This window comes from Ursus americanus, unplaced genomic scaffold (assembly GCF_024610735.1).
Source record: "Ursus americanus isolate L20-20 unplaced genomic scaffold, mUrsAme1.1.p SCAF_74, whole genome shotgun sequence".
In the NCBI taxonomy this organism is placed as follows: Eukaryota; Metazoa; Chordata; class Mammalia; order Carnivora; family Ursidae; genus Ursus; species Ursus americanus.
In genome coordinates this window covers 22,687-94,775 of record NW_028273656.1, presented here as the reverse complement: position 1 = coordinate 94,775, position 72,089 = coordinate 22,687, and the positions used below count along the sequence as shown (strand labels likewise).

General features: G+C 48.8%; 1 long non-coding RNA gene across 1 annotated transcript; it reads right to left on the bottom strand.

Annotated features, from left to right (window-relative positions):
* Positions 1–21,353: 21,353 nt before the first annotated feature.
* Positions 21,354–56,163, bottom strand: LOC148106725 (uncharacterized). The gene is made up of 3 exons (XR_015723592.1): positions 56,105–56,163; positions 22,365–22,557; positions 21,354–22,173 (listed from the first exon to the last, which is right to left on the bottom strand). It is a non-coding gene; the product is annotated as an uncharacterized LOC148106725 (long non-coding RNA).
* Positions 56,164–72,089: the final 15,926 nt, after the last annotated feature.

The window sequence follows — 72,089 nt, the reverse complement described above, 5'->3', positions numbered from 1 at the left end:
CACAGGGACGAGGTGAGGGGCTTAGACCATGCCTGGGCAATGTTGTTTCTTACAGCTGGGTGTGTGGCATTTTGTTGAGCTGGCTACCCCCACTTGGGATAGGTGTTCCACAGCAAGCACCTATTGTTCGTCGGAAGCCGTTTTTGCCCCAGGGGTCTCCGGGCTGTGTTCGTTGGGGTTGAACTCCTGCTAGCAAAAACGCCGGGTTGAGGGAAGGGTTCAGGCAGTGCCTGGGCCCTGTGGTCTCTTCCAGGTCAGTGTATGGCATTTCCTTCCCCTTGCCACAGGCACCTGGGAGCATGTCTGCACGTGGAGAAAGACTTTCCCGTGGGAGGCCGGTTTTCGTCAAACGGGTCCCAGTGCAATGCTCCTCTCTTTTCACTCCTGCTGCCAGAAGCCCAGGGAGGATGGGTGGGCTTAGAACATGGCTGGGCACTGGGGTTTCTTCCAGAGAAGTGGAGGGCATTTGCTTTACCTTGCCACAACCACTTGGGATAGGGTCTGCACCTCAGGAAAACTGTTTCCGTGGGAAGCCGGCTTTTTGCAAAGGGGTCTCAGGGCCGTGGGCCTCGGGTGTCCCTCCGGCTCCCCAAAGCACAGGGACGAGGTGAGGGGCTTAGACCATGCCTGGGCAATGTTGTTTCTTACACCTGGGTGTGTGGCATTTTGTTGAGCTGGCTACCCCCACTTGGGGTAGGTGTTCCACAGCAAGCACCTATTGTTCGTCGGAAGCCGTTTTTGCCCCAGGGCTCTCCGGGCTGTGTTCGTTGGCCTTGAACTCCTGCTAGCAAAACCGCCGGGTTGAGGGAAGGGTTCAGACTGTGCCTGGGCCCTGTGGTCTCTTCCAGGTCAGTGTATGGCATTTCCTTCCCCTTGCCACAGGCACCTGGGAGCATGTCTGCACGTGGAGAAAGGCTTTCCCGTGGGAAGCCAGTTTTTGTCAAACGGGTCCCAGTGCTCTGCTCCTCTCTTTTCACTCCTGCTGCCAGAAGCCCAGGGAGGATGGGAGGGCTTAGAACATGGCTGGGCACTGTGGTTTCTTCCAGAGAAGTGGAGGGCATTGGCTTTACCTTGCCACAACCACTTGGGATAGGGTCTGCACCTCAGGAAAACTGTTTCCGTGGGAAGCCGGCTTTTTGCAAAGGGGTCTCAGGGCCGTGGGCCTCGGGTGTCCTTCCGGCTCCCCAAAGCACAGGGACGAGGTGAGGGGCTTAGACCATGCCTGGGCAATGTTGTTTCTTACACCTGGGTGTGTGGCATTTTGTTGAGCTGGCTACCCCCACTTGGGGTAGGTGTTCGACAGCAAGCACCTATTGTTCGTCAGAAGCCGTTTTTGCCCCAGGGCTCTCCGGGCTGTGTTCGTTGGGCTTGAACTCCTGCTAGCAAAACCGCCGGGTTGAGGGAAGGGTTCAGACTGTGCCTGGGCCCTGTGGTCTCTTCCAGGTCAGTGTATGGCATTTCCTTCCCCTTGCCACAGGCACCTGGGAGCATGTCTGCACGTGGAGAAAGACTTTCCCGTGGGAAGCCGGTTTTTGTCAAACGGGTCCCAGTGCTCTTCTCCTCTCTTTTCACTCCTGCTGCCAGAAACCCAGGGAGGATGGGAGGGCTTAGAACATGGCTGGGCACTGCGGTTTCTTCCACAGAAGTGGAGGGCATTGGCTTTACCTTGCCACAACCACTTAGGAGAGGGTCTACACCTCAGGAAAACTGTCTCCGTGGGAAGCCGGCTTTTTGCAAAGGGGTCTCAGGGCCGTGGGCCTCGGGTGTCCTTCCGGCTCCCCAAAGCACAGGGACGTGGTGAGGGGCTGAGACCATGCCTGGGCAATGTTGTTTCTTATACCTGGGTGTGTGGAATTTGTTGAGCTGGCTACCCCCACTTGGGATAGGTGTTCCACAGCAAGCACCTATTGTTCGTCGGAAGCCGTTTTTGCCCAAGGGGTCTCCGGGCTGTGTTCGTTGGGCTTGAACTCCTGCTAGCAAAACCGCCGGTTTGAGGGAAGGGTTCAGACTGTGCCTGGGCCCTGTGGTCTCTTCCAGGTCAGTGTATGGCATTTCCTTCCCCTTGCCACAGGCACCTGGGAGCATGTCTGCACGTGGAGAAAGGCTTTCCCGTGGGAAGCCGGTTTTTGTCAAACGGGTCCCAGTGCTCTGCTCCTCTCTTTTCACTCCTGCTGCCAGAAGCCCAGGGAGGATGGGAGGGCTTAGAACATGGCTGGGCACTGGGGTTTCTTCCAGAGAAGTGGAGGGCATTTGCTTTACCTTGCCACAACCACTTGGGATAGGGTCTGCACCTCAGGAAAACTGTTTCCGTGGGAAGCCGGCTTTTTGCAAAGGGGTCTCAGGGCCGTGGGCCTCGGGTGTCCCTCCGGCTCCCCAAAGCACAGGGACGAGGTGAGGGGCTTAGACCATGCCTGGGCAATGTTGTTTCTTACACCTGGGTGTGTGGCATTTTGTTGAGCTGGCTACCCCCACTTGGGGTAGGTGTTCCACAGCAAGCACCTATTGTTCGTCGGAAGCCGTTTTTGCCCCAGGGGTCTCCGGGCTGTGTTCGTTGGGCTTGAACTCCTGCTAGCAAAACCGCCGGGTTGAGGGAAGGGTTCAGACTGTGCCTGGGCCCTGTGGTCTCTTCCAGGTCAGTGTATGGCATTTCCTTCCCCTTGCCACAGGCACCTGGGAGCATGTCTGCACGTGGAGAAAGGCTTTCCCGTGGGAAGCCAGTTTTTGTCAAACGGGTCCCAGTGCTCTGCTCCTCTCTTTTCACTCCTGCTGCCAGAAGCCCAGGGAGGATGGGAGGGCTTAGAACATGGCTGGGCACTGTGGTTTCTTCCAGAGAAGTGGAGGGCATTGGCTTTACCTTGCCACAACCACTTGGGAGAGGGTCTACACCTCAGGAAAAATGTCTCCGTGGGAAGCCGGCTTTTTGCAAAGGGGTCTCAGGGCCGTGGGCCTCGGGTGTCCCTCCGGCTCCCCAAAGCACAGGGACGAGGTGAGGGGCTTAGACCATGCCTGGGCAATGTTATTTCTTACACCTGGGTGTGTGGCATTTTGTTGAGCTGGCTACCCCCACTTGGGATAGGTGTTCCACAGCAAGCACCTATTGTTCGTCGGAAACCGTTTTTGCCCCAGGGGTCTCCGGGCTGTGTTCGTTGGGCTTGAACTCCTGCTAGCAAAACCGCCGGGTTGAGGGAAGGGTTCAGACTGTGCCTGGGCCCTGTGGTCTCTTCCAGGTCAGTGTATGGCATTTCCTTCCCCTTGCCACAGGCACCTGGGAGCATGTCTGCACGTGGAGAAAGGCTTTCCCGTGGGAAGCCGGTTTTTGTCAAACGGGTCCCAGTGCTCTGCTCCTCTCTTTTCACTCCTGCTGCCAGAAGCCCAGGGAGGATGGGAGGGCTTAGAACATGGCTGGGCACTGTGGTTTCTTCCAGAGAAGTGGAGGGCATTTGCTTTACCTTGCCACAACCACTTGGGATAGGGTCTGCACCTCAGGAAAACTGTTTCCGTGGGAAGCCGGCTTTTTGCAAAGGGGTCTCAGGGCCCTGGGCCTCGGGTGTCCTTCCGGCTCCCCAAAGCACAGGGACGAGGTGAGGGGCTTAGACCATGCCTGGGCAATGTTGTTTCTTACACCTGGGTGTGTGGCATTTTGTTGAGCTGGCTACCCCCACTTGGGGTAGGTGTTCCACAGCAAGCACCTATTGTTCGTCAGAAGCCGTTTTTGCCCCAGGGCTCTCCGGGCTGTGTTCATTGGGCTTGAACTCCTGCTAGCAAAACCGCCGGGTTGAGGGAAGGGTTCAGACTGTGCCTGGGCCCTGAGGTCTCTTCCAGGTCAGTGTATGGCATTTCCTTCCCCTTGCCACAGGCACCTGGGAGCATGTCTGCACGTGGAGAAAGACTTTCCCGTGGGAAGCCGGTTTTTGTCAAACGGGTCCCAGTGCTCTGCTCCTCTCTTTTCACTCCTGCTGCCAGAAGCCCAGGGAGGATGGGAGGGCTTAGAACATGGCTGGGCACTGTGGTTTCTTCCACAGAAGTGGAGGGCATTGGCTTTACCTTGCCACAACCACTTGGGAGAGGGTCTACACCTCAGGAAAACTGTCTCCGTGGGAAGCCGGCTTTTTGCAAAGGGGTCTCAGGGCCGTGGGCCTCGGGTGTCCCTCCGGCTCCCCAAAGCACAGGGACGAGGTGAGGGGCTTAGACCATGCCTGGGCAATGTTGTTTCTTACACCTGGGTGTGTGGCATTTTGTTGAGCTGGCTACCCCCACTTGGGATAGGTGTTCCACAGCAAGCACCTATTGTTCGTCGGAAGCCGTTTTTGCCCCAGGGGTCTCCGGGCTGTGTTCGTTGGGCTTGAACTCCTGCTAGCAAAACCGCCGGGTTGAGGGAAGGGTTCAGACTGTGCCTGGGCCCTGTGGTCTCTTCCAGGTCAGTGTATGGCATTTCCTTCCCCTTGCCACAGGCACCTGGGAGCATGTCTGCACGTGGAGAAAGGCTTTCCCGTGGGAAGCCAGTTTTTGTCAAACGGGTCCCAGTGCTCTGCTCCTCTCTTTTCACTCCTGCTGCCAGAAGCCCAGGGAGGATGGGAGGGCTTAGAACATGGCTGGGCACTGTGGTTTCTTCCACAGAAGTGGAGGGCATTGGCTTTACCTTGCCACAACCACTTGGGAGAGGGTCTACACCTCAGGAAAACTGTCTCCGTGGGAAGCCGGCTTTTTGCAAAGGGGTCTCAGGGCCGTGGGCCTCGGGTGTCCCTCCGGCTCCCCAAAGCACAGGGACGAGGTGAGGGGCTTAGACCATGCCTGGGCAATGTTGTTTCTTACACCTGGGTGTGTGGCATTTTGTTGAGCTGGCTACCCCCACTTGGGATAGGTGTTCCACAGCAAGCACCTATTGTTCGTCGGAAGCCGTTTTTGCCCCAGGGGTCTCCGGGCTGTGTTCGTTGGGCTTGAACTCCTGCTAGCAAAACCGCCGGGTTGAGGGAAGGGTTCAGACTGTGCCTGGGCCCTGTGGTCTCTTCCAGGTCAGTGTATGGCATTTCCTTCCCCTTGCCACAGGCACCTGGGAGCATGTCTGCACGTGGAGAAAGGCTTTCCCGTGGGAACCCGGTTTTTGTCAAACGGGTCCCAGTGCTCTGCTCCTCTCTTTTCACTCCTGCTGCCAGAAGCCCAGGGAGGATGGGAGGGCTTAGAACATGGCTGGGCACTGTGGTTTCTTCCAGAGAAGTGGAGGGCATTGGCTTTACCTTGCCACAACCACTTGGGATAGGGTCTGCACCTCAGGAAAACTTTTTCCGTGGGAAGCCGGCTTTTTGCAAAGGGGTCTCAGGGCCGTGGGCCTCGGGTGTCCCTCCGGCTCCCCAAAGCACAGGGACGAGGTGAGGGGCTTAGACCATGCCTGGGCAATGTTGTTTCTTACACCTGGGTGTGTGGCATTTTGTTGAGCTGCCTACCCCCACTTAGGTGTTCCACAGCAAGCCCCTATTGTTCGTCGGAAGCCGTTTTTGCCCCAGGAGTCTCCGGGCTGTGTTCGTTGGGGTTGTGCTCCTGCTAGCAAATACGCCGGGTTGAGGGAAGGGTTCAGACTGTGCCTGGGCCCTGTGGTCTCTTCCAGGTCAGTGTATGGCATTTCCTTCCCCTTGCCACAGGCACCTGGGAGCATGTCTGCACGTGGAGAAAGACTTTCCCGTGGGAAGCCGGTTTTTGTCAAACGGGTCCCAGTGCTCTGTTCCTCTCTATTCACTCCTGCTGCCAGAAGCCCAGGGAGAATGGGAGGGCTTAGAACATGGCTGGGCACTGTGATTTCTTCCAGAGAAGTGGAGGGCATTTGCTTTACCTTGCCACAACCACTTGGGATAGGGTCTGCACCTCAGGAAAACTGTTTCCGTGGGAAGCCGGCTTTTTGCAAAGGGGTCTCAGGGCCGTGGGCCTTCCGGCTCCCCAAAGCACAGGGACGAGGTGAGGGGCTTAGACCATGCCTGGGCAATGTTGTTTCTTACACCTGGGTGTGTGGCATTTTGTTGAGCTGGCTACCCCCACTTGGGGTAGGTGTTCCACAGCAAGCACCTATTGTTCGTCAGAAGCCGTTTTTGCCCCAGGGCTCTCCGGGCTGTGTTCGTTGGGCTTGAACTCCTGCTAGCAAAACCGCCGGGTTGAGGGAAGGGTTCAGACTGTGCCTGGGCCCTGTGGTCTCTTCCAGGTCAGTGTATGGCATTTCCTTCCCCTTGCCACAGGCACCTGGGAGCATGTCTGCACGTGGAGAAAGACTTTCCCGTGGGAAGCCGGTTTTTGTCAAACGGGTCCCAGTGCTCTGCTCCGCTCTACTCACTCCTGCTGCCAGAAGCCCAGGGAGAATGGGAGGGCTTAGAACATGGCTGGGCACTGTGGTTTCTTCCAGAGAAGTGGAGGGCATTTGCTTTACCTTGCCACAACCACTTGGGATAGGGTCTGCACCTCAGGAAAACTGTTTCCGTGGGAAGCCGGCTTTTTGCAAAGGGGTCTCAGGGCCGTGGGCCTCGGGTGTCCCTCCGGCTCCCCAAAGCACAGGGACGAGGTGAGGGGCTTAGACCATGCCTGGGCAATGTTATTTCTTACACCTGGGTGTGTGGCATTTTGTTGAGCTGGCTACCCCCACTTGGGATAGGTGTTCCACAGCAAGCACCTATTGTTCGTCGGAAGCCGTTTTTGCCCCAGGGCTCTCCGGGCTGTGTTCGTTGGGCTTGAACTCCTGCTAGCAAAACCGCCGGGTTGAGGGAAGGGTTCAGACTGTGCCTGGGCCCTGTGGTCTCTTCCAGGTCAGTGTATGGCATTTCCTTCCCCTTGCCACAGGCACCTGGGAGCATGTCTGCACGTGGAGAAAGACTTTCCCGTGGGAAGCCGGTTTTTGTCAAACGGGTCCCAGTGCTCTGTTCCTCTCTATTCACTCCTGCTGCCAGAAGCCCAGGGAGAATGGGAGGGCTTAGAACATGGCTGGGCACTGTGATTTCTTCCAGAGAAGTGGAGGGCATTTGCTTTACCTTGCCACAACCACTTGGGATAGGGTCTGCACCTCAGGAAAACTGTTTCCGTGGGAAGCCGGCTTTTTGCAAAGGGGTCTCAGGGCCGTGGGCCTCGGGTGTCCTTCCGGCTCCCCAAAGCACAGGGACGAGGTGAGGGGCTTAGACCATGCCTGGGCAATGTTGTTTCTTACACCTGGGTGTGTGGCATTTTGTTGAGCTGGCTACCCCCACTTGGGGTAGGTGTTCCACAGCAAGCACCTATTGTTCGTCAGAAGCCGTTTTTGCCCCAGGGCTCTCCGGGCTGTGTTCGTTGGGCTTGAACTCCTGCTAGCAAAACCGCCGGGTTGAGGGAAGGGTTCAGACTGTGCCTGGGCCCTGTGGTCTCTTCCAGGTCAGTGTATGGCATTTCCTTCCCCTTGCCACAGGCACCTGGGAGCATGTCTGCACGTGGAGAAAGACTTTCCCGTGGGAAGCCGGTTTTTGTCAAACGGGTCCCAGTGCTCTGCTCCGCTCTACTCACTCCTGCTGCCAGAAGCCCAGGGAGAATGGGAGGGCTTAGAACATGGCTGGGCACTGTGGTTTCTTCCAGAGAAGTGGAGGGCATTTGCTTTACCTTGCCACAACCACTTGGGATAGGGTCTGCACCTCAGGAAAACTGTTTCCGTGGGAAGCCGGCTTTTTGCAAAGGGGTCTCAGGGCCGTGGGCCTCGGGTGTCCCTCCGGCTCCCCAAAGCACAGGGACGAGGTGAGGGGCTTAGACCATGCCTGGGCAATGTTATTTCTTACACCTGGGTGTGTGGCATTTTGTTGAGCTGGCTACCCCCACTTGGGATAGGTGTTCCACAGCAAGCACCTATTGTTCGTCGGAAGCCGTTTTTGCCCCAGGGCTCTCCGGGCTGTGTTCGTTGGGCTTGAACTCCTGCTAGCAAAACCGCCGGGTTGAGGGAAGGGTTCAGACTGTGCCTGGGCCCTGTGGTCTCTTCCAGGTCAGTGTATGGCATTTCCTTCCCCTTGCCACAGGCACCTGGGAGCATGTCTGCACGTGGAGAAAGACTTTCCCGTGGGAAGCCGGTTTTTGTCAAACGGGTCCCAGTGCTCTGCTCCTCTCTTTTCACTCCTGCTGCCAGAAGCCCAGGGAGGATGGGAGGGCTTAGAACATGGCTGGGCACTGTGGTTTCTTCCACAGAAGTGGAGGGCATTGGCTTTACCTTGCCACAACCACTTGGGAGAGGGTCTACACCTCAGGAAAACTGTCTCCGTGGGAAGCCGGCTTTTTGCAAAGGGGTCTCAGGGCCGTGGGCCTCGGGTGTCCCTCCGGCTCCCCAAAGCACAGGGACGAGGTGAGGGGCTTAGACCATGCCTGGGCAATGTTGTTTCTTACACCTGGGTGTGTGGCATTTTGTTGAGCTGGCTACCCCCACTTGGGATAGGTGTTCCACAGCAAGCACCTATTGTTCGTCGGAAGCCGTTTTTGCCCCAGGGGTCTCCGGGCTGTGTTCGTTGGGCTTGAACTCCTGCTAGCAAAACCGCCGGGTTGAGGGAAGGGTTCAGACTGTGCCTGGGCCCTGTGGTCTCTTCCAGGTCAGTGTATGGCATTTCCTTCCCCTTGCCACAGGCACCTGGGAGCATGTCTGCACGTGGAGAAAGGCTTTCCCGTGGGAAGCCGGTTTTTGTCAAACGGGTCCCAGTGCTCTGCTCCTCTCTTTTCACTCCTGCTGCCAGAAGCCCAGGGAGGATGGGAGGGCTTAGAACATGGCTGGGCACTGTGGTTTCTTCCAGAGAAGTGGAGGGCATTGGCTTTACCTTGCCACAACCACTTGGGATAGGGTCTGCACCTCAGGAAAACTTTTTCCGTGGGAAGCCGGCTTTTTGCAAAGGGGTCTCAGGGCCGTGGGCCTCGGGTGTCCCTCCGGCTCCCCAAAGCACAGGGACGAGGTGAGGGGCTTAGACCATGCCTGGGCAATGTTGTTTCTTACACCTGGGTGTGTGGCATTTTGTTGAGCTGCCTACCCCCACTTAGGTGTTCCACAGCAAGCCCCTATTGTTCGTCGGAAGCCGTTTTTGCCCCAGGAGTCTCCGGGCTGTGTTCGTTGGGGTTGTGCTCCTGCTAGCAAATACGCCGGGTTGAGGGAAGGGTTCAGACTGTGCCTGGGCCCTGTGGTCTCTTCCAGGTCAGTGTATGGCATTTCCTTCCCCTTGCCACAGGCACCTGGGAGCATGTCTGCACGTGGAGAAAGACTTTCCCGTGGGAAGCCGGTTTTTGTCAAACGGGTCCCAGTGCTCTGTTCCTCTCTATTCACTCCTGCTGCCAGAAGCCCAGGGAGAATGGGAGGGCTTAGAACATGGCTGGGCACTGTGATTTCTTCCAGAGAAGTGGAGGGCATTTGCTTTACCTTGCCACAACCACTTGGGATAGGGTCTGCACCTCAGGAAAACTGTTTCCGTGGGAAGCCGGCTTTTTGCAAAGGGGTCTCAGGGCCGTGGGCCTCGGGTGTCCTTCCGGCTCCCCAAAGCACAGGGACGAGGTGAGGGGCTTAGACCATGCCTGGGCAATGTTGTTTCTTACACCTGGGTGTGTGGCATTTTGTTGAGCTGGCTACCCCCACTTGGGGTAGGTGTTCCACAGCAAGCACCTATTGTTCGTCAGAAGCCGTTTTTGCCCCAGGGCTCTCCGGGCTGTGTTCGTTGGGCTTGAACTCCTGCTAGCAAAACCGCCGGGTTGAGGGAAGGGTTCAGACTGTGCCTGGGCCCTGTGGTCTCTTCCAGGTCAGTGTATGGCATTTCCTTCCCCTTGCCACAGGCACCTGGGAGCATGTCTGCACGTGGAGAAAGACTTTCCCGTGGGAAGCCGGTTTTTGTCAAACGGGTCCCAGTGCTCTGCTCCGCTCTACTCACTCCTGCTGCCAGAAGCCCAGGGAGAATGGGAGGGCTTAGAACATGGCTGGGCACTGTGGTTTCTTCCAGAGAAGTGGAGGGCATTTGCTTTACCTTGCCACAACCACTTGGGATAGGGTCTGCACCTCAGGAAAACTGTTTCCGTGGGAAGCCGGCTTTTTGCAAAGGGGTCTCAGGGCCGTGGGCCTCGGGTGTCCCTCCGGCTCCCCAAAGCACAGGGACGAGGTGAGGGGCTTAGACCATGCATGGGCAATGTTATTTCTTACACCTGGGTGTGTGGCATTTTGTTGAGCTGGCTACCCCCACTTGGGATAGGTGTTCCACAGCAAGCACCTATTGTTCGTCGGAAGCCGTTTTTGCCCCAGGGCTCTCCGGGCTGTGTTCGTTGGGCTTGAACTCCTGCTAGCAAAACCGCCGGGTTGAGGGAAGGGTTCAGACTGTGCCTGGGCCCTGTGGTCTCTTCCAGGTCAGTGTATGGCATTTCCTTCCCCTTGCCACAGGCACCTGGGAGCATGTCTGCACGTGGAGAAAGACTTTCCCGTGGGAAGCCGGTTTTTGTCAAACGGGTCCCAGTGCTCTGCTCCTCTCTTTTCACTCCTGCTGCCAGAAGCCCACGGAGGATGGGAGGGCTTAGAACATGGCTGGGCACTGTGGTTTCTTCCACAGAAGTGGAGGGCATTGGCTTTACCTTGCCACAACCACTTGGGAGAGGGTCTACACCTCAGGAAAACTGTCTCCGTGGGAAGCCGGCTTTTTGCAAAGGGGTCTCAGGGCCGTGGGCCTCGGGTGTCCCTCCGGCTCCCCAAAGCACAGGGACGAGGTGAGGGGCTTAGACCATGCCTGGGCAATGTTGTTTCTTACACCTGGGTGTGTGGCATTTTGTTGAGCTGGCTACCCCCACTTGGGATAGGTGTTCCACAGCAAGCACCTATTGTTCGTCGGAAGCCGTTTTTGCCCCAGGGGTCTCCGGGCTGTGTTCGTTGGGGTTGAACTCCTGCTAGCAAAAACGCCGGGTTGAGGGAAGGGTTCAGGCAGTGCCTGGGCCCTGTGGTCTCTTCCAGGTCAGTGTATGGCATTTCCTTCCCCTTGCCACAGGCACCTGGGAGCATGTCTGCACGTGGAGAAAGACTTTCCCGTGGGAAGCCGGTTTTTGTCAAACGGTTCCCAGTGCTCTGCTCCTCTCTATTCACTCCTGCTGCCAGAAGCCCAGGGAGAATGGGAGGGCTTAGAACATGGCTGGGCACTGTGGTTTCTTCCAGAGAAGTGGAGGGCATTTGCTTTACCTTGCCACAACCACTTGGGATAGGGTCTGCACCTCAGGAAAACTGTTTCCGTGGGAAGCCGGCTTTTTGCAAAGGGGTCTCAGGGCCCTGGGCCTCGGGTGTCCTTCCGGCTCCCCAAAGCACAGGGACGAGGTGAGGGGCTTAGACCATGCCTGGGCAATGTTGTTTCTTACACCTGGGTGTGTGGCATTTTGTTGAGCTGGCTACCCCCACTTGGGGTAGGTGTTCCACAGCAAGCACCTATTGTTCGTCGGAAGCCGTTTTTGCCCCAGGGGTCTCCGGGCTGTGTTCGTTGGGCTTGAACTCCTGCTAGCAAAACCGCCGGGTTGAGGGAAGGGTTCAGACTGTGCCTGGGCCCTGTGGTCTCTTCCAGGTCAGTGTATGGCATTTCCTTCCCCTTGCCACAGGCACCTGGGAGCATGTCTGCACGTGGAGAAAGGCTTTCCCGTGGGAAGCCAGTTTTTGTCAAACGGGTCCCAGTGCTCTGCTCCTCTCTTTTCACTCCTGCTGCCAGAAGCCCAGGGAGGATGGGAGGGCTTAGAACATGGCTGGGCACTGTGGTTTCTTCCAGAGAAGTGGAGGGCATTGGCTTTACCTTGCCACAACCACTTGGGAGAGGGTCTACACCTCAGGAAAACTGTCTCCGTGGGAAGCCGGCTTTTTGCAAAGGGATCTCAGGGCCGTGGGCCTCGGGTGTCCCTCCGGCTCCCCAAAGCACAGGGACGAGGTGAGGGGCTTAGACCATGCCTGGGCAATGTTGTTTCTTACACCTGGGTGTGTGGCATTTTGTTGAGCTGGCTACCCCCACTTGGGATAGGTGTTCCACAGCAAGCACCTATTGTTCGTCGGAAGCCGTTTTTGCCCCAGGGGTCTCCGGGCTGTGTTCGTTGGGCTTTAACTCCTGCTAGCAAAACCGCGGGGTTGAGGGAAGGGTTCAGACTGTGCCTGGGCCCTGTGGTCTCTTCCAGGTCAGTGTATGGCATTTCCTTCCCCTTGCCACAGGCACCTGGGAGCATGTCTGCACGTGGAGAAAGACTTTACCGTGGGAAGCCGGTTTTTGTCAAACGGGTCCCAGTGCTCTGCTCCTCTCTTTTCACTCCTGCTGCCAGAAGCCCAGGGAGGATGGGTGGGCTTAGAACATGGCTGGGCACTGGGGTTTCTTCCAGAGAAGTGGAGGGCATTGGCTTTACCTTGCCACAACCACTTGGGAGAGGGTCTACACCTCAGGAAAACTGTCTCCGTGGGAAGCCGGCTTTTTGCAAAGGGGTCTCAGGGCCGTGGGCCTCGGGTGTCCCTCCGGCTCCCCAAAGCACAGGGACGAGGTGAGGGGCTTAGACCATGCCTGGGCAATGTTGTTTCTTACACCTGGGTGTGTGGCATTTTGTTGAGCTGGCTAACCCCACTTGGGATAGGTGTTCCACAGCAAGCACCTATTGTTCGTCGGAAGCCGTTTTTGCCCCAGGGGTCTCCGGGCTGTGTTCGTTGGCCTTGAACTCCTGCTAGCAAAACCGCCGGGTTGAGGGAAGGGTTCAGACTGTGCCTGGGCCCTGTGGTCTCTACCAGGTCAGTGTATGGCATTTCCTTCCCCTTGCCACAGGCACCTGGGAGCATGTCTGCTCGTGGAGAAAGACTTTCCCGTGGGAAGCCGGTTTTTGTCAAACGGGTCCCAGTGCTCTGCTCCTCTCTTTTCACTCCTGCTGCCAGAAGCCCAGGGAGGATGGGAGGGCTTAGAACATGGCTGGGCACTGTGGTTTCTTCCAGAGAAGTGGAGGGCATTTGCTTTACCTTGCCACAACCACTTGGGATAGGGTCTGCACCTCAGGAAAACTGTTTCCGTGGGAAGCCGGCTTTTTGCAAAGGGGTCTCAGGGCCGTGGGCCTCGGGTGTCCCTCCGGCTCCCCAAAGCACAGGGACGAGGTGAGGGGCTTAGACCATGCCTGGGCAATGTTGTTTCTTACACCTGGGTGTGTGGCATTTTGTTGAGCTCCCTACCCCCACTTAGGATAGGTGTTCCACAGCAAGCCCCTATTGTTCGTCGGAAGCCGTTTTTGCCCCAGGAGTCTCCGGGCTGTGTTCGTTGGGGTTGTGCTCCTGCTAGCAAAACCGCCGGGTTGAGGGAAGGGTTCAGACTGTGCCTGGGCCCTGTGGTCTCTTCCAGGTCAGTGTATGGCATTTCCTTCCCCTTGCCACAGGCACCTGGGAGCATGTCTGCACGTGGAGAAAGACTTTCCCGTGGGAAGCCGGTTTTTGTCAAACGGGTCCCAGTGCTCTGCTCCTCTCTATTCACTCCTGCTGCCAGAAGCCCAGGGAGAATGGGAGGGCTTAGAACATGGCTGGGCACTGTGGTTTCTTCCAGAGAAGTGGAGGGCATTTGCTTTACCTTGCCACAACCACTTGGGATAGGGTCTGCACCTCAGGAAAACTGTTTCCGTGGGAAGCCGGCTCTTTGCAAAGGGGTCTTAGGGCCGTGGGCCTCGGGTGTCCTTCCGGCTCCCCAAAGCACAGGGACGAGGTGAGGGGCTTAGACCATGCCTGGGCAATGTTGTTTCTTACACCTGGGTGTGTGGCATTTTGTTGAGCTGGCTACCCCCACTTGGGGTAGGTGTTCCACAGCAAGCACCTATTGTTCGTCAGAAGCCGTTTTTGCCCCAGGGCTCTCCGGGCTGTGTTCGTTGGGCTTGAACTCCTGCTAGCAAAACCGCCGGGTTGAGGGAAGGGTTCAGACTGTGCCTGGGCCCTGTGGTCTCTTCCAGGTCAGTGTATGGCATTTCCTTCCCCTTGCCACAGGCACCTGGGAGCATGTCTGCACGTGGAGAAAGACTTTCCCGTGGGAAGCCGGTTTTTGTCAAACGGGTCCCAGTGCTCTGCTCCTCTCTTTTCACTCCTGCTGCCAGAAGCCCAGGGAGGATGGGAGGGCTTAGAACATGGCTGGGCACTGTGGTTTCTTCCACAGAAGTGGAGGGCATTGGCTTTACCTTGCCACAACCACTTGGGAGAGGGTCTACACCTCAGGAAAACTGTCTCCGTGGGAAGCCGGCTTTTTGCAAAGGGGTCTCAGGGCCGTGGGCCTCGGGTGTCCCTCCGGCTCCCCGAAGCACAGGGACGAGGTGAGGGGCTTAGACCATGCCTGGGCAATGTTGTTTCTTACACCTGGGTGTGTGGCATTTTGTTGAGCTGGCTACCCCCACTTGGGATAGGTGTTCCACAGCAAGCCCCTATTGTTCGTCGGAAGCCGTTTTTGCCCCAGGAGTCTCCGGGCTGTGTTCGTTGGGGTTGTGCTCCTGCTAGCAAAACCGCCAGGTTGAGGGAAGGGTTCAGACTGTGCCTGGGCCCTGTGGTCTCTTCCAGGTCAGTGTATGGCATTTCCTTCCCCTTGCCACAGGCACCTGGGAGCATGTCTGCACGTGGAGAAAGACTTTCCCGTGGGAAGCCGGTTTTTGTCAAACGGGTCCCAGTGCTCTGCTCCTCTCTTTTCACTCCTGCTGCCAGAAGCCCAGGGAGGATGGGAGGGCTTAGAACATGGCTGGGCACTGTGGTTTCTTCCAGAGAAGTGGAGGGCATTTGCTTTACCTTGCCACAACCACTTGGGATAGGGTCTGCACCTCAGGAAAACTGTCTCCGTGGGAAGCCGGCTTTTTGCAAAGGGGTCTCAGGGCCGTGGGCCTCGGGTGTCCCTCCGGCTCCCCAAAGCACAGGGACGAGGTGAGGGGCTTAGACCATGCCTGGGCAATGTTGTTTCTTACACCTGGGTGTGTGGCATTTTGTTGAGCTGGCTAACCCCACTTGGGATAGGTGTTTCACAGCAAGCACCTATTGTTCGTCGGAAGCCGTTTTTGCCCCAGGGGTCTCCGGGCTGTGTTCGTTGGCCTTGAACTCCTGCTAGCAAAACCGCCGGGTTGAGGGAAGGGTTGAGACTGTGCCTGGGCCCTGTGGTCTCTACCAGGTCAGTGTATGGCATTTCCTTCCCCTTGCCACAGGCACCTGGGAGCATGTCTGCTCGTGGAGAAAGACTTTCCCGTGGGAAGCCAGTTTTTGTCAAACGGGTCCCAGTGCTCTGCTCCTCTCTTTTCACTCCTGCTGCCAGAAGCCCAGGGAGGATGGGAGGGCTTAGAACATGGCTGGGCACTGTGGTTTCTTCCACAGAAGTGGAGGGGATTGGCTTTACCTTGCCACAACCACTTGGGAGAGGGTCTACACCTCAGGAAAACTGTCTCCGTGGGAAGCCGGCTTTTTGCAAAGGGGTCTCAGGGCCGTGGGCCTCGGGTGTCCCTCCGGCTCCCCAAAGCACAGGGACGAGGTGAGGGGCTTAGACCATGCCTGGGCAATGTTGTTTCTTACACCTGGGTGTATGGCATTTTGTTGAGCTGGCTACCCCCACTTGGGATAGGTGTTCCACAGCAAGCACCTATTGTTCGTCGGAAGCCGTTTTTGCCCCAGGGGTCTCCGGGCTGTGTTCGTTGGGCTTGAACTCCTGCTAGCAAAACCACCGGGTTGAGGGAACGGTTCAGACTGTGCCTGGGCCCTGTGGTCTCTTCCAGGTCAGTGTATGGCATTTCCTTCCCCTTGCCACAGGCACCTGGGAGCATGTCTGCACGTGGAGAAAGACTTTCCCGTGGGAAGCCGGTTTTTGTCAAACGCGTCCCAGTGCTCTGCTCCTCTCTTTTCACTCCTGCTGCCAGAAGCCCAGGGAGGATGGGAGGGCTTAGAACATGGCTGGGCACTGTGGTTTCTTCCAGAGAAGTGGAGGGCATTTGCTTTACCTTGCCACAACCACTTGGGATAGGGTCTGCACCTCAGGAAAACTGTTTCCGTGGGAAGCCGGCTTTTTGCAAAGGGGTCTCAGGGCCGTGTGCCTCGGGTGTCCCTCCGGCTCCCCAAAGCACAGGGACGAGGTGAGGGGCTTAGACCATGCCTGGGCATTGTTGTTTCTTACACCTGGGTGTGTGGCATTTTGTTGAGCTGGCTACCCCCACTTGGGGTAGGTGTTCCACAGCAAGCACCTATTGTTCGTCGGAAGCCGTTTTTGCCCCAGTGGTCTCCGGGCTGTGTTCGTTGGGCTTGAACTCCTGCTAGCAAAACCGCCGGGTTGAGGGAAGGGTTCAGGCAGTGCCTGGGCCCTGTGGTCTCTTCCAGGTCAGTGTATGGCATTTCCTTCCCCTTGCCACAGGCACCTGGGAGCATGTCTGCACGTGGAGAAAGACTTTCCCGTGGGAAGCCGGTTTTTGTCAAACGGGTCCCAGTGCTCTGCTCCTCTCTTTTCACTCCTGCTGCCAGAAGCCCAGGGAGGATGGGAGGGCTTAGAACATGGCTGGGCACTGTGGTTTCTTCCAGAGAAGTGGAGGGCATTTGCCTTACCTTGCCACAACCACTTGGGATAGGGTCTGCCCCTCAGGAAAACTGTCTCCGTGGGAAGCCGGCTCTTTGCAAAGGGGTCTCAGGGCCGTGGGCCTCGGGTGTCCTTCCGGCTCCCCAAAGCACAGGGACGAGGTGAGGGGCTTAGACCATGCCTGGGCAATGTTGTTTCTTACACCTGGGTGTGTGGCATTTTGTTGAGCTGGCTACCCCCACTTGGGGTAGGTGTTCCACAGCAAGCACCTATTGTTCGTCGGAAGCCGTTATTGCCCCAGGGGTCTCCGGGCTGTGTTCGTTGGGCTTGAACTCCTGCTAGCAAAACCGCCGGGTTGAGGGAAGGGTTCAGACTGTGCCTGGGCCCTGTGGTCTCTTCCAGGTCAGTGTATGGCATTTCCTTCCCCTTGCCACAGGCACCTGGGAGCATGTCTGCACGTGGAGAAAGACTTTCCCGTGGGAAGCCGGTTTTTGTCAAACGGGTCCCAGTGCTCTGCTCCTCTCTTTTCACTCCTGCTGCCAGAAGCCCAGGGAGGATGGGAGGGCTTAGAACATGGCTGGGCACTGTGGTTTCTTCCAGAGAAGTGGAGGGCATTGGCTTTACCTTGCCACAACCACTTGGGAGAGGGTCTACACCTCAGGAAAACTGTCTCCGTGGGAAGCCGGCTTTTTGCAAAGGGGTCTCAGGGCCGTGGGCCTCGGGTGTCCCTCCGGCTCCCCAAAGCACAGGGACGAGGTGAGGGGCTTAGACCATGCCTGGGCAATGTTGTTTCTTACACCTGGGTGTGTGGCATTTTGTTGAGCTGGCTACCCCCACTTGGGATAGGTGTTCCACAGCAAGCACCTATTGTTCGTCGGAAGCCGTTTTTGCCCCAGGGGTCTCCGGGCTGTGTTCGTTGGGCTTGAACTCCTGCTAGCAAAACCGCCGGGTTGAGGGAAGGGTTCAGACTGTGCCTGGGCCCTGTTGTCTCTTCCAGGTCAGTGTATGGCATTTCCTTCCCCTTGCCACAGGCACCTGGGAGCATGTCTGCACGTGGAGAAAGACTTTCCCGTGGGAAGCCGGTTTTTGTCAAACGGGTCCCAGTGCTCTGCTCCTCTCTTTTCACTCCTGCTGCCAGAAGCCCAGGGAGGATGGGAGGGCTTAGAACATGGCTGGGCACTGTGGTTTCTTCCAGAGAAGTGGAGGGCATTTTCTTTACCTTGCCACAACCACTTGGGATAGGGTCTGCCCCTCAGGAAAACTGTTTCCGTGGGAAGCCGGCTTTTTGCAAAGGGGTCTCAGGGCCGTGGGCCTCGGGTGTCCATCCGGCTCCCCAAAGCACAGGGACGAGGTGAGGGGCTTAGACCATGCCTGGGCAATGTTGTTTCTTACACCTGGGTGTGTGGCATTTTGTTGAGCTGGCTACCCCCACTTGGGGTAGGTGTTCCACAGCAAGCACCTATTGTTCGTCGGAAGCCGTTTTTGCCCCAGTGGTCTCCGGGCTGTGTTCGTTGGGCTTGAACTCCTGCTAGCAAAACCGCCGGGTTGAGGGAAGGGTTCAGACTGTGCCTGGGCCCTGTGGTCTCTTCCAGGTCAGTGTATGGCATTTCCTTCCCCTTGCCACAGGCACCTGGGAGCATGTCTGCACGTGGAGAAAGACTTTCCCGTGGGAAGCCGGTTTTTGTCAAACGGGTCCCAGTGCTCTGCTCCTCTCTTTTCACTCCTGCTGCCAGAAGCCCAGGGAGGATGGGAGGGCTTAGAACATGCCTGGGCACTGTGGTTTCTTCCAGAGAAGTGGAGGGCATTGGCTTTACCTTGCCACAACCACTTGGGATAGGGTCTGCACCTCAGGAAAACTGTTTCCGTGGGAAGCCGGCTTTTTGCAAAGGGGTCTCAGGGCCGTGGGCCTCGGGTGTCCCTCCGGCTCCCCAAAGCACAGGGACGAGGTGAGGGGCTTAGACCATGCCTGGGCAATGTTGTTTCTTACACCTGGGTGTGTGGCATTTTGTTGAGCTGCCTACCCCCACTTGGGATAGGTGTTCCACAGCAAGCACCTATTGTTCGTCGGAAGCCGTTTTTGCCCCAGGGGTCTCCGGGCTGTGTTCCTGGGGTTGAACTCCTGCTAGCAAAACCGCCGGGTTGAGGGAAGGATTCAGACTGTGCCTGGGCCCTGTGGTCTCTTCCAGGTCAGTGTATGGCATTTCCTTCCCCTTGCCACAGGCACCTGGGAGCATGTCTGCACGTGGAGAAAGACTTTCCCGTGGGAAGCCGGTTTTTGTCAAACGGGTCCCAGTGCTCTGCTCCTCTCTTTTCACTCCTGCTGCCAGAAGCCCAGGGAGGATGGGAGGGCTTAGAACATGGCTGGGCACTGTGGTTTCTTCCAGAGAAGTGGAGAGCATTGGCTTTACCTTGCCACAACCACTTGGGAGAGGGTCTACACCTCAGGAAAACTATCTCCGTGGTAAGCCGGCTTTTTGCAAAGGGGTCTCAGGGCCGTGGGCCTCGGGTGTCCCTCCGGCTCCCCAAAGCACAGGGACGAGGTGAGGGGCTTAGACCATGCCTGGGCAATGTTGTTTCTTACACCTGGGTGTGTGGCATTTTGTTGAGCTGGCTACCCCCACTTGGGATAGGTGTTCCACAGCAAGCACCTATTGTTCGTCGGAAGCCGTTTTTGCCCCAGGGGTCTCCGGGCTGTGTTCGTTGGGCTTGAACTCCTGCTAGCAAAACCGCCGGGTTGAGGGAAGGGTTCAGGCAGTGCCTGGGCCCTGTGGTCTCTTCCAGGTCAGTGTATGGCATTTACTTCTCCTTGCCACAGGCACCTGGGAGCATGTCTGCACGTGGAGAAAGACTTTCCTGTGGGAAGCCGGTTTTTGTCAAACGGGTCCCAGTGCAATGCTCCTCTCTTTTCACTCCTGCTGCCAGAAGCCCAGGGAGGATGGGTGGGCTTAGAACATGGCTGGGCACTGGGGTTTCTTCCAGAGAAGTGGAGGGCATTTGCTTTACCTTGCCACAACCACTTGGGATAGGGTCTGCACCTCAGGAAAACTGTTTCCGTGGGAAGCCGGCTTTTTGCAAAGGGGTCTCAGGGCCGTGGGCCTCGGGTGTCCCTCCGGCTCCCCAAAGCACAGGGATGAGGTGAGGGGCTTAGACCATGCCTGGGCAATGTTGTTTCTTACACCTGGGTGTGTGGCATTTTGTTGAGCTGGCTACCCCCACTTGGGGTAGGTGTTCCACAGCAAGCACCTATTGTTCGTCGGAAGCCGTTTTTGCCCCAGGGGTCTCCGGGCTGTGTTCCTTGGGCTTGAACTCCTGCTAGCAAAACCGCCGGGTTGAGGGAAGGGTTCAGACTGTGCCTGGGCCCTGTGGTCTCTTCCAGGTCAGTGTATGGCATTTCCTTCCCCTTGTCACAGGCACCTGGGAGCATGTCTGCACGTGGAGAAAGGCTTTCCCGTGGGAAGCCAGTTATTGTCAAACGGGTCCCAGTGCTCTGCTCCTCTCTTTTCACTCCTGCTGCCAGAAGCCCAGGGAGGATGGGAGGGCTTAGAACATGGCTGGGCACTGTGGTTTCTTCCAGAGAAGTGGAGGGCATTGGCTTTACCTTGCCACAACCACTTGGGAGAGGGTCTACACCTCAGGAAAACTGTCTCCGTGGGAAGCCGGCTTTTTGCAAAGGGGTCTCAGGGCCGTGGGCCTCGGGTGTCCCTCCGGCTCCCCAAAGCACAGGGACGAGGTGAGGGGCTTAGACCATGCCTGGGCAAGGTTGTTTCTTACACCTGGGTGTGTGGCATTTTGTTGAGCTGCCTACCCCCACTTGGGATAGGTGTTCCACAGCAAGCACCTATTGTTCGTCGGAAGCCGTTTTTGCCCCAGGAGTCTCCGGGCTGTGTTCGTTGGGGTTGAACTCCTGCTAGCAAAACCGCCGGGTTGAGGGAAGGGTTCAGACTGTGCCTGGGCCCTGTGGTCTCTTCCAGGTCAGTGTATGGCATTTCCTTCCCCTTGCCACAGGCACCTGGGAGCATGTCTGCACGTGGAGAAAGACTTTCCCGTGGGAAGCCGGTTTTTGTCAAACGGGTCCCAGTGCTCTGCTCCTCTCTTTTCACTCCTGCTGCCAGAAGCCCAGGGAGGATGGGAGGGCTTAGAACATGGCTGGTCACTGTGGTTTCTTCCACAGAAGTGGAGGGCATTGGCTTTACCTTGCCACAACCACTTGGGATAGGGTCTGCACCTCAAGAAAACTGTTTCCGTGGGAAGCCGGCTTTTTACCTAATGGGTCAGGGCTGTGGGGCTCGGGTTTCCCTCATGCTAACAAAAGCACAGTGACGATGTCTGGGCTTAGACCATGCCTGGGGAATGTTGTTTCTTGCACATAAGTGTGTGGCATTCTGTTTACTTTGCTACAACCACTTTGGATAGGTTTTCCACATCAAGAACTTTTTTTTCTTCGGAAGCCGTTTCTGCCCCAAGTGTCCCATGCTGTGTTCGTTCGGGTTTATCTCCTGCTAGCAAACTGTGGTCTCTTACAGATCAGTGTATGGCAATTACTTCACCTTGGCACAGGCACTTGTGAGCATGTTTGCACGTTACGAAAGATTTTTCCGTTGGAAGCCGGTTTTTGTCAATCTCATAGGGAAGAAACAGAAACTCTTTGGCATAACCTGACTCACCCAGCATCAGGAAAGCAGTTCCAGAACTCAGCCCAGGGCCCCTGTCGCCTACCCAATTGTAGCCACCACCATGCCTCTATCGAAAGGAATTCCCAAAGACTCTCCTCTGACTCCACTACCAAAGAAACAGCAGATTGAATATGGCAGTTCAAAATATCGAGATGATACATCTGGTATAGTTAGATACACAAGGTTTACCTTTATTTTTTTATTGTTTTTTATTACATAATGTTATAGTCTCCATACAGTATAGTAAATTTCGATGATACATTAGTTGCATATAACACCCAGTGCACCATGCAATATGTGCCCTCCTTACTACCCAACACCAGCATATATTTTAAACAGCAAAATGCTGCTCTGAATAATTTTGAATTTTCCCTCGACCCCCATTGTAACTCTTGGGATGAAAAGACTAATCAGTGATGAAACATCACCTTTGACAATTGGAAAGACATCATCCATATTTGTATGTGACGACAAAAGGCCATCTAACACTAAATGGTGGCCACTCACCCATATCTTAGGCCCAACTGTATAAACACTGTCAAACGTATATCTTAAAAATAGGCAAAGAGTAAACCTCACCTTCCCTTTCTAATGAAAGAGTGTTTCTAGGAAACAGCTGTTCAAAATACATTCATAAGCAGTCAATGAACAGAGAAAATGGGATCCCCTGCAAAGTGCTCCAAGCTCAGAAACTAAGTACCTCCTTCACCAAATTCAGAACGCTGACAACTATTACTTAAGTTTTACTTCATGGCTCAACTAGAGAAAAGAGAAAAACCCAGGAGATGGTGGGTTCATGAGAGGTTTTACTTCCAGTCCTGATGTGGATATGACATTTCTCCAAATGGACCTGCCGCTTTCTCTGAATGCTGGATCCCGTGTCAAGCTGCCTCACTGACTCAGATGCAGACGTTCAGAACGTAGGGTGTCGCGGAGCCAGAGCAGAGAAGTGTTGTCAGATGGGGAGAAGCAGCTCCTCGGACCTAAAGCCTGCACACCTGCTGTGGTTTCTGGGAGAAGGGGAAACATAGACTTGTCTTTTAGTAGTAATTATCTCCCAGCCCATTGCCACCATTCCCAGGAAACAGCTAGCACAATGCTGAAGTTGGGTAAGGGCTCTGGGCCTTCCTAGCGCCCCACCTGTGCCTGAGGGAACAGGGAATACCCTGCTGAACTCGGGGAACTGCTCAAGGTCCATTACCTGCACTGTGTCGGGGGACAGGGGCACCGCACTGAAGTTGGGGACTGTGCGGTCCTTTCTCTCGCTCTTCTTGGGGAACACGGGAAACCCTGGAATGTCTGCGAACCATCCCACAAAAGCTTTGCTGAGCGGGTGCCCTGGAGTTCCTGGGTCTGCAGTGTATGGCCAGTTGACGGAGACTAGGCAGAAGAGACTTTCAAGGGAAAAAGGAAAGAAAACTGAGTCTCCATGATGAACTCTCTCAACATGCCCTTCCAGAACCCTGCCTCTTACCCGGGGTGCCCCTACTCCCAGAAAGCCCACCTATGGCCACACAGCATGCATTCACCCAGCCAGGAACTCCACAGGTCCACTCTCTCAAAACTCCACTTCCTTGGCTCCTGGTCTGCGTCCTTGGGCTGCTCCGGATCTGCACACAGAGACGTAGCTCCACCCCCATGGGGTGATTGCTTGGGGAGTATGATGCTTCCAACTCCTTGAATGCCAGGCAACCGGCCCCATGACTCACAACTCTGGGAGTGCAGAGGTCCAGGAGGCACCTCCTTGGCTAAACGCCCTGAGCAGGCATGACGGGGATCATGGGCAGGGCTGCAATCACACACACACACACACACACACACACACACACACACACACACACACACACACACGCGGCCCCTTTCGCGGACCCCTCTAGCTGCAGACCACCCTCAGAGCCCTGCCCCTTCCCTTCTGCACCAACCCTTCCTGCAAGGGTGTGCCTGGTTCCTGGCAAGGTCAGCTGCTCTCAGACTGTTCCAGCCTTGGGCTTTAGGAAATGCAATGCTTTTATGCATATCCAAGGCAATTTTAAGCGCCAAAAGGAATGCTCCAAGCGGGAATAGCTTTGCCTTCTTGTCTCACCCATGGAGTGGATAGTGCTTCTCAGACCTTCAAAACATCCTTCTAGGGTGAGCCCATTTGTGCTGCAATCTATATACACATGCTTAGTTCTACAGGGAAGGAAGGAAAAGCCGGCCTTCTGTTCTGTCAAGGTTGTGAACCAGGAACATTTATTTTTCACTTGAAAACAGAGTGTTATTGTCGACACTAAATGAAGGAACCTTTTAAAACATTTTAGAGAGGAAGGAAGAGAGTTTTATTCAAACCCAAGTCAAGGACAGCTGCCTGGGAGACACAATATTCACAAAGAAGGGAGTGCTCCAGGGAAGGAACATTTAGGGCAGGGTCATATATTTGTTCTGAGTTGTGCTACGTACAGTTATACATCATGATGAGGAAGAAGGTTCCAGAAAGTGACAGACTTTTTCTTATGTTTTCAGTATGTACAAATCAGTATGACTTTAATCTTATGGGAGCAAGAAAGGTTCTTTTGTGTTCTCACCTTGATGTTGGCAAAGGCATTTTTTGGTTCTCTTTTTCTTTTTGATGCATACGGACAATAAGTGCTGGGGGCAGAAATAGGGCCCATGCTTTGAGGGTTTGCCCAGTCATTTTGAGCTGGGTAAAATGTTAAAGGAGAGCTTTCCTGGGAGGCCAAGATCAGGCCTCACAGATGGTATGACATAAAAATTACTCTTATCCTTATCATCACTACCAAATGGTGGAACGTGAGATGAAAGCACCTTTCCAATAGTAAAGAGACATCAAAGGACCCCTACAGAAGGTTACCTGCTCCATGGTCAACACAGGTAACAGAGGCGTTCATGGTCTCTGGACTCCTCCCCTTGTCCTGCCCAAATCTCTGAAGCATAGAGATCATTTACAGTCAGAATTTTACACATCTTAGAGATGTCTGGCACCATTCCCTTGGACTACAGAATACAACAGAATAGCTCACTGTCACAACACGAAAGTGCCCCTGGATACACTAAGTTCTTTCTCCGCAACGTTGGCCTTAATGAAATCATAATCGTAACATAGAAACACTACGATGGTTGGGAATAAATAATCACAGGTAAGGGAATATTTAGGAAATCTTTAGAAGCATTGTCTCACTCTATAGAAGAGGCTAACTGCTTTAAATACTATTTCCGACCTTACAGGACACTCTACAGACCAGAGCCTCCATCAATTAAAAAAGCATAGTTCTTTCAGTCACTTTAATATCAGAAAAATAGTATAGTATCTCTATTCCTAGGGATCTTTAAGTCTCCGACTCAAAGGTCCTCCACTGAGAGAATTATCTTCATGATCATGATGGGCAGAGGTGAAAAGGCAGCCGAATTCATTCCATTTGGCCACACAACAAGAAAATCCTAATACTTCCTAGGTTTCCAGATTGAGAAGACCTGGGGTAGAGCGAAATGGTACCTTGTATGGAAGAACAAGGGATTTGGAGTCAGTTTGGAGATCACACTTAGGTTTCTGACACTAAAATCCTCTGTAATTCATATCATTTCTGAGCCTTTGTCTATCCATCTAAAAATGGGACTCATTCTATCTACACCCCAGTTGAGAAGTTTACGAGGGAGAATGCTACTCAGAGCCAGTATGGATTCTCCCAAGAGCAGGTGCTCAGGAGCCATAATTACCATTGGGTCTATATCTTTTCCAGAGAAAAGAACACATGGTGAAACCGTGTTTCGAAAAGATGACTCACAAGATGATTTTCACACTTTCATGAAGGTCAAGAAACTGCTATTTTGTTGTAATTCTCTCAGAAATCATGTTATTAGCTTGGTGGGGACAATAGCAACATCATCACTAGGAGTGGGGAGCTTCTCATCTCCATATGGCTATGTTGACTACCTTAACACAATGCCACCAGAAAGGAAAGCTGGAGGGAGGTGTGTGTGGGCACAGGCCAAGGCTGCCAGGTGTGCCTGGGACATGCAGAACTCTGATAGGAGGCTTAAGTCCTGTCTATGTTAGGATAGTCAGTGCTCTTCAGAGACAAAGGGCCATTGTGTGTGAGCCCTGATGTAGAAAAGGTGGAAAATGTCCATTGCGATTCCCTCTCTGACCCTTAGGATATGCAGCAAAGTTACATTGAATTTTTAAACATGGAGGGATTTCCTGGTCTTCTTTTCATGAGGACTCGGGCTCTATTCCTTGGTGGCCTACGAATAGAATCTAGTTAGTTTCAGGATGTTAAAATGTAGACATGATTCATGGAACAACATATCATCTGTTTGGGTAAATAGTCTATGACCACTGGAAATAATGTATTCTGCACGTATTATGCAATATTACATAGACGTCAATTAGGTCACATTTGTTACCAATGTTTTGTCTGCTTTTTCCATCAGATATTGAGAAAGGCATATTAAAATTTCCAAACAAAATTTCCAAAAAAAGAGGATGCCGATCAAAAATGTTGTGTGAAAAGGAAAAGAAAGTGCCATCACTCCATTCAGTGAATCAGGTTTGTGCAGAGAGACGGTAACGTTGATCACTGAAGACATCAGGGTTTTCCAATATGTGTGTTGAACCTTAAGGAAACTGCCATAGACGTAACTCTCAGTAAGAAGAGCATGGTAAGGGTCTTCCAACTCCCATCCTCTGTCATGATGATGGAAGCATGTTGCAGAGTGGGAATGAAAGCATAAGGGCCACTAACCAATCTTCAAGGAAGAACATTGTATCAAAGCCAACATTCACCTGACATCTTCGGTCGTGAAGATGAAACTATTGGCACAGGTGTCTAAGAAAACGTAGGGAAAGTGCCATATACTGAAGTCCACGAAAGAACACCATAGAGAAAGCATCTTGCATCTCACAGTCTTCTGTCATAAAAACGGAAGTATGTGCAAAACTGTCTGTGAAAACAGACGCATAAAGCGCGTTGTTTCACTCTATACAGGAACACTGTATTGACACCATGTCTCAAATCACAACTTCTGTAGTGAAGTGTAGTAAGAATGTGTGCGAGCTCATAAAGAAGTGCCGTCTACTTAATTCTAAGAACCAAATCTGTGTAGATAGAAAACAATATCAAACCAACCTCCTGACAAATGGATCAACCGGGGTTTCTTTCCTGTGTGTTGAACCTTAACGAAAGTGCCATAAACTTAATAGTAGGTGAGAGCACTGGGTAGATAGCATCTTTCAACCAACAAATTCTGTCATGAAGATGGAAACGTTTGCATCATTGCCCTGAAAGCATAAGGAAAGTGGCAGAGACTTAGCTTCAAGAAACGACCGTACCGAATCCATCCTTCAAGGCACATCTTCTTTTACGAAGTTGGAAGCATTCTCAGAAGTGTTTCTCAGCATAAGGGAATTATCATACGCTTAACTTTATGAGGGAAATCCGTAGGACACTGTCTGAAACTCAGATCTTTTCTCATGAGGCTGAAAGCATTGGCTCAAGGGTAAAGGAACTTGTAAAGAAATGACGTTTACTCCACTCTGAGCACCAAGGTTCTGTATAGAGAATGAAACTTCAAACATCCTGATGCATGAAGAGAGAAGCTTTTTCAAATATCTGTGTTGAACGGTAAAAGAAGTGCCATACGCTTAGCACTATTAAAGAGCACCATCTGGAGACAACTTTCCAAATCAAGTTCATGAGGGTGGATGTATGTTCCAAAATCTGCATGAAACCTAAGGAACATTCTGTATGCTCAGGTAAGAACACCCTTGGAAAAAATCTTTCAACTCACATCTTCTGTAATGAAGATGGGAGTACTTGCAGAAGTGCAAGTGAAAGCATAAGGAGAGGTCCTATCTAAGTAGTTGTGAGAAACAACTCCGTGTTGATAGAAGGCAACATCGAAGTAACATGGTGACCCATGAATATACACCCGTTGTCCAGCACGTGCCTTGAACCTTAAGGAAGAGGGCACTATATACAAATCTCAGTCAGAACACCAAATGGACACCATCTTCCAAGTCACAGCTTCTGTGAGGATGATCGCAAGTTTTTCAAGTGTCTACGAATGCATAAGGAAGGTGTCACCTACTTTACACTAGGAGAGAATACTCTATCTAAAAGCATCTTGCATCTCACATCTTTTCTCATGAAGTGGGAGCATTGTGCAAAACAGTGCCTGCGAGCATCAAGATAATGCACTTCATTTAAAACTGTAATAATACTACACAGAAAGCATCACTCAACTCACTTCTTTCATGAGGATGAAAGCCATTCGAAAAGGTTGTGTGAAAACAAAAAGAAAGTGCAATCAGTCAATTAGCTAAAGAGTTTGTGTAGAGAGACGGCAACTTTGATCAGTGAAGACACTAGGGCTTCCCTATGTTTCCTTAAGGTTCACTTAAGGAAACAGCCCCAGATGTAACTCTCAGTAATAGGAGTGCATGGAAACAGTCTTCCAACTCCCGTCGTCTGTCATGATGATGGAAGAATGTTTCAGAGTGGGAATAAAAGCATAGGGAAAGGGCCAATAACGAATATTTAAGACAGAATATTGTATCGAAGCCATCTTTCACCTCACGTATTCTATCATGAAGATGAAAGCATTTCAACAGGCGTCTAAGAAAACATAAGGAAAGTGCCATATACTGAAGTCTCTGAAAGAACACCATAGAGAAAGCATCTTGCATCTCACAGTTTTTCTTTTTTTTTCTTTTTTTAATGTTTTATTATGTTTGTCAACATACAGTGCATCCCCGGTTTCCGATGTAAGGCTCGATGATTCATTAGTTGCGTATAACACCTAGTGCACCATGCAATACGTGCCCTCCTTACCACCCATCACCGGTCTATCCCATTCCCCCACCCCCCTCCCTTCTGAGGCCCTCAGTTTGTTTCTCATAGTCCATAGTCTCTCATGTTTCATTCCCCCTTCTGATTACCCCCCCTTTCTTTATCCCTTTCTTCTCCTACCGATCTTCCTAGTTCTTTTGTTCCATAGATGAGAGAAATCATATGATAGTTGTCTTTCTCTGCTTGACTTATTTCACTTAGCATTAGCTCCTTCAGTGCCATCCATGTTGTAGCAAATGTTGAGAACTCGTTCTTTCTGATAGCTGAGTAATATTCCATTGTATATATGGACCACAACTTCTTAATCCAGTCATCTGTGAAGGGCATCTCGGCTCCTTCCACGATTTAGCTATTGTGGACATTGCTGCTGTGAACATTGGGGTGCATATGGCCCTTCTCTTCACTACGTCTGTATCTTTGGGGTAAACACCCAGTAGTGCAATGGCTGGATCATAGGGTAGCTCAATTTTTAACTTTTTAAGGGACCTCAACACGGTTTTCCAGAGTGGCTGTACCAACTTGCATTCCCACCAACAATGTAGGAGGGATCCCCTTTCTCCACATCCTCTCCAACATTTGTTGTTTCTTGCCTTGTCTATTTTTGCCATTCTAACTGGCGTAAGGTGGTATCTCAGTGTGGTTTTGATTTGAATTTCCTTGATGGCTAATGATTTTGAACATTTTTTCATGTGTCTGTTAGCCATTTGTAGGTCTTCATTGGAAAAGTGTCTGTTCATATCTTCTGCCCATTTTTTGATTTGTTTATTTGTTTCTCGTGTATTGAGTTTGAGAAGTTCTTTGTAGATCTTGGATACCAGTCCTTTATCTGTAGTGTCATTTGCAAATATCTTCTCCCATTCCGTGGGCTGCCTCTTAGTTTTTCTGACTGTTTCCTTGACTGTGCAGAAACTTTTAATCTTGATGAAGTTCCATAAATTCATTGTATCTTTTGTTTCTCTTGCCTTTGGGGATGTATCATGAAAAAGGTTGCTTTGGCCGATGTCGTGGAGGTTGCTGCCTATGTTCTCCTCTAGAATTTTGATGGATTCCCATCGAGGTCTTTCATCCATTTGGAGTTTATTTTTGTGTATGGTGTGAGAGAGTGGTCAAGTTTCATTCTTTTGCATGTAGCTGTCCAATTTTCCCAGCACCATTTATTGAAAAGACTTTTTTCCCACCGAATGTTTTTTCCTCCTTGCTCAAATATTAGCTGCACAAAGAGCCGAGGGTCCATTTCTCTGTTCTCCATTCTGTTCCATTGGTCTATGTGTCTGCTTTTGTGCCAGTACCATGCTGTCTTTGTGATCACAGCTTTGTAGTACAGCTCGAAATCTGGCATTGTGATGCCCCCAGCTTTATTTTTCCTTTTCAACAGTTCCTTGGAGATTCGGGGTCTTTTCTGTTTCCATGCAAATTTAAGGACTATTTGTTCCAGTTCTTTGAAAAATGTCCTCAGTATTTTGATCGGGATAGCATTGAAAGTGTAGATGGCTCAGGGTAGTATGGACATTTTAACTATGTTAATTCTTCTGATCCTTGAGCATGGAATACCTTTCCATCTTTTTATGTCTTCCTTAATGTCTTTCAAGAGTGATTTATAGTTTCTAGAATATAGGTCCTTTACGTCTCTGGTTAATTCTAAGGTAACGTACGGTTTTTGGTGCTATTGTAAATGGGATGGATTCCCTAATTTCTCTTTCTTCGGTCTCGTTATTCGTGTACAGAAATGCAACTGATTTCTGAGCATTAATTTTGTATCCCACCACATTACTGAATTGCTCTATAACTTCTAATAGTTTGGGAGTGGCTTCTTTTGGGTTTTCCATATAGAGTATCATGTCATCTGCGAAGAGAGACATTTTGACTTCTTCTTTGCCGATTTGAATACCTTTGATCCCTTTTTGTCGTCTGATTGCTGTTGCAAAGACTTCCAGTACGATGTTGAATAATAGTGGCGAGAGTGGGCATCCTTGTCGAGTTCCTGATCTTAAGGGAAAGGCTTCCAGCTTTTCCCCATTGAGAATAATATTTGCAGTAGGCTTTTCACAGATGGCTTTTATGAGATTGAGAAATGTACCTTCTATTCCTACACTCTGAAGGGTTTTAATCAGGAAAGGATGCTGTATTTTGTCAAATGCTTTTTCGGCATCAATTGAGAGGATCATATGGTTCCTGAGTCTTTTCTTGTTGATATGATATATCACGCTGATGGATTTGCGAATATTGAACCACGCTTGCATCCCAGGTATGAATCCCACTTGATCGTGATGGGTAATTCTTTTAATGTACTGTTGGATTTTATTAGCAAGTATCTTGTTGAGGATTTTGGCGTCCATATTCATTAGGGAAATCGGTCTGTAATTCTCCTTTTTGAGGGGGTCTTTGCCTGGTTTGGGGATCAAGGTAATATTGGCCTCATAGAATGATTTTGGTAGCTTTCCTTCTGTTTCTATTTTTTGAAATAGCTTTAGGAGAATAGGTATTATTTCTTCTTTGAATGTTTGGTAGAATTCCCCAGGAAAACCGTCCGGGCCTGGAGTTTTGTTATTTGGAAGGTTGTTTATCACTGACTCAATTTCTTCATCATTAATTGGCCTGTTTAAGAAATCAATTTCTTCCTCTTTCAATCTTGGTAGTTTATAGGTTTCCAGGAAGGATTCCATCTCTTCCAGATTGCTTAGTTTATTGGCATATAGCTGTTGATAAAAATTTCTAATAATCCTTCCAATTTCAATGGTGTTCGTCGTGACCTCTCCTTTTTCATTCATAATATTAATATTCGGGTCCTTTCTCTTTTCTTTTGAATGAGCGTTGCCAGTGGTCTGTCAATTTTATTGATTCTCTCCAAGAACCAGCTTCTAGTCCTGTTGATCTGCTCTACTGTACTTCTGGTTTCTGCTTGATTGATTTCAGCTCTAATTTTGGTCAACTGCTTCCTCGTGTGTGGATTAGGCCTGTCCCTCTGTTGCTGTTCCACCTTCTTGAGGTGAGAATGTAAAAACTGCATTTTAGATTTTTCTATTCTTTTGAGTGAGGCTTGGATGGCTATGTATTTCCCCCTTGGGACTGCCTTTGCAGTATCCCATAGATTTTTGGACTGTTGTATTTTCATTCCCATTGGTCTCCATAAATTGTTTAATTTGATTTTTGATTTCCTGGTTTATCGAGTCATTCCTGAGCAGGATGGTTCTTAGTCTCCAAGTGTCTGAGCTTCTTCCAAATTTTTCCTTGTGGTTGAGTTTTGATTTCAGAGCGTTGTGGTCTGAGAATATGCAGGGGATAATTTCAATCTTTTGGTATCGGCTGAGACCTGTTTTGTGTCCCAGAACATGGTCTATTCTTGAGAATGTTCCATGGGCATTAGAATAGAATGAGTATTCTTTGGTTCTGGGGTGTAGTGTTCTATATATATCTATGAGGTCCAACTTGTCAAGTATGGCATTCAAAGCCTTTGATTCTTTGCTTAGTTTTTGCCAGGGTGTTCTGTCTATTTCTGATAGTGGAGTGTTGAGGTCCCCTACTATTAATGTATTTTTATTTATATGTCTCTTTATTCTGGTTAAGAGTTGGCTTGTGTATCTTGCTGCTCCCCTGTTGGGGGCATATATAATTGTCATATCCACTTGTTGAATACTTCCTTTAAGAATAATATAGTGCCCTTCTGCATCTCTAACAATAGTCTGTAGTTTAAAATCCAATTTATCTGATATGAGAATTGCTACCCCAGCTTGCTTTTGAAGTCCATTTGCGTGAAAGATGGTACTCCATCCCCTTACTCTCAGTCTGAATGCATCTTTGGGTTCGAAATGAGTCTCTTGTAGACAGCAAATGGATGGGTCATTTCTTTTTATCCAATCTGCAACCCTTCTTTTTCTTTTGTTTTAAGATTTCATTTATTAATTTGACAGCAAAACAGCCAGTGAGAGAGGGAACACAAGCAGGGGGAGTAGGAGAGGAAGAAGCAGGCTCACAGCAGAAGAGCCTGATGTGGGGCTCGATCCCACAATGCCGGGATCACGCCCTGGCTGAAGGCAGACGCTTAACTGCTCTTCCACCCAGGCGCCCTGCATCTCACTGTTTTCTGGCATGAAAAAGGAAGCATGTGAAAAAGTGTGTACAAAAAGAGATGCATAAAGCGCGTTGCCTCACTCTATAGAAGAACACTGTATAGACATCATGTCTCAACTCACAACTTCTGTTGTGAAGATGGAAGCCTTGGCAAGAGTGTGTGCAAGCACGTAGAGAAAGGGCTGTCTACTTAATTCTGAGAACCAAATCTGTCTAGATAGAAAACGATATCGAACCCACCTCCTGACAAATGGATCAACCAGGGTTTTCTTCCCTATGTGTTGAAACTTAAGGAAAGTGCCATAAACTTAGTAGGTGAGAGCACTGGGTAGATAGCGTCTTACAAACCACGGCTTCTGTCATGAAGACGAAAATGTTTGCAACGTTGTGGTGAAAACATAAGGAAAGTGGCAGAGACATGGCTCCAAAAAAGGACAGTACCTAATCCATCTTTAAAGGCACGTGTTCTTTCATGAAGCTGGAAGCATATACAAGAGAGTGTTTCTCAGCTTAAGGGAATTATCGTATGCTTAACTTTACAAGAGAACTCCATAGAATACCCTCTGAAACACCTTTTCACATGACCCTGGAAGCATTGGCTAAAGGGTGAGGGAATGTGTAAAGAAATGCCATTTACTTGACTCTGAGCACCAATGTTCTGTATAGAGGAAGAGATTTCAAACATCCTGATGTATGAAGAGAGATTTTCAAATATCTCTGTTGAATCGTAAGAGAAGTGCCACATGCTTAACACTAAGAAAGAGCACCATCTAGAGACAACCTTCCAAATCACAACTACCTTCATGAAGATGGATGTATGTTCCAAAACTGTATGAAAACCTAAGGAACATGCTGTATGCTCAGGTAAGAACACCCTTGGAAAAGATCTCCCAACTCACATCTTCTGTAATGAAGATGGAAGTACATGCAGAAGTGTGAGTGAAAGCATAAGGAGAGGTCCTAAGTAGTTGTGAGTACCAGGTCAGTGTTGATAGGCAACATCGAAGTAACATGGTGACCCAGGAATATATATGCGTTGTCCAATACGTGCGTTGAACCTTAAGGAAAGAACAATATACCCAAATCTCAGTCAGAACACCGAATGGACACCCTCATCCAAGTCACATCTTCTGTTAGGAAGATGTCAAGATTTTCGAAAGTGTCTACAAATGCATAGGGAAAGGGACACCTACTTTACTCAAGGAGAGAACACTCTATATAAAAGCGTCTTGCACCTCACATCTGGTGTCATGAATTGGGAGCGTTGTACAAAACTGTGCCTGCAAGCATCAAGATAATGCCTTTTGTTGAACCATGTAAGAACACTACAAGGAAAGCATCTCTCAACTCACATCAGTCATGAGGAGGAAAGCCCTTCAAAAGTTGTGTGAAAACGAAAGGAAAGTGCCATCAGTCAATTCAGCGAACCATGTTTTTGTAGAGACAAGGCAACGTTGATCAGTGAAAACAGCAGGGTTTACCAATACGTGTGTTGAACCTTAAGGAAACAGCCATAGCCGTAATCTCAGGAAGAAGAGGGTATGGAAAGGGTTTTCCAAGTCCCATAATCTGTCATGATGATGGAAGCATGTGTCTGATTGGGAATAAAAGCATAAGGAAAGGGAGGTGAACCAACTTTAGGAAAGAACATTGTACCGAAGCCATCTTTGAAGTCATGTCTTCAGTCTTGAAGATGAAACCGTTTGTACAAGTGCCTAAGAAAACATAAGGAAAGTGCCATGTACTGAATCTACGAAGGAACACCGTAGAGAAACCATCTGGCATCTCACACTCCTCTGTCATGAAAACGGAAGCTTGTGCAAATGTGTGTAAGAAAGAGACACATAAAGCTCCTGGAGCATGCAGGGGCGGCTGGCGGTGTTAGAAACACAGACAGAGAGACACTGGCCCTGTAGGTGAGAGCTGGGAAGCCAGGTGTGGGGCTCACATCCTGGACAGTGCAGGGTTGAGCAGCACCAACAGAAACAGAGTTAAAGTGGCCAGAACATCAGTGGAGAATGGTCCGCAATCCATCTGTTCTGAGACAGAGGCTGAGATTCGGCCACTGCTGCTCTGACTCTCAGAAGAAGCACAGCAAACCACCAGGGAAAGCCGCCAGAGAAAAGAAGCCTGGAAAGACCGGCTCACAGTGTGCCCACCCCCATCCCCCTTCGCAGGGTACACAGAGACTCTACCCAAACAGGGTTGCCCAAGTATCGGCACGGCAGGCCCCTACCTCAGAAGGCAGGCTGAAAAATCAAGAAGCCCCCATACCTAAGATCCCTATAAAACAAGGGCGCACGGCCTGGGTCGTGGTCAATAATTTGGGCTCTGTACAACACCACAACCTCTCCTCATCTGAATATGAGGAGAAGTCCCCCCCCCCAGCAAAGAAAAGACAATGAGTTTGTGGCCTCTGCCACAGAACTTATGGATATGGATATAACCAAATTATCAGAAATGGAATTCAGAGTAACAATGGTCAAGATGATTTGTAGACTTGAAAAAAATATTGACAAAATTGTTAATGAGAACATAGAATCTCTAAGGGCAGAAATATGAGCGAATCTGGCAGAAATTAAAAATTCTAGGAGCCAAATGCAGTCAAAACTAGAGGCTCTGTTGGCCAGGGTGAATGAGGCAGAAGGACGTATCAGCGAATTGGAAGATGGGTTAGTAGAGGAAAAAGCTAAAAGAATCTGGACTCAAAAAAATCCACACACAGGAATGTGGGTTACGGGAAATGACTGACTCAATAAAACGTTCCAGTGTCAGAATCATCGGCATTCCTGAGGACGTAGAGAAAAACAGAGGTCTAGAAGAGATATTTGAACAAATTGTAGCTGAAAACTTCCCTAATCTAGCAAGGGAAACAAACATTCGTGTCCAAGAGGCAGAGAGGACCCCTTCCAAGCTCAACCACGACAAACCCACGCCACGTCACGTCATAGTGCATTTCGCAAATATTAGATGCAAGGATACAGTATTGAAAGTGGCCAGGGCAAAGAAATTTCTCACGTACCAAGGCAAAGATATCAGAATTACGTCTGACCTCTCTACACAGACCTGGAATGAGATAAAGGGTTGGGGGGCATTTTTAAATCTCTTTCAGAGAAAAACATGCAGCCAAGGATCCTTTATCAAGCAAGGCTGTCATTCAGAATTGATGGAGAAATAAAGACCTTCCAGAATCGTGGTCATTGACCAATTTTTTTAACCACAAAACCAGCCCTACAGGAGATATTAAGGGGGGGGGGTTCTATAAAAGTAAAAAGGCCCCAAGAGTGATACAGAGCATAAAGTCACAATCTATGGAAACAAAGACTTTACTGGCAATATGGCATCATTAAAATCACATCTCTCAATAATCCGTCTCAATGTAAATGGCCTAAATGCTCCCATAAAACACCACAGGGTTGCTGATTGGATAAAAAGACATGACCCATCCATTTGCTGTCTACAAACACTCATTTTGAACCTAAAGATACATTCAGACTAAAAGGATGGAATACCATCTTTCACGCCAATGGACCTGAAAAGAAAGCTGGGGTATCAATTCTCATGTCAGACAGATTGGATTTGAAACTAAAGACTATAGTTAGAGACACATAAGGGCACTATATTATTCTTAAAGGATGTATCCAACAAGTGGATATGATAATTATAAATATATATGCCCCCAACAGGGGAGCAGCAAGATACACAAGCCAACTCTTAACCGGAATAAAGAGATATATAGATAAAAATACATTAAAAGTAGGAACCTCAACACTCCACTATCAGCAACAGACAGAGCACCGGAGCAGAAAACCAACATAGAAACAAGAGCTTTGAATGCCATGCTAGACGAGTTAGACCTCATAGATATATATAGAACACTGTACCCCAGAACCAAAGAATACTCATTCTATTCTAATGCCCATGGAACATTCTCAAGATTAGACCATGTTCTGGGACACAAATCAGGTCTCAACTGATACGAAAAACTGAAATTATCCCCTCATATTCTCAGAGCACAACACTCTGAAATTGGAACTCAAAAACAAGGAAGATTTTGGAAAAAAACTCAAACACTTGGAAACTAAGAACCATCCTGCTCAGGAATGACCCAATGAACCAGGAAATCAAAAATATATTTAAACAATTTATGGAGACCAACGGGAATGAAAACACAATGGTCCAAAACCTATGGGATACTGCAAAGGCAGTCCTAAGGGGGAAATACATAGCCATCCAAGTCTCACTCAAAAGAATAGAAAAATCTAAAATGCAGTTTTTATATTCTCACCTCAAGAAGCTGGAACAGCAACAGAGGGACATGCCTAATCCACTCACGAGAAAGCAGTTGACCAAAACTAGAGCAGAAATCAATGAACTAGAAACCAGAAGTACAGTAGAGCAGATCAACAGGACTAGAAGCTGGTTCTTTGAGAGAATCAATAATATTTACAAAACACTGGCAAGACTTATACAAATGAATAGAGAAAGGACCTAAATTAATAAAATTATGAATGAAAAAGGAGAGGTCATGACCAACACCAATGAAATTGGAATGATTATTAGAAACTTTTACAAACAGCTATATGCCAATAAATTAAGCAATCTGGAAGAGATGGAGGCCTTCCTAGAAACCTATATACTACCAAGACTGAAACAGGAAGAAATTGACTTTTTAAACAGGCCAATTAATTATGAATAGATTGAGCCAGTGATAAACAACCTTCCAAATAACAAAACTCCAGGCCCGGACGGTTTTCCTGGGGAATTCTACCAATCATTCAAAGAAGAAATAATACCTATTCTCCTAAAGCTATTTCAAAAAATAGCAACAGAAGGAAAGCTACCAAACTCATTCTATGAGGCCAATATTACCTTGATCCGCAAAACAGGCAAAGACCCCCTCAAAAAGAAGAATTACAGACCAATTTCCCTAATGAATATAGATGCCAAAATCCTCAACCAGATTCTGGCTAATAGAATCCAACAGTACATTAAAACGATTATCCATCATGAACAAGTGGGATTCATCCCTGGGATGAAAGCGTGGTTCAATATTCGCAAATCGATCAGCGTGATACATTATATCAACAAGAAAAGACTCAGGAACCATATGATCCCCTCAACTGATCCAGAAAAAACATTTGACAAAATACAGCATCCTTTCCTGATTAAAACCCTTCAGAGTGTAGGAATAGAGGGTTCATTTCTCAATCTCATAAAAGCCATCTATGGAAAGGCTACAGAAAATATTCTCAATGGGGAAAAGCTGGAAGCCTTTCCCTTAAGATCAGGAACTCAACAAGGATACCCACTCTCGCCACTATTATTCAACATAGTACTAGAAGTCCTTGCAACAGCAGACAACAAAAAGGGATAAAAGGTATCCAAATCAGCAAAGAAGTCAAAATGTCTCTCTTCGCAGATGACATGATACTCTATATGGAAAACCCAATAGAATACACGCGCAAAATATGAGAAGTTATAGAGCAATTCAGTAATGTGGTGGGATAGAAAATCAATGCTCAGAAATCAGTTGCATTTCTATACACGAATAATGAGACTGAAGAAAGAGAAATTAGGGAATCCAGCCCATTTACAATAGCACCAAAAACCATATGTTACCTAGGAATTAACCAGAGATGTAAAGGACCTATATTCTAGAAACTATAAATCACTTTTGAAAGACATAGAGGAAGACACAAAGAGATGGAAAAATACTCCATGCTCATGGATCGGAAGAATTAACATAGTTAAAATGTCCATGCTACCCAGAGCAATCTACACTTTCAATGCTATCCCGATCAAAATACCGATGAGATTTTACAAAGAACTCGAAAAAACAGCCCTTAAATTTGTATGGAACCAGAAAAGGCCCCGAATCGCCAAGGAATTGTTGAAAAGGAAAAACAAAGCTGGGGGCATCACAATGCCAGATTTCAAGCTGTACTACAAAGCTGTGATCACAAAGACAGCATGGTACTGGCACAAAAGCAGACACATAGACCAATGGAACAGAATAGAGAACCCAGAAATGGGCCCTCGACTCTGGGCAACTGATTTTTGACAAAGCAGGAAACAACATCCAGTGGAAAAAAGACAGTCTCTTCAATACATGGTGCTGGGGAAATTGGACAGCTACATGCAAAAGAATGAAACGTGACCACTCCCTAACACCATACACAAAGATAAACTCTAAATGGATGAAAGACCTCAATGTGAGACAGAAATCCATCAAAATCCGAGAGAAGAGCATAGGCAACAACCTCTATGACATCAGCCATAGCAACCTTTTTTATGACACATCTCCAAAGGCAAGAGAGACAAAAGATAAAATGAACTTGTGGGATTTCATCAATATAAAAACTGTTGCACAGCCAAGGAAACAGAAAAACAAAGAGGCAGCCCACGGAATGGGAGAATACATTTGCAAATGATACTACAGAGAAAAGACAGGTATCCAAGATCTATAAAGAAGTTCTCAAACTCAATACGTGAGAAACAAATAAACATCATAAAATGGGCAGAAGATATGAACTGACACTTTTCCAGTGAAGACATAGAAATGGCTAACAGACACTTTAAAAAATGTTCAAAATCATTAGCCATCAGGGAAATTCATATCAAAATCACACGGAGATACAAACTTAAGCCAGTTAGAATGGCAAAAATTGACAAGGCAAGAAACAATTGTTAGAGAGGATGTGGAGAAAGGGGATCCCTCCTACATTGTTGGTGGGAATGCAAGTTGGTACAGCCACTTTGGAAAAAGTTTGGAGGTCCCTTAAAAGATTAAAAATAGAGCTAACCTGTGTCCAGCCATTGCACTACTGGGTATTTAAACCAAAGATACAGACGTAGTGAGGAGAAGGGCCATATGAACCCCAATGTTCATAGCAGGGCTGTTCACAATAGCTATATCGTGGAAGGAGCCAAGATGCCCTTCAACGGATGACTGGATTAAGAAGTTGTGGTCCAGGCAGGAGGGGTTAAGATGGCGGAGGAGTAGGGGACCCCTTTTTCAGCTGGTCCCCTGAGTCGAGCTGGATAGGTAACAGACCAGCCTAAATAACCACAGAATCAGCCTGAGACGCAGGAAGATACATCTGGATCTCTACAAATGAACATCTCCAGCGCTGAGTATTGAGGTACCAAGAGGGGAGCTGTAAACCGTGCACAGATATCGGAAGATAAACGGAAGGGGAGGGAGCCGCCGCGTTTGGGCGCCGAAAAGCGGCAGCCACCTGCACGGGGGAGCGGGCGGACTCATGGAGGGCACCCGCGAGAGTGGACTGAGACCAGTGAACCGTGAACGCGCTCCACCAGGCATCTCCCGGAACACCGGAATCCCGGTGTGCTCACGGGATCCGGACTGAGACCGGGAACTCCCGGAGCGCGCGTGGGGCGGCTGGCGGCTGGCGGGCCACCTGCACGGGGGAGCGGGCGGACTCGCGGTCGGCACCCGCAAAACAGCAGACTGAGACCCTGAACCGGGTGCGCGCGCCACCAGGCTTCTCACGAAACTCCGGAATCCTGGTGTGCTCACCGGGCATAGACTGAGACCAGGAGACCCGGGAGCGCCAGGGGCGGCCGGTGGCTGGCGGCATTAGAAACACAAAGGACAGAGACTGGGCGGCCAGTGGCTGGCGGCATTAGAAACACAAAGGACAGAGATGCGCGGGCCCTGGAAGTGAGGGCAGGGTCGCCGAGTTGGTGCGCACATCCCGGGTCGCTGCAGGGTTGAGCAGCACCAACAGTAATAGAGTTAAAGTGGCCAGAACATCAGTGGAGAACGGGCCGCAATCCCTCTGTTCTGTGACAATGCAGCCTCTGCTGCTCTGACTCTCAGAAGAGGCATAGCCGACCGCCAGGGAAAGCCGCCAGAGAACAAAAGCCTGGAAATACCGGCTCACAGCATGCCCATCCCCATCCCCCCTCGTGGGGGACACGGAGACTCTACCCAAACAGGGTTGCCTGAGTATCGGCGCGGCAGGCCCCTCCCCCAGAACACAGAAGGCAGGCTGAAAAATCAAGAAGCCCACAACCGGAGGCGCCTGGGTGGCGCAGTCATTGAGCGCCTGTCTCCGGCTTAGGGCGTGATCCCAGCGTTCCGGAAAGGAGTCCCTCATCGGGCTCCTCCGCTGGGAGCCTGCGTCTTCCTCTCTCACTCCCCTGCTTCTGTTCCATTCTTGCTGACTGTCTGTCTCCCTCTCTCAGATAAGTAAATAAATAAAATCTTTAAAGAAGAAGCCCACATCTCTAAGATCCCTATAAAACAAGGGGCACGGCCTGGGACCCAGTCAATAATTTTGGGCTCTGGACAACCCCGCAACCTCCCCTCATTAAAATGACAAGAAGGAGAAGCCCCCCCCCAGCAAAGAAAAGACAGTGAGTCAGTGGCCTCTGCCACAGAAGTAACGGATATGGATGTAACCAAATTATCAGAAATGGAATTCAGAGTAACAATGGTCAAGATAATGAGTAGACTTGAAAAAAGTATTCAGGAAAATATTACTGAGAATATAGAATCCCTAAGGGCGGAAATGAGAGTGAATTTGACAGAAATTAAAAATTCTATGAGCCAAATGCAGGCAAAACTAGAGGCTCTGACGGCCAGGGTCACCAAAGCGGAGGAAAGGGTTAGTGAATTGGAGGATGGGTTAATAGAGGAAAAAATAAAAATAGAAGATGGTCTTAAAAAAATCCACGCCCACGAATGTTGGCTACGGGAGATTACTGACTCAACGAAACGATCCAATGTTAGAATCATCAGCATCCCCGAGGGGGTGGAGAAAAACAGAGGTCTGAAGAGATATTTGAACAAATTGTAGCTGAAAACTTCCCTAATCTAACAAGGGAAACAAAAATTCGTGTCCAAGCGGCAGAGATGACCCCTCCCAAGCTCAACCATGACAGACCTACACCACGTCACGTCATAGTGCATTTCGCAAATATGAGATCCAAGGATACGGTATTGAAAGCGGCCAGGGCAAAGAAATTTCTCACGTACCAAGGCAAAGGCATCAGAATTACGTCTGACCTGTCTACACAGACCTGGAATGAGAGAAAGGGTTGGGGGAGCATTTTTAAAGGTCTTTCAGAGAAAAACATGCAGCCAAGGATCCTTTATCCAGCAAGGCTGTCATTCAGAATTGATGGAGAAATAAAGACATTTCAGAATCGACAGTCACTAGCCAATTTCGTAACCACGAAACCAGCCCTACGGGAGATATTACGGGGGGTTCTATAAAAGTAAAAAGGCCCCAAGAGTGATACAAAACAGAAAGTCACAGCCAATACAAACAAAGACTTTACTGACAACATGGCAGAATTAAAAGCATACCTCTCAGTACTCAGCCTTAACATTAATGGTTTAAATTCTTGCTTTAACGCCACAGGGTTGCAGATTGGATAAAAAGAAATGACCCATCCATTTGCTGTCTACAAGAGACTCATTTCGAACCCAAAGATGCATTCAGACTGAGAGTAAGGGGATGGAGTACCATCTTTCACGCAAATGGACCTCAAAAGAAAGCTGGGGTAGCAATTCTCATATCAGATAAATTGGATTTTAAACTACAGACTATAGTTAGAGACGCAGAAGGGCACTATATTATTCTTAAAGGAAGTATTCAACAAGTGGATATGACAATTATAAATATATATGCCCCCAACAGAGGAGCAGCAAGATACACAAGCCAACTCTTAACCAGAATAAAGAGACATATAGATAAAAATACATTAATAGTAGGGGACTTCAACACTCCGCTCTCAGAAATAGACAGAACACCCTGGCAAAAACTAAGCAAAGAATCAAAGGCTTTGAATTCCATACTCGACGAGTTGGACCTCTTAGATATATATAGAACACTACACCCCAGAACCAAAGAATACTCATTCTATTCTAATGCCCATGGAACATTCTCAAGAATAGACCATGTTCTGGGACACAAAACAGGTCTCAGCCGATACCAAAAGATTGAAATTATCCCCTGCATATTCTCAGACCACAACGCTCTGAAATTGGAACTCAACCACAAGGAAAAATTTGGAAGAAACTCAAACACTTGGAGACTAAGAACCATCCTGCTCAGGAATGACTCGATAAACCAGGAAATCAAAAATCAAATTAAACAATTTATGGAGACCAATGGGAATGAAAATACAACAGTCCAAAACCTATGGGATACTGCAAAGGCAGTCCTAAGGAGGAAATACATAGCCATCCAAGCCTCACTCAAAAGAATAGAAAAATCTAAAATGCAGTTTTTATTATCTCACCTCAAGAAGCTGGAACAGCAACAGAGGGACAGGCCTAATCCACGCACGAGGAAGCAGTTGACCAAAATTAAAGCTGAAATCAATCAAGCAGAAACCAGAAGTACAGTAGAGCAGATCAACAGGACTAGAAGCTGGTTCTTGGAGAGAATCAATAAAATTGACAGACCACTGGCAAGACTTATCCAAAAGAAAAAAGAAAGGACCCAGATTATTAAAATTATGAATGAAAAAGGAGAGGTCACGACGAACATCATTGAAATTGGAAGGATTATTAGAAATTTGTATCAACAGCTATATGCCAATAAACTAAGCAATCTGGAAGAGATGGAATCCTTCCTGGAAACCTATAAACTACCAAGATTGAAACAGGAAGAAATTGATTTCTTAAACAGGCCAATTAATGATGAAGAAATTGAGTCAGTGATAAACAACCTTCCAAATAACAAAACTCCAGGCCCGGATGGTTTTCCTGGGGAATTCTACCAAACATTCAAAGAAGAAATAATACCTATTCTCCTAAAGCTATTTCAAAAAATAGAAACAGAAGGAAAGCTACCAAACTCATTCTATGAGGCCAATATTACCTTGATCCCCAAACCAGGCAAAGACCCCCTCAAAAAGGAGAATGACAGACCGATTTCCCTAATGAATATGGATGCCAAAATCCTCAACAAGATACTTGCTAATAGAATCCAACAGTTCATTAAAAGGATTATCCACCACGATCAAGTGGGATTCATACCTGGGATGCAAGCGTGTTTCAATATTCGCAAATCAATCAGCGTGATACATCATATCAACAAGAAAAGACTCAAGAACCATATGATCCTCTCAATCGATGCCAAAAAAGCATTTGACAAAATACAGCATCTTTCCTGATTAAAACCCTTCAGAGTGTAGGAATAGAAGGTACATTTCTCAATCTCATAAAAGCCATCTATGAAAAGCCTACTGCAAATATTATTCTCAATGGGGAAAAGCTGGAAGCCTTTCCCTTAAGATCAGGAACACGACAAGGATGCCCACTCTCGCCACTATTATTCAACATAGTACTAGAAGTCCTTGCAACAGCAATCAGACGACAAAAAGGGATCAAAGGTATTCAAATCGGCAAAGAAGAAGTCAAAATGTCTCTCTTCGCAGATGACATGATACTCTATATGGAAAACCCAAAAGAAGCCACTCCCAAACTATTAGAAGTTATAGAGCAATTCAGTAACGTGGCGGGATACAAAATCAATGCTCAGAAATCAGTTGCATTTCTGTACACGATAACGAGAACGAAGAAAGAGAAATCAGGGAATCCATCCCATTTACAATAGCACCAAAAACCATACGTTACCTTGGAATTAACTTAACCAGAGACGTAAAGGACCTTTATTCTAGAAACTATAAATCACTCTCAAAAGACATTGAGGAAGACATAAAAAGATGGAAAGATATTCCATGCTCATGGATTGGAAGAATTAACATAGTTAAAATGTCCACGCTACCCAGAGCAATCTACACTTTCAATGCTATCCCGATCAAAATATCGAGAACGTTTTTCAAAGAACTGGAACAAATAGTCCTTAAATTTGTATGGAACCAGAAAAGACCCCGAATCACCAAGGAACTGTTGAAAAGGAAAAACAAAGCTGGGGGCATCACAATGCCGGATTTCGAGCTGTACTACAAAGCTGTGATCACAAAGACAGCATGGTACTGGCACAAAAACAGACACATAGACCAATGGATCAGAATAGAGAGCCCAGAAATGGACCCTCAGCTCTTTGGGCAACTAATATTTGATAAAGCAGGAAAAAACATCCGGTGGGAAAAAGACAGTCTCTTCAATAAATGGTGCTGGGAAAATTGGACAGCTACATGCAAAAGAATGAAACTTGACCACTATCTCACACCATACACAAAAATAAACTCCAAATGGATGAAAGACCTCGATGGATGAAGACCTCGAATCCATCAAAATTCTAGAGGAGAACATAGGCAGCAACCTCTACGACATCGGCCAAAGCAACCTTTTTCATGATACATCCCCAAAGGCAAGAGAAACAAAAGATACAATGAATTTATGGGACTTCATCAAGATTAAAAGTTTCTGCACAGCCAAGGAAACAGTCAGAAAAACTAAGAGGCAGCCCACGGAATGGGAGAAGATATTTGCAAATGACACTACAGATAAAGGACTGGTATCCAAGATCTACAAAGAACTTCTCAAACTCAATACACGAGAAACAAATAAACAAATCAAAAAATGGGCAGAAGATATGAACAGACACTTTTCCAATGAAGACCTACAAATGGCTAACAGACACATGAAAAAATGTTCAAAATCATTAGCCATCAAGGAAATTCAAATCAAAACCACACTGAGATACCACCTTACGCCAGTTAGAATGGCAAAAATAGACAAGGCAAGAAACAACAAATGTTGGAGAGGATGTGGAGAAAGGGGATCCCTCCTACATTGTTGGTGGGAATGCAAGTTGGTACAGCCACTCTGGAAAACCGTGTTGAGGTCCCTTAAAAAGTTAAAAATTGAGCTACCCTATGATCCAGCCATTGCACTACTGGGTGTTTACCCCAAAGATACAGACGTAGTGAAGAGAAGGGCCATATGCACCCCAATGTTCATAGCAGCAACGTCCACAACAGCTAAATCGTGGAAGGAGCCGAGATGCCCTTCAACAGATGACTGGATTAAGAAGTTGTGGTCCATATATACAATGGAATATTACTCAGCAATCAGAAAGAATGAGTTCTCAACATTTGCTACAACATGGATGGCACTGGAGGAGATAATGCTTAGTGAAATAAGTCAAACAGAGAAAGACAACTATCATATGATTTCTCTCATCTATGGAACATAAGAACTAGAATGATCAGTAGGGGAAGAAAGGGATAAAGAAAAGGGGGGTAATCAGAAGGGGGAATGAAACATGAGAGACTATGGACTATGAGAAACAAACTGAGGGCTACAGAGGGGAGGGGGGTGGGGGAATGGGATAGACTGGTGATGGGTAGTAAGGAGGGCACGTATTGCATGGTGCACTGGGTGTTATACACAACTAATGAATCATCGAGCCTTACATCGAAAACCGGGGATGTACTGTATGGTGACTAACATAATATAATAAAAAATCATTATTAAAAAAAAAAAAGATGTGTGTATTCACACACACACACACACACAATGGAGTATTACTAGGCTTGAATGAAACCTTGCCATTTGCAGCCACATGGATGGAGCTAGAGAGTATTATCCTAACTGAAATCAGTCAGTCAGAGAAAGACAAATCCCATATGATGTCACTCTTATACGGAACTTAAAAAACAAACAAAACTAAATAAATAAAAGAGAAAAAGGAGACACACCAAAATACAAACTCTTAACAAGAGAAAACAAACGGATGGTTACCAGAGAGGAGGAGGTGCATAGAGGGATGAGTGAAATAGATGAAGCGGATTAAGAGGACACTTTTCTGGATGACCACTGAGTAATATATAGAATTACTGAATCACTCTCTTGTACACCTGAAACGAATGTAACACTGTATGTTAGCTCTACTGGAATTAAAATAAATTTTTTAAAAAGATTTTTCTTTCAGGAACCTCTTTGAAAAAGCTTTTCCTCTGCAATGTGCATAAGCCCTACTTGGGAGGATTCACTCTACAATAATTATTTATTCTATGCCTCGAATTCAGATTTCACTGAGTTCTTACTGTGGATCCCAGCCCACGGGAGCCATGGTCCTTTTCTGTCCAGGCTCAGCACCTATGCCTTCAAGATTGGAAGTAGAGACACATGTCACTTCACAGTCCAGAAAGCTATTATTGTTTCTGTTTCAGTGTGAGAGAGTCACAGACTTTGGGACAGGTTTCCGAGCAGGTTTATTATGGATCCTGGATCTCTACTTCAATGTTCATTACCTGGATCCATTTGGCTAATAGGTTCCCTGTGGATGGACTTGCTTCCAAGCACATACATGGAAGATGCAAAGGTGGGTGGGCTTGGTGCGGGACAGGAAGAAGACCAAAATCAGACAAGGGTCCGACCCCTCCCCTGATCCAGGAACTGCTACAGGAGAGGGTATGGGAGGTAGAATCCATGCGAAACTCCAAGGTCACCAGCTGAACACAGGAGGCATAGGTCAAGGGATCTGGAGATGCAGGGGTTGAAGGCTGCTCTGAGCTACCTCTGGGAGGAAGGGAGGGAAGGAATGGGGAGACACTGCCTGCCCCTGGCCTATGCCAGCTGCCCACCGCTCCGACACGCATCAGTCTACACAGCTGACACACAGCCTGGGCTCAGGATGGGCTGGCTCGGGTCCCTCAATCCTCAGTGGGACAGCTGGCCCCAGGGCTCAGCGACAGGCTGAGGGAGATGAGAGGGAAAGCTGCCCCACCCAGGTCATCCCCTCCTTGAGCAGACAGCCCTTCGGAACTGCTAAAAAAAAAAAAAAAAACCACTAACGGCGTTGAAAGACATGCCATGGATGAACTAAGGCATAGAGATATGTAAAATAACATTCACTTTTAAGTTCAGAGCTGTCATCTCAGGAAGTGGGGAGAGCTTCCCTGAAGAAGACTGAGGGGAGGGCAGGCCATGCTGAAAAGGGAGACATGGCTCTCCTGATTGGGGACCTGCAGCCCCCTTCCAGGGCAGGACATCATCCTCGCATCACACGAGATCCATGGAAGTGTTCCATCAGGGCCAGATGTTTGTCTCGAGAAGGCTACCCTGGCATCGGACTGCACAGGGCACCAGGGACGAGGGCCAGATGGAGGACGGACAATACCCCGGAGGCCATGGGGCAAGAGCAGAGGCACACGACCTTGAAGATGATGATGAAAAGCAGGAGGTGGCAGCATGGAGCCGGCCCGAAAGTGCCATGGGAGCAGTGCCCACAGCTACACTGACTGGGGGCCTTCTGTGCCAGGTGTGGCTGACTTCAGTGGGCTCCAGACTAGTCCTGACCACAAGTCTAGGAAGTGTGCACCACCCCCGGCCTCCTCTCCCCTTGCAGCTGCTAGGAATCACGGTCACAGACCCTGGTCAGCTTTCGTGGAAACCAAGCAGTGGCTCCCCCGCATGCTGCACCTCTGGTGGTGGTCCAGTGCGACCCTCGTGCCTGGCCAGACACTGATGTCTACCTGTCTCCACACAAATCCACAGACAGGAGGGTGTCCCTGAATTCCACAGCACCTGATGAAACAGATCCACGGAACCCAACACCCAGTGGGTCACTCGGGACCTCACCTATGAGGTCATGGAGCTCACCATACCCTATTTCCGTCACTTCCCACAGAAAGCCTGGTTCTGATCCCCCACAATACCATACATCCTGGTTGCTGACCTGGGGTCATGCCATGAACCCACATGGCACCTTTCTTTTAGAGAAGCCTATGCCTACACCTCCTAGAAAATATTTCTAATGAAGTACAAGCCCATCAGGACTATGGTGTGAACGGTAGCACACAGCCTGCATGGTAGTAGTCAGTAATTCTAACAAGGGTTAACCCCACCCCCCGTCTCACAAAACCTTCCTCCGTCCCCACGGAACTCATGGTCTGCCCTCAGAAAACCCTCCAGGAAACAAACCTTTCATCTGAATGCTCTCTTCACCTTCTGCTACAAATCTTGTCCAACCACAATGATATGAAACTAGAAATCAGTCTCAAGAAAAAAATGGGACAGTCAAAAACAGGTGGAGATTGGGGGGCCTGGGTGGCTCAGTCATTAAGGATCTGCCTTCAGCTCAGGTCGTGATCCCAGGAGCCTGGGATCTAGCCCCGAATCAGGCTCCTTGCTCAGTGGGAAGCCCGCTTCTCCCTCTCCCACCCCCCTGCTTGCGTTCCCTCTCTCGCTGTCTCACTCTCTGCCAGATACTTAAATAATCTTAAAAAAATATGTGGAGATTTAACAACATGCTACTGAACAACCAACAGTCAAAGAAGAAATCAAAAAAAATTTAGAAGTACCTTGACACTGATGAAAAAGACAACCTACAAAAACTTATGGGATGCAGCAAAAGTAGCTCTACGGGGGGGACGTTCATAGAAATTCAAGTCTTCATCAATCCATGAGAATGCTCTCCAATAAACAACCTGATTTCTGTGGTAAAGAAGTAGAAAAAAAAAAACAGCAAACAAAGCCCCAAATTAGTAGAAATAAGGAAATAACAAAAAGGAATGCATAAATAAATCCAACAGAGACTAAAAAGACAAAAAAAAAACAAAAAAACCACACAATGAAAATGAGAGCTGCCTTTTTTGGAAAGATAAACAAAACTGACAAACTTAGCTAGACTCACCAAGAAAGACAGAGGACTCGAATGCAATCAGGAAAGAAAGATAATGGATTCCTGTCTCATATCAAAATCAAAAGAACTCTTCAACCTTGGACACAACAACTTCTTGCAAGCCACGTCTCTAAAGGCAAAGGAAATAAAAGCAAAAATGAACTATTGGCACTTCATCAAGATAAAAAGTTTCTGCACGGCAAAGCAAACGATCAACAAAACAAAAAGGCAACCTACGGAATCGAAGAAGATATCTGCAAATGATATTACAGATAAAGGGCTGGTATCCAAGATCTATAAAGAACTCCTCAAACTCGACACCCAAAAAATGGGCAGAAGACACAAAGAGATACTTGTCCAGAGAAGACATACAAATGGCCAACAGACACACGAAAAAAATGCTCCACATCACTTGCCATCAGGCAAATACAAATCAAAACTACAATGAGATACCACCTTACACCAGTTAGAATGGTTAAAATTAACAAGGCCGGGGGCACCTGGGTGGCACAGCGGTTAAGCGTCTGCCATCGGCTCAGGGCGTGATCCCAGCATTATGGGATGGAGCCCCACATCAGGCTCCTCCGCTATGAGCCTGCTTCTTCCTCTCCCACTCCCCCTGCTTGTGTTCCCTCTCTCGCTGGCTGTCTCTATCTCTGTGGAATAAATAAATAAAATCTTGAGAAGAAATTAACAAGACAGGAAATTAAAAAAAGTCAGAGAGGATGTGGAGAAAGGGGAGCCCTCTACCACTACTCGTGAGAATTCAAGCTGGTACAGCCACTTTTGAAAACAATATGGAGATTCCTCAAGACGTTGAACACAGAGCTATCCTACGACCCACCAATTGCACTACTGGGTATTTACCCCATAGACACAGAGTAATGAAAAGAAGGGGCACCTGTATCCCAATGTTCATAGCAGCAATGTCCCTAATAGCCAAACTGTGGAAGGAGCCAAGATGTCCTTCAGCAGATGAATGGACAAAGAAGATGTGGTTCATCTATACAATGGAATATTACTCAGTCATCAGAAAGGATGAATACCCACCATTTGCACCAACGTGGATGGACCAGGAGGGGATTATGCTAAGTGAAATTAAGTCAAGCAGAGAAAGACAATTATCATATGGTTTCACTCCTATGTGGAATGGAAGGAATAGCATGGAGGACATTAGGAGAAGGAAGGGAAAAGTGAAGGTGGGGAATGAGAGGGGGAGATGAACCATGAGAGACTATTGACACTGGGAAACAAACTGAAGGTTGCAGAAAGGGAGGGGTAGGGGAATGGGTTATCCTGGTGATGGGTATTAAGGAGGGCACGTGTCATAATGAGCACTAGGTGTTATATGCAAACAATGAATCCTGGAACACTACATCAAAAACAAATGAAGTACTGTAGGGTGACTAACATCATTTTAAAAAAAGAGAAAGATATGAAATCCATACAGGAAAACGGTCACTATTTGCAAATGACATGAAATCCCAAAAGATTCCACAAAAAAAAAAAAAAAAAAAAAAAAAAAACCTGTTAGAATAAACAAATTCAAGAAAGCTGCAGGATATAAAGTCAATATACAGAGACCTGTTGTCTTTATTTTTTTTCAGATTTTATTTATTTATTTGACAGGAAGAGAAAAAGCACGAGCCGGGGGAGTGTCAGAAAGACGGAGAAGCAGACCCTCGCTAAGCGGGGAGCCCAACACGGGGCTCGATCCCAGAACTCTGACCTGAGCAGAAGGCAGACGCTTCACCTATGGAGCCACCCAGATGACCCAACTTCTTGCATTTCTGTATACTGATGACACACTTTCGCAAAGAGAAATTAAAAAAGCAATGCCATTTACAATTGCATCAAAAAAAAAAATCTAGGAATAAAAGTAACCAACAATGAGAAAGACATAGTACACTCAACACATGGCAGAAAAGAAATGAAAAACATGTGTGTCGAGGGGGGCAGAATGTATGGGTCAAAGATTTGGAAGGCAACACAAACAAATGGAAGCATACGCCATGCTCCTTAACTGGAAGAGTTAATTATGTGAACATGTCCATCGTACCCAAAGCAATCGACAGATGTGATGAAATCCCCATCTGAATTCCAGTGGCATTATTCGAGGAAATAGAAAACAGTCCTCAAACTTGTATGGAATCACAAAAGACCCCAAATACCCAAAGCAACCTGGAGAAAGAAAGGTGCAGTCAACACACTCCTGGATTTCAAGCTAGATTACAAAGCTGTTGTCATCTAAACAGGATGGTACTGGCAGAAACACAGACACCAGGTCAGTGGAACAGAACAGAAAGCTCAGAAACTTACCCACACGTAGATGACCCTAACTTACGACACAGCAGCAGAAGATATGCCATGAGGGAAGGACTGTCTCTTCAGTGAGCGGTAACAGGCAAACTGGACACTAAATGCAGAAGAATATAACTGGGTCACTTTCTTACACCACACACAAAATTTTTAATGGATGAATGATTTGAACATAAGACCCGAATCCATAAACCTCCAAGAAGACACAGGTACTAAGTCTCTCGACATTGGTTTTGGCAAAGAGTCTTCAGATCGGACACCAAATGCAAAGGCAACAAAAGCAAAAATAAACAAGTGGAACAACATCAAACTGAAATCTTCCACACGGCAAAAGAAACCATCAAAAACTTAAAAGGCCACTGACCCAATAAGAAAAAAATATCTGCGAATCATATGTGTGAGAAGAGGCTAATATCCAAAATGCACACAACACTCATACAAATCAAAACAAAAAAAAACTGTATAAAAAATGGGGTGAATATGTGAATAGATACTGTCCAAAGATGGCACACAGGTGCCAACAGACAGAAAAAGTTGTTCGACATCACTGAGCATCGTCAGGGAAACATCAGTCAAACCCACAATCGGCTATCCCCTCACAACTGTTGGAACAGCAATTGTCCCAGAGACAGACACCAGGTGGGGTCAAGGGCGTGCAGACGAGGAGACACTGTGCGCTGCTGGTGGGAATGGAAATTGGTGCAGCCACTGTGACAAACGGTATGGAGGTTCCTGAAAAAATAAATACAACTACCACATGACCCAGTAATGGCTCTACTGAGTATTGATTTGGAGAACACAAAAATACTGCCTCAAAAAGACAGATGCACTCCCACGTTCACTGCAGCATTATTCACAAGAACCAGACATGGAAACACAGACCTTGGGGGCCTTATGCCAAGTAACTCAGACACAGAAAGACAAATACCAGATGCTCTCATGTACATTCCACGTGGAATAAACAAATACTGAACGCATAGATACTGAGAGCAGATTGGTAGGTGCCAGATTCGGGGATGGGGTGGTAGAAACGGGTGAAGGTGGTCCAAGTCTCAATGTTTGAGTGAGAAAATCCGACAGTCATGAAATGTTCTGTCCAGCATGGAGACTAAAACTAACCCCGCAGCATGGGGTATAGGTTTCCCTGCTCTTTGAAAGTACAGGGCTTCTGAGAAACCTTGCACAGCAGAAATGGTGTAAAGAAGGGATGACCGTTCATTTACACGGAAAAATTGGACAGTGTGCTCAGACTCCAAGATTCCTTCTCTTTGGCTTTTCTTAGGCCTCAGGACACAAGTTTCTAACGGAGGCCCAGCATAAATGAAGATAAAGCACAGCAGAGGCTCACAGACACAATTCAAAGTGCTGGTGGCTGGATGCGGAGAGCGGTTCCCAGCGGAAGGAGCTGGTTGGGGTGCACGCCGCCTCTGTCGTGCTTCTCCCCAAAACAGATGCTGAACGCGATTCTCACTGTTCACCTTTTTTCATAAGAGGGAAATCCTCTTTAGGTCTCTTCCTCTCACTGAAGCTGGGTAATAACGTAGTTCTTTCAAGAAAGCCAAGTGTCTTACTGTGAACGTTTAAAAGCTGGGGGATACTTGTACTTGAGCATTGCTGAGGGAGGAGATGTGAAAGGTTCTCCCAGACACAAACCTCAGCAGATCCACCGGGAAAGGCACCTTCCTCAGCATGCGGAACACGGACTACCTCCTTACCCCAGAAACCCTCTCCTTCCCCTCGATCGGGACAACCCACAACAGCTGGGAGTTACCCCAATTCCTCCGTTCTCCTGCTCCTAATAGCTAACTCATCAGCAAATCCTGTGAGCTCCATCTTCAAAATGGACCCAGAATAGGTCTAACCACTCCATCCAAGGCCACCTGTCTGGTCCACAGTGCCTGAGTTCCTGGAAAAGCTTCGTCATTGACCTGCCTTGCCATCTTCAACCCTCTGTCATCTGTTCTCAACGCTGTAGCCACGATGGCCTAGTGAAACAGGGTCTCATGGGGTTATAGCCCTGGAATGGCTTTCTGTCGCCCTCTGTCACCTCCCTGAGGTCATGTCCTAAGCTGTCCCCTGTGGCCACAGGGCCTTCTTGCTGCTCCTGGACATATCTGGAATTCTCCTGCCCCAGAGCCTTTGCACATGCTTTCCCTTCTGTTTAGAATGCTCTTGATGTGTTCTCACTCGCCTTCTGAGAAGTCTGAATAGGAGTGACAGGGACAGAAGGTGAGGCTGTGTGTGTTGGGTGAGGCTGGAGGCCCAGAAAAAGGTTTTCTGCCAGCTCTCCACCTGTGCCTCACTTGTCCTCAGCCAGGAACTTGCACACAGCCCTCACCTGTCACAACTCTCACACAGGAGACCCACAGCCACCCCTGGAGCCCACCCTGCCCACACCCTGCTGCAGAATGCATTCAGCTCTCCTCTGGGACCCCTGTCAGCTTTACCCAGACCTGGAACTCCCCCGTCTCCTGCAAAGCTCCCGGATTCCCCCTCTTCTTGCAAAATCACACTGGCGCAAGGCTTTCATGAGAAAGCTATAATGCTAACTAATGAAAGGTTCACACCTACTTTCCCCTTCTGTTGCCTTTCTCTCCTTCTGTCCTACCTGTGCAAACTGTAACATATCAGTGGAACATGAACATGCTCTGAGATCTGAATCTTTCATTGCAGCTTTCTGAGGACTCCTTATGTGATAAGAAACTAGTGTATCTTACAACAGGGTGTTTTACAACTATCATCTATAGAACAGTACAGCCCAAATCACTACAATTTTACCTCACTCTTCATGAAGCAGAACACTTTTTCCTTTCTTCTTTTACTTAAATTCCAGTTAGTTCACATGCCATGGAATATTCGCTTCAGGGGTAGGATTTAGTGATTCCTCACCTGCATACAGTACCCGGTGCTCATCACAAGCGCCCTCCTTAATACCCCTCACCCATTTAACTCTTCCCCCCACGCCCCTGTCCTGCAGCAACACTCAGTTTGTTCTCCAAGGTTGAGTCTATTTCCTTGTTTGCCTTTCTCATCACCCCTCAACTCTGTTCATCTGTTTTCTTTCTGAAATTCCACAAGCGTGAGAGCATAGGATATTTGTCTTTCCTCACTAATTTTGCTTAGCTTAATACACTCTAGATCCATCCACATCCTTGCAAATGGTAAGATTTCATTCTTTTTGAAGCTGGGTCATATTCCCATATATATATATATACACACACATATACATATATACATATATATACGTATCCCACATCTGCTTTATCCATTCATCAGTGCATGGACTTTGGGATTCTCTCCATAGTTTGGCTACTGTGGACATTGTTGCTATAAACATCATGGTGCATGTACCCCCTTCGAATGTGCATTTTTGTATCTTTTGGGTAAGCACCTAGGAGAGCAATTGCTGGATCATGTGGTTGTTCAATGTTTAACTTTTTGAGGAACCCCCACACTGTTTCCCAGACTGTCTGCACCACTCTGCATTCCCACCAACAGGATGGGAGGGTTCCCCTTTAAGCAGAACATTATCTGCTGGCAATTTCATAAGAGGAAACAAAACCTCTGCGAGATGCACCCAGGGTCAGGCAAGCAGTTGCAGAATTCACCCCAAGGCTCCTGACGCCAAGCCCCTTGAAGCCACCAGCATGCCACTATCCAAAAGAATTCCCAGACTCTCCTTCTGACTCCACCACCAAAGAAACTACAGACAGAATATGGCACCTCAAAATATCGAGATAATAGTAAAACTAGAAAGTCAAGCTCAACTTTTAAACAGGAACAGGCCCATTTGGATAATTTTGAATTTTCCCTCCACCCTAATTTTAACTCTTCTGGTGAATAAACTAATCAATGATGAAACATCACCTTTGTCAAATGACATCATCCAAGTCTGTATCAGATGAAAAAAAGCCACCTAACTCTAGATGCTGGCCACTCAACCATATCTTAGGCCCAATTGAATAAACATTGTTAGACGAAGGAACAAATTAGATGTTACAAACAGGCACAGAGTGAATCTCACCTTCCCTTTCTAATAAAAGAGGGTTCCTAGGAAACAGATAGTCAAAATACATTTGTAAGCAATAAATGGACAGAGAAATTGTGATCCCCTGCAAAGTTCTACCTGCAGGGAAACTAAGTAATTCTTGCACCAAACCCAGAATGCTGACAGCTACTTCAATTTTACTTTGTGGCTCAACTAGAGAAAAGAGAAAAGCCCAGGAGGTTTTGGGATAATGAGAGGTTTTACCTCCAGTCCTGACATAGATAGGACATTATGCCAAAATAGCTGTGTTTTCTCTGAACACTGGCGTCCTGTGACAAGCTGCCTCCCTGACTCAGATGCTGACGTTCAAAACCTCGAGTCTCATGGAGCCAGAGCAGAGAAGTGCTGTCAGCTGGGGAGAAGAAGGCACCTCTGACCTAAAGCCTGCACACCTGCTTCGGTTTCTGGACGAAGGGGCAACACATACTTGTTGTTTAGCACTAATTATCTTCATTCTCAATAGACCAATGACCTTGCCTTTTCTGGAAAGCAGACTTACTCTTCTAAAGAAACCCTCAATTCGTCTATTCCCAATGCAACTAGAGTGGGGTCTGGTTTACGCCCGCCTCCAGGCCCCCACCTGGAGGATTTTCCTGCATGATTCTAACAGCCAATTACCACTAACTCGGGGGCACACGGGGCATAATGCTGAAGTTGGGGGATGGCTCTGGGGCTTGCTACTGCCACACCTGTGCCTGGGGGACCAGGGCACACCCTGCTGAACTCGGGGTACTGCTCAAGATGCATCACCTGCACTGTGTCAGAGAACCGGGGGACACCCCACTGAAGGTGGGGATTCTGTGAGGTCCTTGCCCGCACTCTTCCCGGGGAACAGGGGAAACCCTGAAATTCTGCAACCCATCCCACAAAAGCTCAGGTGAGTGGGCGCCCTGGAGTTCACGGGTATGGGGAATAAGGCCAGTTGAGGACATGGGGCGGAAGAGACTTTAAAGGGAAAAAGAAAACTCACCTGAGTCCCCACAATGAACCCTCTCCACGTGCCCTTCCAGAACCCTGCCTCCCACCTGGGGCGCACCCTACCCCCCGACCCCCACCCCGGGGCATGCTGCTCACTCACCAGCCCGGACCTCCGCAGGGCAACTCTCTCTCTCCCAGTGCCCCTTCTTCTGCCCCAGGTCTGCAACCCGCTGCAACTCTGGGACCGCCCACAGAGACGTAGCTCCACCCCCAAGCGGTGATTGGTCGGGGAGGGTGGTGCCCTAGCCCCTTGGATGCCGGGCAACCCGCCCTCAAGCCCCTGGAACCCTGAAAGTGCAGGGGGTCCAAGAGGCGCCTCCTCTACTCAACACCCAGCACGGGCATGGGTGGGGTCGTGGGCCGGGCTCCCCCCACACACCTGGCCCCTTCCAGGGACCCCTCTAGCTGCAGACCACCCTCAGCGTCCTGCCCCTTCCCTTTCTGCACCAGCCCTCCCTGCTGGGGTGTGCCTGGTTCTGGGCAAGGTCAGTGGCTCTCAGACCCTCCAAGGCTTGGGCTTTAGGACATGCAATGATTTCATGCATTTTCAGTATGTACATGTCAGTATGACTTTAATCTTATGGGAGCCAAAGAGGTTCTTGATTTTTTCTTATCTTCATGTTGGCATTTTTGGTTATTGTTTTCTTCTCGAAACAGATGTACAACATGTGCTTGGGGCAGAAATAGGGCCCATGCTTTGAGGTTTTGCCCAGTCATTTTGAGCCGGGTAAAATGTTAAAGGATAGCTTCCCTGGGAGCCCAGGATCAGGGCCCACAGATGATATAAGATAAACATTACTTTTATCATTATAATTGCTCCTAAATGGAGGAATTTGAGACAAAAGCACCTTTCACAAGAGTACCAAGAAATCAAAATGATGCCCACAGAAGGCTACCTGCTCCATGGTCAGCACAGGTAACAGAAGTGTTCACAGTCTCTGGACTCCTGCCCTTCTCCTGCCCAAATCTCTGAAGCACACAGACCACTTAAAATCAGAATTGTAGAACTGCTAGACACCTTAGAGATGTCTGGCACCATTCCCTTGGACTACAGTATAAAACACAGTAGCTCATTGTCACAAACTAATTTCAACATGAAGTGCCCCCTGGATGCACTAAGTTCTTTCTCTGCAAATGTTGACTAATGTAAGTCACAGTCATACCAGTTAAACACTACGATGGCTGGGAAGTCATCGCCGGTAAGGGAATATTTTAGCCTTGTTTATAAGCATTGGCTCACTTTGTAGAAGAGGCTGAGCTGAGTGTTTTTAAATACTATTTCAGGTACAAGAGACGAGTTAAGATGGCGGAGGAGTAGGGGACCCCTTTTTCACAGGTCCCCTGAGTCGAGCTGGATAGGTACCAGACCAGCCTAAACAACCACGGAATCAGCCTGAGACGCAGGAAGATACATCTGGATCTCTACAAATGAACATCTCCAGCGCTGAGTATTGAGGTACGAAGCGGGGAGCCGTGAAACCGGGCACAGATATCGGAAGATAAACGGAAGGGGGAGGGAGCCGCCGCGTTCGGGCGCCGGGAAGCGGCAGCCACCTGCACGGGGGGAGCGGGCGCACTCACAGAGGGCACCCGCGAGAGAGCGGACTGAGACCGGTGAGCCGGGAGCGCGCGCCACCAGGCATCTCGCGGAACCCGGGAATCCCGTGTGCTCACGGGATCCAGACTGAGACCGGGAGCTCCCGGAGCGCATGCGGGGCAGCTGGCAGCTGGCAGGCCACCTGCACGGGGGAGCGGACGGACTCACGGTCGGCACCCGCGAAACAGCAGACTGAGACCCTGAACCGGGTGCGCGCGCCACCAGGCTTCTCACGGAACTCCGGAATCCTGGTGTGCTCACGGGATCCAGACTGAGACCGGGAGCTTCTGGAGCGCGCGCAGGGCGGCTGGCGGTTGGCGGGCCACCTGCACGGGGGAGCGGGCGGACTCGCGGTCGGCACCCACGAAACAGCAGACCGAGACCCTGAACCGGGTGCGCGCGCCACCAGGCTTCTCACGGAACTCCGGAATCCTGGTGTGCTCACGGGATCCAGACTGAGACCGGGAGATCCGGGAGCGCGCGGGGGCGGCTGGCGGCTGGCGGCTGGCGGCTGGCGGCATTAGAAACACAAAGGACAGAGACGCGCCTGCCCTGGAAGGGAGGGCAGGGACGCCGGGTGTGGGGCGCACATCCCGGGACGCTACAGGGTTGAGCAGCACCAACAGTAACGGAGTTAAAGTGGCCAGAACATCGGTGGAGAATGGGCCGCAATCCCTCTGTTCTGTGACAATTCAGCCTCTGCTGCTCTGACTCTCAGAAGAGGCACAGCAGACCGCCAGAGAAAGCCGCCAGGGAACAAAAGCCTGGAAATACCGGCTCACAGCGTGCCCACCCCCAACCCCCCTCGCAGGGGACACGGAAACTCTACCCAAACAGGGTTGCCTGAGTATGGGCCTGGCAAAATACAAACTCTTAACAAGAGAGAACAAAACGGATGGTTACCAGAGAGGAGGAGGTGCATAGAGGGATGAGTGAAATAGATGAAGCGGATTAAGAGGACACTTTTCTGGATGACCACTGAGTAATATATAGAATTACTGAATCACTCTCTTGTACACCTGAAACGAATGTAACACTGTATGTTAGCTCTACTGGAATTAAAATAAATTTTTTAAAAAGATTTTTCTTTCAGGAACCTCTTTGAAAAAGCTTTTCCTCTGCAATGTGCATAAGCCCTACTTGGGAGGATTCACTCTACAATAATTATTCATTCTATGCCTCGAATTCAGATTTCACTGAGTTCTTACTGTGGATCCCAGCCCACGGGAGCCATGGTCCTTTTCTGTCCAGGCTCAGCACCTATGCCTTCAAGATTGGAAGTAGAGACACATGTCACTTCACAGTCCAGAAAGCTATTATTGTTTCTGTTTCAGTGTGAGAGAGTCACAGACTTTGGGACAGGTTTCCGAGCAGGTTTATTATGGATCCTGGATCTCTACTTCAATGTTCATTACCTGGATCCATTTGGCTAATAGGTTCCCTGTGGATGGACTTGCTTCCAAGCACATACATGGAAGATGCAAAGGTGAGTGGGCTTGGTGCGGGACAGGAAGAAGACCAAAATCAGACAAGGGTCCGACCCCTCCCCTGATCCAGGAACTGCTACAGGAGAGGGTATGGGAGGTAGAATCCATGCGAAACTCCAAGGTCACCAGCTGAACACAGGAGGCATAGGTCAAGGGATCTGGAGATGCAGGGGTTGAAGGCTGCTCTGAGCTACCTCTGGGAGGAAGGGAGGGAAGGAATGGGGAGACACTGCCTGCCCCTGGCCTATGCCAGCTGCCCACCGCTCCGACACGCATCAGTCTACACAGCTGACACACAGCCTGGGCTCAGGATGGGCTGGCTCGGGTCCCTCAATCCTCAGTGGGACAGCTGGCCCCAGGGCTCAGCGACAGGCTGAGGGAGATGAGAGGGAAAGCTGCCCCACCCAGGTCATCCCCTCCTTGAGCAGACAGCCCTTCGGAACTGCTAAAAAAAAAAAAAAAAACCACTAACGGCGTTGAAAGACATGCCATGGATGAACTAAGGCATAGAGATATGTAAAATAACATTCACTTTTAAGTTCAGAGCTGTCATCTCAGGAAGTGGGGAGAGCTTCCCTGAAGAAGACTGAGGGGAGGGCAGGCCATGCTGAAAAGGGAGACATGGCTCTCCTGATTGGGGACCTGCAGCCCCCTTCCAGGGCAGGACATCATCCTCGCATCACACGAGATCCATGGAAGTGTTCCATCAGGGCCAGATGTTTGTCTCGAGAAGGCTACCCTGGCATCGGACTGCACAGGGCACCAGGGACGAGGGCCAGATGGAGGACGGACAATACCCCGGAGGCCATGGGGCAAGAGCAGAGGCACACGACCTTGAAGATGATGATGAAAAGCAGGAGGTGGCAGCATGGAGCCGGCCCGAAAGTGCCATGGGAGCAGTGCCCACAGCTACACTGACTGGGGGCCTTCTGTGCCAGGTGTGGCTGACTTCAGTGGGCTCCAGACTAGTCCTGACCACAAGTCTAGGAAGTGTGCACCACCCCCGGCCTCCTCTCCCCTTGCAGCTGCTAGGAATCACGGTCACAGACCCTGGTCAGCTTTCGTGGAAACCAAGCAGTGGCTCCCCCGCATGCTGCACCTCTGGTGGTGGTCCAGTGCGACCCTCGTGCCTGGCCAGACACTGATGTCTACCTGTCTCCACACAAATCCACAGACAGGAGGGTGTCCCTGAATTCCACAGCACCTGATGAAACAGATCCACGGAACCCAACACCCAGTGGGTCACTCGGGACCTCACCTATGAGGTCATGGAGCTCACCATACCCTATTTCCGTCACTTCCCACAGAAAGCCTGGTTCTGATCCCCCACAATACCATACATCCTGGTTGCTGACCTGGGGTCATGCCATGAACCCACATGGCACCTTTCTTTTAGAGAAGCCTATGCCTACACCTCCTAGAAAATATTTCTAATGAAGTACAAGCCCATCAGGACTACGGTGTGAACGGTAGCACACAGCCTGCATGGTAGTAGTCAGTAATTCTAACAAGGGTTAACCCCACCCCCCGTCTCACAAAACCTTCCTCCGTCCCCACGGAACTCATGGTCTGCCCTCAGAAAACCCTCCAGGAAACAAACCTTTCATCTGAATGCTCTCTTCACCTTCTGCTACAAATCTTGTCCAACCACAATGATATGAAACTAGAAATCAGTCTCAAGAAAAAAATGGGACAGTCAAAAACAGGTGGAGATTGGGGGGCCTGGGTGGCTCAGTCATTAAGGATCTGCCTTCAGCTCAGGTCGTGATCCCAGGAGCCTGGGATCTAGCCCCGAATCAGGCTCCTTGCTCAGTGGGAAGCCCGCTTCTCCCTCTCCCACCCCCCTGCTTGCGTTCCCTCTCTCGCTGTCTCACTCTCTGCCAGATACTTAAATAATCTTAAAAAAATATGTGGAGATTTAACAACATGCTACTGAACAACCAACAGTCAAAGAAGAAATCAAAAAAAATTTAGAAGTACCTTGACACTGATGAAAAAGACAACCTACAAAAACTTATGGGATGCAGCAAAAGTAGCTCTACGGGGGGGACGTTCATAGAAATTCAAGTCTTCATCAATCCATGAGAATGCTCTCCAATAAACAACCTGATTTCTGTGGTAAAGAAGTAGAAAAAAAAAAACAGCAAACAAAGCCCCAAATTAGTAGAAATAAGGAAATAACAAAAAGGAATGCATAAATAAATCCAACAGAGACTAAAAAGACAAAAAAAAAACAAAAAAACCACACAATGAAAATGAGAGCTGCCTTTTTTGGAAAGATAAACAAAACTGACAAACTTAGCTAGACTCACCAAGAAAGACAGAGGACTCGAATGCAATCAGGAAAGAAAGATAATGGATTCCTGTCTCATATCAAAATCAAAAGAACTCTTCAACCTTGGACACAACAACTTCTTGCAAGCCACGTCTCTAAAGGCAAAGGAAATAAAAGCAAAAATGAACTATTGGCACTTCATCAAGATAAAAAGTTTCTGCACGGCAAAGCAAACGATCAACAAAACAAAAAGGCAACCTACGGAATCGAAGAAGATATCTGCAAATGATATTACAGATAAAGGGCTGGTATCCAAGATCTATAAAGAACTCCTCAAACTCGACACCCAAAAAATGGGCAGAAGACACAAAGAGATACTTGTCCAGAGAAGACATACAAATGGCCAACAGACACACGAAAAAAATGCTCCACATCACTTGCCATCAGGCAAATACAAATCAAAACTACAATGAGATACCACCTTACACCAGTTAGAATGGTTAAAATTAACAAGGCCGGGGGCACCTGGGTGGCACAGCGGTTAAGCGTCTGCCATCGGCTCAGGGCGTGATCCCAGCATTATGGGATGGAGCCCCACATCAGGCTCCTCCGCTATGAGCCTGCTTCTTCCTCTCCCACTCCCCCTGCTTGTGTTCCCTCTCTCGCTGGCTGTCTCTATCTCTGTGGAATAAATAAATAAAATCTTGAGAAGAAATTAACAAGACAGGAAATTAAAAAAAGTCAGAGAGGATGTGGAGAAAGGGGAGCCCTCTACCACTACTCGTGAGAATTCAAGCTGGTACAGCCACTTTTGAAAACAATATGGAGATTCCTCAAGACGTTGAACACAGAGCTATCCTACGACCCACCAATTGCACTACTGGGTATTTACCCCATAGACACAGAGTAATGAAAAGAAGGGGCACCTGTATCCCAATGTTCATAGCAGCAATGTCCCTAATAGCCAAACTGTGGAAGGAGCCAAGATGTCCTTCAGCAGATGAATGGACAAAGAAGATGTGGTTCATCTATACAATGGAATATTACTCAGTCATCAGAAAGGATGAATACCCACCATTTGCACCAACGTGGATGGACCAGGAGGGGATTATGCTAAGTGAAATTAAGTCAAGCAGAGAAAGACAATTATCATATGGTTTCACTCCTATGTGGAATGGAAGGAATAGCATGGAGGACATTAGGAGAAGGAAGGGAAAAGTGAAGGTGGGGAATGAGAGGGGGAGATGAACCATGAGAGACTATTGACACTGGGAAACAAACTGAAGGTTGCAGAAAGGGAGGGGTAGGGGAATGGGTTATCCTGGTGATGGGTATTAAGGAGGGCACGTGTCATAATGAGCACTAGGTGTTATATGCAAACAATGAATCCTGGAACACTACATCAAAAACAAATGAAGTACTGTAGGGTGACTAACATCATTTTAAAAAAAGAGAAAGATATGAAATCCATACAGGAAAACGGTCACTATTTGCAAATGACATGAAATCCCAAAAGATTCCACACAAAAAAAAAAAAAAAAAAAAAAAAAACCTGTTAGAATAAACAAATTCAAGAAAGCTGCAGGATATAAAGTCAATATACAGAGACCTGTTGTCTTTATTTTTTTTCAGATTTTATTTATTTATTTGACAGGAAGAGAAAAAGCACGAGCCGGGGGAGTGTCAGAAAGACGGAGAAGCAGACCCTCGCTAAGCGGGGAGCCCAACACGGGGCTCGATCCCAGAACTCTGACCTGAGCAGAAGGCAGACGCTTCACCTATGGAGCCACCCAGATGACCCAACTTCTTGCATTTCTGTATACTGATGACACACTTTCGCAAAGAGAAATTAAAAAAGCAATGCCATTTACAATTGCATCAAAAAAAAAAATCTAGGAATAAAAGTAACCAACAATGAGAAAGACATAGTACACTCAACACATGGCAGAAAAGAAATGAAAAACATGTGTGTCGAGGGGGGCAGAATGTATGGGTCAAAGATTTGGAAGGCAACACAAACAAATGGAAGCATACGCCATGCTCCTTAACTGGAAGAGTTAATTATGTGAACATGTCCATCGTACCCAAAGCAATCGACAGATGTGATGAAATCCCCATCTGAATTCCAGTGGCATTATTCGAGGAAATAGAAAACAGTCCTCAAACTTGTATGGAATCACAAAAGACCCCAAATACCCAAAGCAACCTGGAGAAAGAAAGGTGCAGTCAACACACTCCTGGATTTCAAGCTAGATTACAAAGCTGTTGTCATCTAAACAGGATGGTACTGGCAGAAACACAGACACCAGGTCAGTGGAACAGAACAGAAAGCTCAGAAACTTACCCACACGTAGATGACCCTAACTTACGACACAGCAGCAGAAGATATGCCATGAGGGAAGGACTGTCTCTTCAGTGAGCGGTAACAGGCAAACTGGACACTAAATGCAGAAGAATATAACTGGGTCACTTTCTTACACCACACACAAAATTTTTAATGGATGAATGATTTGAACATAAGACCCGAATCCATAAACCTCCAAGAAGACACAGGTACTAAGTCTCTCGACATTGGTTTTGGCAAAGAGTCTTCAGATCGGACACCAAATGCAAAGGCAACAAAAGCAAAAATAAACAAGTGGAACAACATCAAACTGAAATCTTCCACACGGCAAAAGAAACCATCAAAAACTTAAAAGGCCACTGACCCAATAAGAAAAAAATATCTGCGAATCATATGTGTGAGAAGAGGCTAATATCCAAAATGCACACAACACTCATACAAATCAAAACAAAAAAAAACTGTATAAAAAATGGGGTGAATATGTGAATAGATACTGTCCAAAGATGGCACACAGGTGCCAACAGACAGAAAAAGTTGTTCGACATCACTGAGCATCGTCAGGGAAACATCAGTCAAACCCACAATCGGCTATCCCCTCACAACTGTTGGAACAGCAATTGTCCCAGAGACAGACACCAGGTGGGGTCAAGGGCGTGCAGACGAGGAGACACTGTGCGCTGCTGGTGGGAATGGAAATTGGTGCAGCCACTGTGACAAACGGTATGGAGGTTCCTGAAAAAATAAATACAACTACCACATGACCCAGTAATGGCTCTACTGAGTATTGATTTGGAGAACACAAAAATACTGCCTCAAAAAGACAGATGCACTCCCACGTTCACTGCAGCATTATTCACAAGAACCAGACATGGAAACACAGACCTTGGGGGCCTTATGCCAAGTAACTCAGACACAGAAAGACAAATACCAGATGCTCTCATGTACATTCCACGTGGAATAAACAAATACTGAACGCATAGATACTGAGAGCAGATTGGTAGGTGCCAGATTCGGGGATGGGGTGGTAGAAACGGGTGAAGGTGGTCCAAGTCTCAATGTTTGAGTGAGAAAATCCGACAGTCATGAAATGTTCTGTCCAGCATGGAGACTAAAACTAACCCCGCAGCATGGGGTATAGGTTTCCCTGCTCTTTGAAAGTACAGGGCTTCTGAGAAACCTTGCACAGCAGAAATGGTGTAAAGAAGGGATGACCGTTCATTTACACGGAAAAATTGGACAGTGTGCTCAGACTCCAAGATTCCTTCTCTTTGGCTTTTCTTAGGCCTCAGGACACAAGTTTCTAACGGAGGCCCAGCATAAATGAAGATAAAGCACAGCAGAGGCTCACAGACACAATTCAAAGTGCTGGTGGCTGGATGCGGAGAGCGGTTCCCAGCGGAAGGAGCTGGTTGGGGTGCACGCCGCCTCTGTCGTGCTTCTCCCCAAAACAGATGCTGAACGCGATTCTCACTGTTCACCTTTTTTCATAAGAGGGAAATCCTCTTTAGGTCTCTTCCTCTCACTGAAGCTGGGTAATAACGTAGTTCTTTCAAGAAAGCCAAGTGTCTTACTGTGAACGTTTAAAAGCTGGGGGATACTTGTACTTGAGCATTGCTGAGGGAGGAGATGTGAAAGGTTCTCCCAGACACAAACCTCAGCAGATCCACCGGGAAAGGCACCTTCCTCAGCATGCGGAACACGGACTACCTCCTTACCCCAGAAACCCTCTCCTTCCCCTCGATCAGGACAACCCACAACAGCTGGGAGTTACCCCAATTCCTCCGTTCTCCTGCTCCTAATAGCTAACTCATCAGCAAATCCTGTGAGCTCCATCTTCAAAATGGACCCAGAATAGGTCTAACCACTCCATCCAAGGCCACCTGTCTGGTCCACAGTGCCTGAGTTCCTGGAAAAGCTTCGTCATTGACCTGCCTTGCCATCTTCAACCCTCTGTCATCTGTTCTCAACGCTGTAGCCACGATGGCCTAGTGAAACAGGGTCTCATGGGGTTATAGCCCTGGAATGGCTTTCTGTCGCCCTCTGTCACCTCCCTGAGGTCATGTCCTAAGCTGTCCCCTGTGGCCACAGGGCCTTCTTGCTGCTCCTGGACATATCTGGAATTCTCCTGCCCCAGAGCCTTTGCACATGCTTTCCCTTCTGTTTAGAATGCTCTTGATGTGTTCTCACTCGCCTTCTGAGAAGTCTGAATTGGAGTGACAGGGACAGAAGGTGAGGCTGTGTGTGTTGGGTGAGGCTGGAGGCCCAGAAAAAGGTTTTCTGCCAGCTCTCCACCTGTGCCTCACTTGTCCTCAGCCAGGAACTTGCACACAGCCCTCACCTGTCACAACTCTCACACAGGAGACCCACAGCCACCCCTGGAGCCCACCCTGCCCACACCCTGCTGCAGAATGCATTCAGCTCTCCTCTGGGACCCCTGTCAGCTTTACCCAGACCTGGAACTCCCCCGTCTCCTGCAAAGCTCCCGGATTCCCCCTCTTCTTGCAAAATCACACTGGCGCAAGGCTTTCATGAGAAAGCTATAATGCTAACTAATGAAAGGTTCACACCTACTTTCCCCTTCTGTTGCCTTTCTCTCCTTCTGTCCTACCTGTGCAAACTGTAACATATCAGTGGAACATGAACATGCTCTGAGATCTGAATCTTTCATTGCAGCTTTCTGAGGACTCCTTATGTGATAAGAAACTAGTGTATCTTACAACAGGGTGTTTTACAACTATCATCTATAGAACAGTACAGCCCAAATCACTACAATTTTACCTCACTCTTCATGAAGCAGAACACTTTTTCCTTTCTTCTTTTACTTAAATTCCAGTTAGTTCACATGCCATGGAATATTCGCTTCAGGGGTAGGATTTAGTGATTCCTCACCTGCATACAGTACCCGGTGCTCATCACAAGCGCCCTCCTTAATACCCCTCACCCATTTAACTCTTCCCCCCACGCCCCTGTCCTGCAGCAACACTCAGTTTGTTCTCCAAGGTTGAGTCTATTTCCTTGTTTGCCTTTCTCATCACCCCTCAACTCTGTTCATCTGTTTTCTTTCTGAAATTCCACAAGCGTGAGAGCATAGGATATTTGTCTTTCCTCACTAATTTTGCTTAGCTTAATACACTCTAGATCCATCCACATCCTTGCAAATGGTAAGATTTCATTCTTTTTGAAGCTGGGTCATATTCCCATATATATATATATACACACACATATACATATATACATATATATACGTATCCCACATCTGCTTTATCCATTCATCAGTGCATGGACTTTGGGATTCTCTCCATAGTTTGGCTACTGTGGACATTGTTGCTATAAACATCATGGTGCATGTACCCCCTTCGAATGTGCATTTTTGTATCTTTTGGGTAAGCACCTAGGAGAGCAATTGCTGGATCATGTGGTTGTTCAATGTTTAACTTTTTGAGGAACCCCCACACTGTTTCCCAGACTGTCTGCACCACTCTGCATTCCCACCAACAGGATGGGAGGGTTCCCCTTTAAGCAGAACATTATCTGCTGGCAATTTCATAAGAGGAAACAAAACCTCTGCGAGATGCACCCAGGGTCAGGCAAGCAGTTGCAGAATTCACCCCAAGGCTCCTGACGCCAAGCCCCTTGAAGCCACCAGCATGCCACTATCCAAAAGAATTCCCAGACTCTCCTTCTGACTCCACCACCAAAGAAACTACAGACAGAATATGGCACCTCAAAATATCGAGATAATAGTAAAACTAGAAAGTCAAGCTCAACTTTTAAACAGGAACAGGCCCATTTGGATAATTTTGAATTTTCCCTCCACCCTAATTTTAACTCTTCTGGTGAATAAACTAATCAATGATGAAACATCACCTTTGTCAAATGACATCATCCAAGTCTGTATCAGATGAAAAAAAGCCACCTAACTCTAGATGCTGGCCACTCAACCATATCTTAGGCCCAATTGAATAAACATTGTTAGACGAAGGAACAAATTAGATGTTACAAACAGGCACAGAGTGAATCTCACCTTCCCTTTCTAATAAAAGAGGGTTCCTAGGAAACAGATAGTCAAAATACATTTGTAAGCAATAAATGGACAGAGAAATTGTGATCCCCTGCAAAGTTCTACCTGCAGGGAAACTAAGTAATTCTTGCACCAAACCCAGAATGCTGACAGCTACTTCAATTTTACTTTGTGGCTCAACTAGAGAAAAGAGAAAAGCCCAGGAGGTTTTGGGATAATGAGAGGTTTTACCTCCAGTCCTGACATAGATAGGACATTATGCCAAAATAGCTGTGTTTTCTCTGAACACTGGCGTCCTGTGACAAGCTGCCTCCCTGACTCAGATGCTGACGTTCAAAACCTCGAGTCTCATGGAGCCAGAGCAGAGAAGTGCTGTCAGCTGGGGAGAAGAAGGCACCTCTGACCTAAAGCCTGCACACCTGCTTCGGTTTCTGGACGAAGGGGCAACACATACTTGTTGTTTAGCACTAATTATCTTCATTCTCAATAGACCAATGACCTTGCCTTTTCTGGAAAGCAGACTTACTCTTTTAAAGAAACCCTCAATTCGTCTATTCCCAATGCAACTAGAGTGGGGTCTGGTTTACGCCCGCCTCCAGGCCCCCACCTGGAGGATTTTCCTGCATGATTCTAACAGCCAATTACCACTAACTCGGGGGCACACGGGGCATAATGCTGAAGTTGGGGGATGGCTCTGGGGCTTGCTACTGCCACACCTGTGCCTGGGGGACCAGGGCACACCCTGCTGAACTCGGGGTACTGCTCAAGATGCATCACCTGCACTGTGTCAGAGAACCGGGGGACACCCCACTGAAGGTGGGGATTCTGTGAGGTCCTTGCCCGCACTCTTCCCGGGGAACAGGGGAAACCCTGAAATTCTGCAACCCATCCCACAAAAGCTCAGGTGAGTGGGCGCCCTGGAGTTCACGGGTATGGGGAATAAGGCCAGTTGAGGACATGGGGCGGAAGAGACTTTAAAGGGAAAAAGAAAACTCACCTGAGTCCCCACAATGAACCCTCTCCACGTGCCCTTCCAGAACCCTGCCTCCCACCTGGGGCGCACCCTACCCCCCGACCCCCACCCCGGGGCATGCTGCTCACTCACCAGCCCGGATCTCCGCAGGGCAACTCTCTCTCTCCCAGTGCCCCTTCTTCTGCCCCAGGTCTGCAACCCGCTGCAACTCTGGGACCGCCCACAGAGACGTAGCTCCACCCCCAAGCGGTGATTGGTCGGGGAGGGTGGTGCCCTAGCCCCTTGGATGCCGGGCAACCCGCCCTCAAGCCCCTGGAACCCTGAAAGTGCAGGGGGTCCAAGAGGCGCCTCCTCTACTCAACACCCAGCACGGGCATGGGTGGGGTCGTGGGCCGGGCTCCCCCCACACACCTGGCCCCTTCCAGGGACCCCTCTAGCTGCAGACCACCCTCAGCGTCCTGCCCCTTCCCTTTCTGCACCAGCCCTCCCTGCTGGGGTGTGCCTGGTTCTGGGCAAGGTCAGTGGCTCTCAGACCCTCCAAGGCTTGGGCTTTAGGACATGCAATGATTTCATGCATTTTCAGTATGTACATGTCAGTATGACTTTAATCTTATGGGAGCCAAAGAGGTTCTTGATTTTTTCTTATCTTCATGTTGGCATTTTTGGTTATTGTTTTCTTCTCGAAACAGATGTACAACATGTGCTTGGGGCAGAAATAGGGCCCATGCTTTGAGGTTTTGCCCAGTCATTTTGAGCCGGGTAAAATGTTAAAGGATAGCTTCCCTGGGAGCCCAGGATCAGGGCCCACAGATGATATAAGATAAACATTACTTTTATCATTATAATTGCTCCTAAATGGAGGAATTTGAGACAAAAGCACCTTTCACAAGAGTACCAAGAAATCAAAATGATGCCCACAGAAGGCTACCTGCTCCATGGTCAGCACAGGTAACAGAAGTGTTCACAGTCTCTGGACTCCTGCCCTTCTCCTGCCCAAATCTCTGAAGCACACAGACCACTTAAAATCAGAATTGTAGAACTGCTAGACACCTTAGAGATGTCTGGCACCATTCCCTTGGACTACAGTATAAAACACAGTAGCTCATTGTCACAAACTAATTTCAACATGAAGTGCCCCCTGGATGCACTAAGTTCTTTCTCTGCAAATGTTGACTAATGTAAGTCACAGTCATACCAGTTAAACACTACGATGGCTGGGAAGTCATCGCCGGTAAGGGAATATTTTAGCCTTGTTTATAAGCATTGGCTCACTTTGTAGAAGAGGCTGAGCTGAGTGTTTTTAAATACTATTTCAGGTACAAGAGACGAGTTAAGATGGCGGAGGAGTAGGGGACCCCTTTTTCACAGGTCCCCTGAGTCGAGCTGGATAGGTACCAGACCAGCCTAAACAACCACGGAATCAGCCTGAGACGCAGGAAGATACATCTGGATCTCTACAAATGAACATCTCCAGCGCTGAGTATTGAGGTACGAAGCGGGGAGCCGTGAAACCGGGCACAGATATCGGAAGATAAACGGAAGGGGGAGGGAGCCGCCGCGTTCGGGCGCCGGGAAGCGGCAGCCACCTGCACGGGGGGAGCGGGCGCACTCACAGAGGGCACCCGCGAGAGAGCGGACTGAGACCGGTGAGCCGGGAGCGCGCGCCACCAGGCATCTCGCGGAACCCGGGAATCCCGTGTGCTCACGGGATCCAGACTGAGACCGGGAGCTCCCGGAGCGCATGCGGGGCAGCTGGCAGCTGGCAGGCCACCTGCACGGGGGAGCGGACGGACTCACGGTCGGCACCCGCGAAACAGCAGACTGAGACCCTGAACCGGGTGCGCGCGCCACCAGGCTTCTCACGGAATTCCTGAATCCCGGTGTGCTCACGGGATCCAGACTGAGACCGGGAGCTTCTGGAGCGCGCGCAGGGCGGCTGGCGGTTGGCGGGCCACCTGCACGGGGGAGCGGGCGGACTCGCGGTCGGCACCCACGAAACAGCAGACCGAGACCCTGAACCGGGTGCGCGCGCCACCAGGCTTCTCACGGAACTCCGGAATCCTGGTGTGCTCACGGGATCCAGACTGAGACCGGGAGATCCGGGAGCGCGCGGGGGCGGCTGGCGGCTGGCGGCTGGCGGCATTAGAAACACAAAGGACAGAGACGCGCCTGCCCTGGAAGGGAGGGCAGGGACGCCGGGTGTGGGGCGCACATCCCGGGACGCTACAGGGTTGAGCAGCACCAACAGTAACGGAGTTAAAGTGGCCAGAACATCGGTGGAGAATGGGCCGCAATCCCTCTGTTCTGTGACAATTCAGCCTCTGCTGCTCTGACTCTCAGAAGAGGCACAGCAGACCGCCAGAGAAAGCCGCCAGGGAACAAAAGCCTGGAAATACCGGCTCACAGCGTGCCCACCCCCAACCCCCCTCGCAGGGGACACGGAAACTCTACCCAAACAGGGTTGCCTGAGTATGGGCCTGGCAAAATACAAACTCTTAACAAGAGAGAACAAAACGGATGGTTACCAGAGAGGAGGAGGTGCATAGAGGGATGAGTGAAATAGATGAAGCGGATTAAGAGGACACTTTTCTGGATGACCACTGAGTAATATATAGAATTACTGAATCACTCTCTTGTACACCTGAAACGAATGTAACACTGTATGTTAGCTCTACTGGAATTAAAATAAATTTTTTAAAAAGATTTTTCTTTCAGGAACCTCTTTGAAAAAGCTTTTCCTCTGCAATGTGCATAAGCCCTACTTGGGAGGATTCACTCTACAATAATTATTCATTCTATGCCTCGAATTCAGATTTCACTGAGTTCTTACTGTGGATCCCAGCCCACGGGAGCCATGGTCCTTTTCTGTCCAGGCTCAGCACCTATGCCTTCAAGATTGGAAGTAGAGACACATGTCACTTCACAGTCCAGAAAGCTATTATTGTTTCTGTTTCAGTGTGAGAGAGTCACAGACTTTGGGACAGGTTTCCGAGCAGGTTTATTATGGATCCTGGATCTCTACTTCAATGTTCATTACCTGGATCCATTTGGCTAATAGGTTCCCTGTGGATGGACTTGCTTCCAAGCACATACATGGAAGATGCAAAGGTGAGTGGGCTTGGTGCGGGACAGGAAGAAGACCAAAATCAGACAAGGGTCCGACCCCTCCCCTGATCCAGGAACTGCTACAGGAGAGGGTATGGGAGGTAGAATCCATGCGAAACTCCAAGGTCACCAGCTGAACACAGGAGGCATAGGTCAAGGGATCTGGAGATGCAGGGGTTGAAGGCTGCTCTGAGCTACCTCTGGGAGGAAGGGAGGGAAGGAATGGGGAGACACTGCCTGCCCCTGGCCTATGCCAGCTGCCCACCGCTCCGACACGCATCAG